Source organism: Triticum aestivum, chromosome 5A (genome assembly GCF_018294505.1).
Source record: "Triticum aestivum cultivar Chinese Spring chromosome 5A, IWGSC CS RefSeq v2.1, whole genome shotgun sequence".
Taxonomy (NCBI): domain Eukaryota; kingdom Viridiplantae; phylum Streptophyta; class Magnoliopsida; order Poales; family Poaceae; genus Triticum; species Triticum aestivum.
Window position 1 is genome coordinate 6,415,963 of NC_057806.1, and position 72,089 is coordinate 6,488,051.

Sequence of the window (72,089 nt, forward strand, 5' to 3'; positions counted from 1 at the left end):
GTATCATGATAACTTTATTTATTGCCATGCATGACACATAGTAGCACATCATTTAATATGATATGGTATCATGATATGATAATCAACTCTCTCTTTCTTCATTTAATTATATGCCACCTCATCAAATGTGCCTAGTTGGCATGCATGATACTACCTATGATACTACCATTACGACCAGCCTCATGCGTTTCTATCCCTTTACCCACCCCCCCCTGCCCCCCCCCCCCGATCCTCACGGGACTCTCTCTTTTCCTTGAAGAGCAATCCCTCGCTGGGACACCTTCTACCTCCTTCCTCCTTTCTTGTTGCTAATCAGATCTGGAAGAACCCGCCAAGCTTCACCCCGTCAATGGCATCTTGAAAAAATCAGAAGAGGGTAAGCACTCCCCACCCCTTTGCCCCCTCTCTCCTTGATCTTAGGTCTTCAACCTCCACCCATGTTTCCTTAATCAGCCACCTTCCCTTGTCTGCTTGAACATCAAGTGGTTTTTGTTGTCTACTTTGGTGATTTAATCCTTGCAAATAACCGCTAAAGGGACTGACAACCCATTTGTCTACGTTGAGTGTGAAAGTGCGTTATATCGACTAGAGGGGGTGAATAGGTGATTTTTATGAAATTCTTCACTCAGAAATTTGCCGGTGAGGAAAGTCCTTAGCGAAGAACTACTAGCAGCGGAATAAGTACTCAAAAGTAAACATAACAGAATACAAGCATAGTCATCATGATGAAATGAAGACAGGCACAGAGTACAGGAAGGATAAGCACAGGATAACACAGGATGAAGACAAACAGACTGAAGAAATTGAACTGAGGAAATTGAGAAAGACTTTAGTCAAAGTCTTCAAACACATATATGAACAAGTACACAACTCAATTATGAGGAAATGAAAGAGTTGAGGAAATGGAACCAGTAAGCTTGGTGAAGACAATGATTTGGTAGACCAGTTCCAACTGTTGTCTCAGTTGTACGTCTGGATGGAGCGGCTGAGTATTTAAACTCGAGGACACACAGTCCCGGACACCTAGTCCTGAACACGCAGCTCAGGACACCCAATCCTCACCGTATTCTCCTTGAACTAAGGTCACACAGACCTCGTCCAATCACTTGTGGTAAGTCTTCAGGCGACTTCCAAACCTTCACAAACTCGATCACTCGGTGATCCACAATTCCTCTTGGATGCTCTAGACCATGACGCCTAACCGTCTGGAAGAAGCACAGTCTTCAAAGGTAACAAGCGTCGGATCCATGCAGGATCAATCTCTTCAGTGATGCTCAATCACTTGGGGTTTGTAGGTGTTTGGGTTTTGGGTTTTTCCTCACTTGATGATTTTCGCTCAAAGTCCTTAGAGGATGGGTTGCTCTCAAATGACAAGTGTCAGTTTCTCTCGGAGCAGCCAACCAACTAGTGGTTGTAGGGGGCGGCTATTTATAGCCTAGGGAGCAGCCCGACATGATAAGACATAAATGCCCTTCAATGATATGACCGTTAGGTGGATAGATATTTTGGGATAGCTGGCGCATAGCACAGCAACGATCGGAATTTTGAGTAGCAAAATCCTCAGGGCTATCATGTTCCTCACTGTGTAGGAAATCCGCACTGGCGAATTCCTAACTCCTCAGTCAGAACAAATTCCTCAGAGACCAGAAGAACTTCGTCTCTGTCACTGAAGAATATGACTGGACTGTATGAGATTTCCAATGACTTCACTCGAAGGGATTGGTAGGTGTAGGATTTTGAGTTGAGCATCACATGGAAATTTTTCATTAGTATTTCCTCGACCCCCTTTAATAGTACGGTGTTTCCTATGACTCAAGAAAGAGAAAATGAAACTATGAAAACAAAAGTCTTCACGCTTTATGTTCCTCGAATGAATACCAAGTCTTCAAGGTCACACCATTTTCTTCACTTTCAAAGTCTTCGGAAAGTCTTCATAATACCAAAGTCTTCAGACAAAGAACTTCATTTTTAGGGGTCGACTTTCTCTATAAATATCAAACTCCTCATAGACTTATAGACATGTGTACACTCATATACACATTAGTCCCTTGACCTATAAGTCTTCGATACACCAAAATCACTAAGGGGCACTAGATGCACTTACAATCTCCCCCTTTTTGGTGATTGATGACAATATAGGTTAAGTTTTCAACGGGGATAAACATATGAAGTGTAACTACTAATATTGAGGAATTTGATTGCAAGATATAGAAGAACTCCCCCTGAAGATGTGCATAGTGAGGAATTTGCTTTTGAAGCAATGCACACTTGAAGAGTTGAATCATGGAGATCTCCCCCTATATCTTGTAATACATACATGCATTTGATATATAACAGTGAAGAATTTGAAATGCATGATGAAATATGGTGACTGATGTAATTCAGCATGCATGCAATAATATTAACGAGGAATAAGCATGCAAAAAAACGTATCAAGAGTATCAGAGCACCGTCGGATTTAAGTTTACAACTCGATCCAATAAAGTCGCAGAAGAACGAGAGTTGTAACTTAACAAAAAATGCCCATATAGAAAGACCCGCTTGAAGACTAACTCAAAATTCTCCCCCTTTGTCATCAAATGACCAAAAGGAACGAATATGAGGACTAACGCCCGTGAAGAATATCAAGTTGATGAAGGAGCGCCAGCATTGTTGGGGTCGTTTGTTGTATTAGGGCCTGCCGCAGTGTCGTCCAAGTCTTCATTTTCATCAGTGTCGCACGATGAAGAATATGACCTGGCCATGAGAGAAGGAACCTTGACCTTCTTGAATTTCTTCGGTGGAGGTGCAGACCAGTCAAAATCTTCTTTGAGACCCATGTTCTTCAGATCTTCTTCACCATACAGATGTGACAGGATTGCCCAGGTGCGACCGAAGACTTGATGGAGGTAGTAGTGGTTTTTCTTCACTGCATTGTGTGTGGTAGTCATGTTGTGAAGAAGTGAACCAAACTGACGTTTAACCCATTTGTGATTTTGATCCACCTTCTGGTGAAGACTAAGCAAAAGTTCATGGTCAGTCATCACGCGCGGAGCAGTGGCTTGAGGAGTGGACTTGGGTGCATTGGCAGAGTCATGTGTGGCAGAGTCATCATTGGTGGAATAAGATGCAACTTTGCGAAACTGACCATCCAATGGACGAATGCCTTCATCTATTACAGCTAGTGCCTTGCCCTTTCCATCAACTGAGGAATATGTCTGCTTGAGGACTTAAATTGGGGGCAAGTAGCTGAGGTGATTCTGGAAATCAGCTTTGTAGTTGAGTGAAGACCTTGTCCTGAGGAATCTCATAATCCAAGGTGCATAAGGCTTCAGCTCAAACGGAGACAGTGCAACATTGGCCATAGTCCTCATGAATAAATCATGATAATTGACAGGAATGCCATGAACGATGTTGAATACCAGATTCTTCATGATGCCAACAATTTCCTCATCAGATGAGTCGTGGCCTTTGATAGGACGGATTGTCCTCGTAAGAATACGATGGACAGTTCTGGGCACGTACAGCAATTCCTTCATGAGGAATTTGGTTCTTGGTGCCTGACCTGGCTTCAAAGGTTTCATCAGCACCTGCATGCAATGATGTGTGAGCTCAGGTTCACTATAGATGCAGCGAGCTTCTTCAAGGGGAGGACTGAGTGGTAGAGCACGAAGCAATTCAGAGGCGGGTGCAGTGTAGTGAGTGTTTTCAGACATCCAGTCCAACACCCAGGAATTCACATCTTCAGCATCTCCAGTGATGTGCAGCGTTGCATAGAATTGAAGAATCAGTTCTTCATTCCAATCGCAGATGTCAGAGCAAAAGTTTAGCAGTCCAGCGTCGTGAAGAACACTGAGGACTAGTGCGAAGCACGGCAGAGATTCCATATCCACGTGAGGAATATGCTCATGGTAGAAGATCTTCTCCTTGTTGAACAGCACTGAGGAATAGAAATTGGCTTGACTAGCAGTCCAGAAACGCCTCTTCCTAATGCGAGCAGAGTTATATGGGTTGTAATCTTCGAAGAATACGTGCTCGCCGAAGAAATCATCAGCCTTGAACTTTTGCTTGTGTGAGAATGGGTCCTTTGGCTTCGGCAGAGGAGTGTCAATGAGTTGCATCACAACCTTAGGAATCTCAATCGCAGGTTCTTCAGGCTGAGGAATTTCTGGTGCCTCCTCAGTGACAGTCTGCGTCGTTGGTTGTTCAGTAGCAGCAGTTTCTTCAATGCTAGTGGCTAGAATTTCCTCATGGACAGATGCAGTGGGATGAGTTTCTTCAGAGCGCATATGTACAGTTTGTGTGGGGGACTGAGGAATTTGCTGTAGAGGGGTGAACATTGGTGAGTTTGGATGCTGACTTTCCCAGAATTCTTCACTGATTATGGGTGTGGAGCAGCCAATGTCCACATCTTCATCTTCCATTTCTTCAACGCCAGCCTCTTCAGCTGTGAACTGAGGCATAGGTGAGGAGATGATAGGTGTTGAAGGGATCGCATCCACTTCAATTTCTTCATCCAACGGTTCAGACGAAGCAGCAGAAGGAGTTTCTTCATCAGATCCGCTGGGGATCACATATTCTTCATCAAAAGGAACAAGGTCCTTTGATGGCCTGGTTGAGATGGGAACAGCATCAATCGGATTTGCAAATGAACTTGTCATAGGCTTCATTTTCTTCAGAGCTGAAGAATCTGAAGCAGCTAATGCTTTCCTTTTCTTCACTGCAGCACGCTCTGCAGCCTTGGTCTTCTTCACATCCGATGCAGATTGAAGGATTGGAGTTGAAGTTGGTGCAGGAGCAGTTGAGGAATCTGGTTGATTTTCTTCAGGCACAACTGATGCAGTTGCCCTGAGTTCTTCAGTTTCTTCAGGCGGACCCCTAGTGGGTGCCCTGGCAATTTCTTCAGTGGCTGGAATGCAGTCATTAGCCCTGGAACTCACATTTTCTTCAGCATCCTGATTGTCATCAGCGGTGCTGGCATTTTCTTCAGTAGGCTGAGCAGATGCTTCAGCCTGAGGAATTTCCTGTTGTGTTGGGGCTGCAACATTGGAAGTGAAGTTATCCGCAAGTTTCACAAAACGAACCTTGGCTCCAAGCCAATCAGCGCGATATGCGTCAAAGTCATCACTGAGTTTCTTAATCTCAGTCTGAATAGTGACAAGTTCTTCAGTTGTCATAGAGACAACGTTTTTCTTCAGATAGCTCTCTTTCTTGTACTGTGCTTTCTTGATCTGCTTGGCCTTCTCAAATTCCCACTTTTGTTCTTGAATGAAGTGGGTCAGCATGTGACTCTAGCCAGGAGTCATCTTGAAGTCAGGCAACGGAGTGTTGGGGTCCTTGTGCCAGACATCAATGTAGTCAAGGATCAACTTGGGATCCAAAAGCAGTGGCACCTCTGATCCTTTGGCTCTAGCGGCCCTGACTTGCCTGTCTTTGATGATTTCTGCAAGTTCATCATCATCAGCTTCGTCTTCTTCGGACGGTACTTGGAAAGCGACTTGTTTCTTTTGAGGACTTGGGCGAGGACCTCGTCCAGCAGTGGCCTTTGTCTTCAGCAGTGAGGGGCCAGCTGAGGAACTTGGTGCAGCTAAGGAACTAGCTGAGACACCTGAGGCAATGGAGATGCCTGCAGTCCTTTGGCACGAGGCAAGATGCACAGGTGCTGAGGATTTAGTCGGAACGGCTGAGGGCTTTGGCGGAGGAGCTGAGGACTTTGGAGGAATAGGGGTAGCATGAGGAATTGGCCGTGAGGGCTTTGAGGATTCTAGCTGTGAGGGCATTGCTGAGGAACTTGGCCTTGAGGGCATTGTTGGTGAAGCACTTGGCTTGCGCGCAGGCTTCTTTGACATAGCCTTCTATGGCTTGACAGCAGAGGCCTCAGCAGAGGCAGCAGCAGCAGCAGAGTCTTCATTGAATTTCCTCACTGCTTCTCTGGCTTGCTTAGCCAACTTGGCTTGGCGCTTGGCCCATTCATCAGGATAGTCCTCACCGCGCTTGAGGCTGGTGGGATCAGCGATTTGGCCAGGTGCCAATGGAGGTCTTGGGCATGGAGGATTGAGTGCGAATTTCTTCATGTACTTAGTGAAGGAAATATGCCCTAGAGGCAATAATAAAGTTATTATTTATTTCCTTATTTCATGATAAATGTTTATTATTCATGCTAGAATTGTATTAACCGGAAACATAATACATGTGTGAATACATAGACAAACAGAGTGTCACTAGTATGCCTCTACTTGACTAACTCGTTAATCAAAGATGGTTATGTTTCCTAACCATAGACAAAGAGTTGTTATTTGATTAACGGGATCACACCATTAGGAGAATGATGTGATTGACTAGACCCATTCCATTAGCTTAGCACCCGATCGTTTAGTACGTTGCTATTGCTTTCTTCATGACTTATACATGTTCCTATGACTATGAGATTATGCAACTCCCATTTGCCGGAGGAACACTTTGTGTGCTACCAAACGTCACAATGTAATTGGGTGATTATAAAGGAGCTCTACAGGTGTCTCCAAAGGTACATGTTGGGTTGGCGTATTTCGAGATTAGGATTTGTCACTCCGATTATCGGAGAGGTATCTCTGGACCCTCTCGGTAATGCACATCACATAAGCCTTGCAAGCATTGCAACCAATGAGTTAGTTGTGAGATGATGTATTACAAAACGAGTAAACAGACTTGCCAGTAACGAGATTGAACTAGGTATTGAGGTACTGACGATCGAATCTCGGGCAAGTAACATACCGATGACAAAGGGAACAACGTATGTTGTTATGCAGTCTCACCGATAAAGATCTTCGTAGAATATGTGGGAGCCAATATGAGCATCCAGGTTCCGCTATTGGTTATTGACTGGAGACGTGTCTCGGTCATGTCTACATTGTTCTCGAACCGATAGGGTCCGCACGCTTAAGGTTTCGATGATAGTTATATGATGAGTTTATGAGTTTTGATGTACCGAAGGAGTTCGGAGTCCCGGGTGAGATCGGGGACATGACGAGGAGTCTCGAAATGGTCGAGACATAAAGATCGATATATTGGACGACTATATTCGGACATCGGAAAGGTTCCGAGTGGTTCGGGTATTTTTTGGAGTACCGGGAAGTTACGGGAATACGGGGGAAGAAGTATATGGGCCTTATTGGGCTTTAGGGGAGAGGAAGAGTCAGACCGCGTGCCCCCCCATTGACTAGTCCGAATTGGACTAGGGGGAGGGGCGGCGCCCCCTCCTTCCTTCTCTTCCCTCTTCCCCTTCCTTGTCTCCTACTCCTACTACTTTGGAAGGACTCCTAGTTGGACTAGGAAAGGGGGAATCCTACTCCCGGTGGGAGTAGGACTCCCCTAGGGCGCGCCATAGAGAGGGCCAGCCCTCCCCTCCTCCACTCCTTTATATACGGGGGCAGGGGGCACCCCATAGACACACAAGTTGATCTTCGTGATCGTTCTCTTAGCCGTGTGCAGTGCCCCCTCCACCATACTCCTCGATAATATTGTAGCGGTGCTTAGGCGAAGCCCTGCGATGGTAGAACATCAAGATCGTCACCACGCCGTCATGCGGAACTCTTCCCCGACACTTTGCTGGATCGGAGTCCGGGGATCGTCATCGAGCTGAACGTGTGCTAGAACTCAGAGGTGCCGTAGTTTCGGTGCTTGATCAGTCGGGCTGTGAAGACGTACGACTACATCAACCGCGTTGTCATAATGCTTCCACTGTCGGTCTACGAGGGTACATAGACAACACTCTCCCCTCTCGTTGCTATGCATCACCATGATCTTGCGTGTGCGTAGGAAATTTTTTGAAATTACTACGTTCCCCAACAGTGGCATCAGAGCCAGGTTTTATGCGTAGATGTCATATGCATGAGTAGAACACAAGTGAGTTGTGGGCGATATAAGTCATACTGCTTACCAGCATGTCATACTTTGGTTCGGCGGTATTGTAGGATGAAGCGGCCCGGACCGACATTATGCGTACGCTTACGCGAGACTAGTTCTACCGACGTGCTTTGCACACAGGTGGCTGGCGGGTGTCAGTTTCTCCAACTTTAGTTGAACCAAGTGTGGCTACGCCCGGTCCTTGCGAAGGTTAAAACAGCACCAACTTGACAAACTATCGTTGTGGTTTTTGATGCGTAGGTAAGAACGGTTCTTGCTAAGCCCGTAGCAGCTGATGAAGTTATGTACCTAGGGTAGGGTCACGGACCTGTCCTAACTGCCCTACCCAAGGACACCTCTAGAATAAATCACCTTTCAATCGACTTGGAGGTGTTCCACTCGACAGACTTGAAGACACTCGACCAAGAAGCAATTACTCGACCAAGATCCAACCACTCGACGGCCAAGAGACCTAAAGTCACTCCGCACGCTAACGATCGGTCATTAAGTAGCTTTTATGGTCATCATAGCACTTTATTACTAGCATTATCAGTAACGCCCTGCCTTAATGTACATTGAACCCTTCGTAACGTGGGCTGGCCGGGGTCCTGGCGCACTCTATATAAGCCACCCCCCTCCTCCGAGACAAGGGTTCGCACCTCTGTAACTCATACTCACATAATCCAGTCGACCGCCTCAGGGCTCCGAGACGTAGGGCTTTTACTTCCTCTGAGAAGGGCCTAAACTCGTAAACCTTGCGTCCTTAGAACTTCTCCATAGCTAAGACCTCGCCTCTCCATACTTACCCCCCCTACATTACTGTCAGACTTAGAACCACGACAGTTGGTGCCCACCGTGGGGCCGGTGTTTTAGCGTTTTGTTGGAGGAGTTGCAATCTTTTCCGACCCGAATCATCATGTTTTTCGACGGAGTTTTGGTGGAGGGCCGCAAGATCCGTCTCGGCACGCTCACGTTCATCACCGACGACTCCGCCTTGCTTCAGGAGGCTCCACTCAACGTGGACGCACTCCCTGTCGCGGGGCAACGCACTTTAGCGCGTGCGTCCGCGGCATTCTCCTGCGGCAACCATCGACCCCCTACTGGTCGGCTCATGTGTTGTCCTCCCTCCCCGTTTCCCGCCGGCGCAAGCGCTCCGGTCGGTCGAGACTTCAGCGGTGGGTGAGACACGCGGTGGCCCGTCAGTCGGCCACCCCTCAAGTCACGGCGATTGAGCCCGACGAATCCCTCTACGGCCTGTTCGACCTATCGACTGGCTCCAAAGAGACTGCATCCGAGTGCGACAGCAGCGATCCGGCGGCAGAGGTTCTGATGGTCGATGGACCGCTCAGTCCCCCCGGTTTTACCCGCACCAACGGAGGCGCGGGAGGAGGCGACCCGTCACGTCCCCATGAGGAGTATCTTCCCGAGCCTCTCACGTCGCTGCAGAGAGAAGAACTTCGCCGCTGGAATGTGGATGCGCTGCACACTCCTATCGTTGGAGAAACCCCCGAGGCTCGCGCCTTGGAGGACGCGCGCCTGGCAAACTTGGTTGAGCGCACTCGACTGGAGAACCTCCAGTGAGCACTCGACGAGCGTGCGCGACAACGGGTTCCCAAATCCAGTCGACATCAGCTCTTCCCTCCCCCGCAGGTATATCGGACTCCGATTCAGAATTTAGCAGCTGCGGCTCGTATAGAGGAGTCGATTCAGCCTTCCCAGTCGGAGGCTTGCTGCAGATCAGAGCGTTACTCCGGGCAGCAGGAGATCAGAATTCCGTTGTTTCTCAGTCGCGGAACAGAATTCACAGCAGGTCCGTTGCCGTAGACACAATCCAGTCGGCTCACAGCCCGAGATCGCCTCCGAGGCGTGAGGGACGTGGAGACCGGCGTGACCAGTATGGGAACCATGAGTAGTATGATCACCGAGTCGATCGTGACGGTCTATGTCGAGTGCCTACGCCTCCCCCGAGGAGCGGGTCGTATGTGCCTCGCCAGCAGGATGACGGGCGCCCTCATAGTGGTGGGCGAAGGATTCCAGTCAACCCCAAAGGGCTAGGCTTTGACGCGAGATCCATCCTCGTCCAAGGTCTGGTCGACAGGAACATGGCTCACTGAGAGGGCCGCGACAGAGATGCACCTACCAGCAGCAGAGTACATGTTTCGGGGCCAGAGTGCTTTAGTAGAGCCATCAGGGCTGCTGTGATTCCTCCCAACTTCAGTTTGGCGACTGGAGTCAGTAAGTTCACTAGCGAGTCCAAACCCGATACTTGGCTTGAGGACTACCGAGTGGCCGTCCAGATTGGCGGCGGCAATGATGAAGTGGCCATGAAACACCTGCCTCTCATGTTGGAGGGCTCGGCCAGAGCGTGGCTAAACCAGTTAGCACCTAGCAGCATTTACACTTGGGAAGATCTCTCTCGAGTGTTCGTCACCACATTTGAAGGCACATGCAAGCGACCGGCAGGACTGACGGAACTGCGTTCTTGTGTGCAAAAGCCGAATGAAACTTTGAGGGATTACATCCAGAGATGGATCACGTTACATCACTCGGTGGAGAATGTGCCTGACCACCAAGCAGTTTGTGGCTTCAAGGAAGGCGTCAAGTACAGAGAACTGAATCTGAAATTCAGTCGAACCGGAGATATGTCCCTGAACCGGATGATGGAGATTGCCACCAAGTACGCTAATGGTGAAGACAAGGATCGACTCAGGAGCGGCAAGCTCAAGTCAGTCGCCCAAGAAACCGGAGGCAATTCCAATCGGAAGCAGAAGCGGAAAGCCGAGCCAGCGGCTCCCGGGGAAGCCTTAGCTTTGGCCCAAGGAAAGTCTAAAGGGAAACCTAAAGGGCCTTGGAACCCCAAAATGGTTAAAGACCAGGAGGGAAATGATGTGTTGGACTTACCATGTCTCGTCCACACAAAGAAAGATGAAGAGTGTAATTTTATTTACCCGAAACATACCACTCGGCAGTGTCGACTCTTGATCCAGCAGTTCCAGGGCAAGCAGCCCAAGGGTAACGAAAAGGAGTCAGACAAGGTCGAGGACAAAGAAGACAGTGATGACAGATACCCTCAAGTCAATTCCACCCTGATGATTTTTGCTGATGTTGAGAGCAAAAGTCGACTGAAAGTTATTAACCGAGAGGTGAATATGGTCGCTCCGGCGACACCTAGTTACCTGAAATGGTCTTAGACTGCCATAACATTCGACCAGTCCGACCACCCAACGCACATCGCCACCCCTGGGAGGCAAGCTTTGGTGGTCGACCCAGTTGTTGAAGGCACCCGACTGACCAAAGTCCTGATGGATGGTGGCAGTGGTTTGAACATATTATACACTGAGACGTTGAAAGGGATGGGCATTCCGATGTCCAGACTCAGTGCCAGCAACATGAGTTTCCATGGAGTCATTCCTGGGAAGAAGGCTGAATCACTCGGCCAGATTGCTCTTGATGTGGTTTTCGGTGATTCCAAGAATTACCGCAAAGAAAAGTTGACATTTGAAGTTGTAGACTTCCAGAGTGCCTATCATGCTATTTTGGGCAGGCCGGCTTATGCACGCTTCATGGCCCGACCATGTTGCGTGTATCTCAAATTGAAGATGCCTGGCCCCAAAGGTGTGATCACCATTACGGGCAATCGGAAGAACGCGGAAGAATGTTTTCATAAGGGTTCGAAGATCGCCGACACACAGATGGCAGTGGAGTTGCAGGAATACCAGAAGACTGCAAACCCGAGTGATCTGTTGCGAGCCAAGAAGCCCGCTACAGAGTCAGCTTTCCAGTCGACTGGCGACACGAAGACAGCTCACATCCACCCGACTGACCCCAGCGCCGCCCCGACTCATATCTTGACAACACTCGAGTCCAAATAGGAAGAAGCGCTCATCCAGTTCCTCCGTGAGAACTGGGACATTTTCGCATGGAAGCCTTCTGACATGCCAGGTGTTCCCAGGGAGCTGGCTGAGCATCGCCTGAGAGTCGACTCAAAAGTAAAACCTGTCAAGGAACATCTCCGACGGTCCGCCGTCCAAAAGAGAAAGGCTATTGGCGAGGAGGTGGCTCGGCTCTTAGCAGCAGAGTTCATCCGAGAAATCTACCACTCCGAGTGGCTCGTCAATGTTGTCATGGTCCCCAAGAAGGACAAGTCACTTCGCATGTGCATTGACTTTAAACATATCAATCGGGCCTGCCCGAAAGATCATTTTCCTCTCCCCCGCATTGACCAGATAGTCGACTCGACTGCGGGATGTGAGCGACTGTCTTTCTTAGACGCCTATTCCGGGTACCATCAGATCCGTCTGTATGGACCTGACGAGATCAAGACAACTTTCATCACTCCATTCGAGTGCTTCTGTTATGTTACCATGCCGTTCGGCCTCAAGAATGCCGGAGCCACATTCATGAGGATGATTCAGAAGTGTTTGCTCACTCAAATCAGTCGGAACGTGGAAGCATACATGGATGATATTGTGGTCAAGTCACGGAAGGGTTCCGACCTGCTAACTGACCTTGCTGAAACCTTTGCCAACCTTAGGAGGTATGATATCAAGCTTAATCCATCAAAGTGTACATTCGGAGTCCCTGGCGGAAAGTTACTCAGTTTTCTCGTTTCCGAACGGGGAATCGACGCCAATCCAGAAAAAGTTGGCACTATACTCCGAATGAAAAGCCCTGTGCGAGTGCACGACGTCCAGAAGCTTACTGGTTGCTTAGCCGCCCTAAGTCGATTCATATCTCGTCTCGGTGAAAAGGCATTACCTCTTTACCGATTGATGAAGAAGTCCGACAAGTTCGAGTGGACTCCTGAAGCTGATGCAGCGTTTGCAGAGCTCAAAGCTCTACTCTCCACCCAGCCGGTGCTTGCTGCCCCAATCAGCAAAGAGCCTTTGCTGCTTTACATTGCAGCCACAGGACAAGTCGTCAGTATGGTACTTACGGTCGAGCGGGAAGAAGAAGGGAAAACCTTCAAAGTTCAGCGCCCAGTATATTATATTTCTGAAGTCTTAACCCCATCGAAGCAAAGATATCCTCACTATCAGAAGCTTGTATATGGGATTTATATGACCACCAAGAAAGTTGCTCACTACTTCTCTGATCATTCCATTACAGTCGTCAGTGACGCTCCATTATCAGAGATCCTGCATAATAGGGATGCAACTGGTCGAGTGGCAAAATGGGCGATTGAACTCCTTCCCCTAGATATCAAGTTTGAGGCAAAGAAAGCTATCAAGTCCCAAGCAATCGCATATTTCGTTACCGAGTGGATTGAATAGCAGCTGCCCACTCAGATTCACTCGGAGCATTGGACTATGTTTTTCGACGGCTCCAAGATGATGAGTGGTTCCGGTGCCAGAGTGGTGTTGGTCTCCCCCAGAGGAGATAAACTCAGATATGTTCTTCAAATCCACTTTGATTCCTCCAATAACGAGGCAGAATATGAAGCACTTTTATATGGGTTGCGCATGGCCATCTCACTCGGCGTCTGTCGCCTCATGGTCTATGGCGACTCAGATTTGGTGGTTAATCAGGTGATGAAGGAACGGGATGTCAGAAGTCCAGCCATAACTGGTTATTGCAATGCAGTGAGAAAGCTGGAGAAGAAATTCGAGGGGTTAGAGCTTCATCACATACCCCGACTGAAAAATCAAGCAGCTGATGATTTGGCAAAAATAGGTTCCAAAAGAGAAGCCATTCCCAGCAATGTGTTTTTGGAACACATCCACACGCCATCAGTCTAGGAGGATCCCTTCACGGAAGAGGCCCCGCAGCCAAAAAGCGCCACGGATCCGACTGAAGTTGAAGTTCCAGCTGTGGTCGATCTGATCATGGAAGTGTTGGTTATCACTCCCGTCTGGACAGAACCGTACATCGTGTACATCCTAAGTAAAGAACTCCCAGAAGACGAAGAAGAGGCTCGACAGATCGTCCGTCGATCCAAGGCCTTTACAGTCATAAAGGGACAGTTATATAGAGAAAGCGCGACTGGGGTCGGCCAGAAGTGTATCACACCAGAAGAAGGTCAGATGATCCTTAACGATATCCACTCGGGGACCTGTGGTCATCATGCGTCCTCTGAGACAAGTTCACCAAATGGATTGAAGCCAAGCCTATCAAGAATCTCGATGCTTGCACCGCTATCAGTTTCATCAGAGAGCTGATATTCAGATATGGAGTTCCACACAGTATCATCACGGACAATTGGTCAAACTTCGATTCCGACAAGTTCAGGGCCTTTTGCGCCTCTCAGAGCACTCGGGTCGACTATGCTTCGGTCGCTCACCCCTAGTTGAATGGGCAAGCAGAAAGGGCAAATGGACTAATTCTCAAAGGACTGAAACCTCGATTGATGCGCGATCTCAAGCACGCAGCAGGTGCATGGGTCGACGAGCTCCCATCAGTCCTTTGGGGATTGAGGACAACCCCGAATCAATCGACCGGAAGAACCCCATTCTTTCTGGTCTACGGAGCCGAGGCAGTCTTACCGAGTGACCTACTTCACAACGCTCCCAGAGTCGAGCTCTACTCAGAAGATGAAGCAGAACAAGCCCGGCAAGATGCAGTCGACCTCCTAGAAGAAGAAAGAGAAATGGCCCTGATCCGATCGACCATCTATCAGCAAGACTTGCGTCGATTCCATGCCAGAAACGTGAAGAGCCGAGCCTTCCAAGAAGGAGACTTAGTCCTTCGAGTGGATCAGCAGAAACCACACAAGCTTGCTCCTACTTGAGAAGGCCCCTTCATAGTCACCAGAGTCCTCCACAATGGAGCATACCACTTCTACAATGTCGATCGCCAGATTGATGAGCCACGAGCCTGGAATGCGGAGCTACTCCGCCCCTTTTATACTTGAATTCTCACTCGGATGAGATGTAATAAGAAAAACTCCTGTAGTTTATTTATCAAAGATAAGAGCATTGTAATTTTCCTAGTGATTATTATTGTTTTTGTTTGCGTAAGAAATCCCCAGTGGGTGTCTTAGCTGCGAATCCGCTTCGCCTAAGTTTATAAAAACAGTTTCCTGCCGAGTGGCGGGCCAGCCTCCCACTCGGGGGCTTAGCTGCGAATCCGTTTCGCCTAAGTTTGAAAAATCCTACCGAGTGAAGAGCAATCCTCCCACTCGGGGGCTTAGCTGCAGTCCAGTACTCGCCTAAGTTCTCTCACTAGAAGACTTAGCTGCAGTCCGGCACTCGCCTAAGTTTGAAAAAATCCTACCAAGTGAAGAGCAACCCTCCCACTCGGGGGCTTAGCTGCAGTCCAGTACTCGCCTAAGTTCTCCCACTTAGAGACTTAGCTGCAGTCAGGCACTCGCCTAAGTTTGAAAAATCCTACCGAGTGGAGAGCAATCCTCTCACTCGGGGGCTTAGCTGCGGTCCAGTACTCGCCTAATTTCTCTCACTAGAAGACTTAGTTGCAGTCAGGCACTCGCCTAAGTTTGAAAAATCCTACCGAGTGGAGAGCAATCCTCTCACTTGGGGGCTTAGCTGCGGTCCAGTACTCGCCTAAGTTCTCTCACTAGAAGACTTAGCTGCAGTCCGACACTCGCCTAAGTTTGAAAAAATCCTACCGAGTGGAGAGCAATCCTCCCACTCGGGGGCTTAACTGCAGTCTAGTACTCGCCTAAGTACAAAACACATCTTAATCCTCAAGAACGACGAGGAGCAGGTCGACTGCCACCTTCTCCTAGAGAGCTTCGTCAGAAATACAATATGCGCTCCGTCCCACTCTGCAATAACAGGGTGTGGGTCGACCGCCACCTTCTCCTGGAGAGCTTCGCCACAAATACAATGTGCGCTCCATCCCACTCTGCAGTAACAGGGTGTGGGTCGACCGCCGCCTTCCCCTGGAGAGCTTCGCCACAAAAACAAGACATGGGTCATCTGCTTCCCTCTCCTTCGGGGCTGCATTGCGAATACAGAAAGTTGTCTCGAATGAAGAATGGTTTCACTCAGCAGGAGATTCATAAAGATATTCAACAGTAAACCAAGTTCAGATAAAATTCTAAAGGTTCTGGATCACAGACCGAGGTACTCAGGCATGCAGCCCGAAAAAGTTTAATGGTTACAAAAACCACTCGGCATTCCGAGCAAAATTTAAGGTAGGACATAAGAGTTTGTTCACTCCGCGGGAGGAGGGCTGGCAGGCTCGACGAACTCATCCAGGTCGACGCCATCGGCAATCCGAGTGGCGGCAGTTATGAAGGTCTCCATAAAAGTTCGGAAGTCGTGCTTCTAGGTGTTTGCGACCTTGATTGCGGTCAGCTTGTCTTGTCGCACCTCCTTGCAGTGGACACGAACCAAGGACAGAGCCACATCAGCACCACAGCGAGCAGAAGACTTCTTCCACTCCTGCACTCGGTCAGGGATTCCGTTAAGTCGAGCCATCAGAGACTCAAGATCATTTTGGAGTGTAGCCTCTGGCCAGAGTGCCGGGTCGATCCGTGACATGGCGACCTTCAGTCGAGCCAAGTAGTCCACGGCACCGTCGATGCGAGATTCCAGTCGGAGCAGATTCATGGCAGTGTCATCTTTCATGGGAGAGTTGATTGGATCCAAACCTGTTTCAATCCTCCCAGTCTCTTCTTCAAAATTCTGGCAAAACTCTGCATTCACGATCCAAGGATAAGTCAATCTTCATACACTGAGTCGACACAAAAAAATCAGTCGGAACTAAATGTGCACCTTCAAGCTTGATATACAACTTCTTGGCGAGGCTCCTCAGGTGCTCTCCAGATCGTCCCTCCTGTGAGCGATGCCTTCCATCTGTTCGCTCAGGTTGAGGTTCTCCTTCTTCCAGCGTGTGCACTCCCTGTTGGCTTCATTCAGAGCAGTCTTCAGCCTGGTATTCTCTTCTTCCAACTGGCCGACTGAAGCCAGCTTCTGTCCGGCCAGAGTGGTCCTGTCGTCAGCCTCCTTCTGGGCAGCAGCCAAATCCCGATCCTTTTTCGCCAAAGCTTCCCTTAGTTTTTCTGCAAAGAAATGATGATTGATTCAGAAATAGCAGAAGGATGCTCGAGCCGAAAACTGACCAGTCGACAAACTTGTCTTACTAGCGGCGCCGTCTCTGACCGTCTGCAGTTCTGTCCTGGCCAGCTCCAAGTCAAGTTTCAGTTGAATCTGCTGCCCCTCCAAATCAGCGAAGCGAGCTCCAAGATCACAAGATTTCTGAAGTCAAAGGGGAGAAATTATTCCACAGCAAAAAACTTCAAAGACATTAAGTGCTAAGACTACGGTCGACTGCCCGCAGTCCACCATAGTCTCGGGGACTACAACCAGTGGGTGCACTTTGCGTGCCCCCACCGGTTCTGATTCCACTTGGCCGGTCCGCCGGAGTCGAGTTCAAAAAAAAGAGACAAAGTAGAACTCAAACCACAGTCGACTGCCAGCAGTCGACCGCGGTCTCGGGGACTACACCCAGTGGGTGCACTTTGCGTGCCCCCACCGATTCTGATTCTACTCGACCGGATCGAGCGGAGGAAACAAACTACCAGTTCGGTTTTTACTCGACAATATACAAAGACTATGGTCGACTGCCAGCAGTCCGCCGTAGCCTCGGGGACTACACCCAGTGGGTGCACTCAGCGTGCCCCCACTAGTCCAAAACTTCAATCGACGCACCCAGTGGGTGTACAGATGCAAAGATTTTTGGAAAGGATCTTCAAATAGCCGACTAACCTGGACGTTGCTCTGGAGAGCCGAGCTGGCATCATAGGCGGCTTGGCTGGCGTCCCGCACCGTCTTCATCTTCTCCATCATAATGCCCGCCTGACGTATGGCTTCCCTACCAGCATTCACCTCGTCCTCTGGGACATGATGGGTCGTAAAAACTGAAGGCGGGTCGACAGGGGCCTGAGCAGCCGACGAAGAAGGCAAGGCACTCGACATGGGCTCCGCGAAGGTAACAGAACCCCGATTGACGTCACCAGTGTCCTGAACGAATGGTTCCGCCCTCGGCGTCGACTGTGGCGCCTCGCTTGCAGGAGCTCGCCTATTCTTCCTCGTCAAAGGCCTCTCGGGCTCTTCATTATCATCAGTGAGGTCAATAATGTTGGGAGCTGTGCAAAGTTCAATTGCCAAAATCACGTCACCCAATGGTGCACATTGCAGTTGAATCGACTGAACAAAGACAGTATGGCAGAAGTCATACCCGGGTTAGAAGTGACCGCATCCTCCATCGCCTCATCATCATCCCTGTAAGCTGAGGTCCTGGAAGTGGCAGCACTGACAATTCCAAAGTTTGTCCAGTTAAAACAAGAAAAAAAACAGCGCAGAGTGTTGAGTGAATACAAGGAGAGACACTTACACGGAGGCGATAGGGATATCGATCTTGATCTTAAGCAGCGCCTTCCGAGTCTTTGGTTCTACAACTTTGGGGTGCTTGGGCGCCTTCTCAGTTGTGGTTGGTGAAGAGATCCGAGGACGCTTCGAAGACTGACCAGCCTGAGCAGTCGCCTTGTCACGAGCACTCGGCCGATCCTGGTCAAGCTTGGATCGTCTCTCTATGCGAGGAGGCGACTCAACTTCTTCCCCATCACTTGAGTCGTCGCTTCCTCCATCCCCTTCACCATCGGAAGTCCACTCGCTGCTTTCGCCACCGCTCGCCTCGCCTTCCAGAGTTTGCTCTTGCGCCCCGTTGGGCATCGAATACATTTCAATAATGGGCTGAAAGAAAGCAGAGAGGACAAAGTCAGTCGACGCAATACAGACAGTTGCGCGAGTGAATTCAGATTACAAGCGAAAACTCAGAATCAGACATGCTCTGGTGCACGCGACTGGTCGAATGGGGGAACTCTCCTGGCTACTCTGGGATTGTCCTTGTTCCCAATAATACCCAAAGGAGATAGTTGCGTACACTTTCTATCACAGATCCGAAGGCAAGATATTCGTTGCTTAGAATGGATCCTTTCTAGAGAAGGAGTTTCTCTCGAAAGAAGTGAGTGGGAGGAAAGTAGAACTTGATGAGGTAACTGTACCTGCTCCCTTATTGGAAAGTAGTTCATCATAGAAAACGGTTTCTGTGACACCTACACCAATTAGTGAGGAAGTTAATGATGATGATCATGAAACTTCAAATCAAGTTATTACTGAACCTCGTAGATCAACCAGAGTAAGATCCGCACCAGAGTGGTACGGTGATCCTGTTCTGGAAATCATGCCCAGATTCCGCAAAATGGCTTGAAGCCATGAAATCTGAGATGGGATCCATGTATGAAAACAAAGTATGGACTTTGGTTGACTTGCCCGTTGATCGGCAAGCAATTGAAAATAAATGGATCTTCAAGAGGAAGACGGACGCTGATAGTAGTGTTACTATCTACAAAGCTAGAACTGTCGCAAAAAGGTTTTTGACAAGTTCAAGATGTTGACTACGATGAGAGTTTCTCACTCGTATCTATGCTTAAGTCTGTCCGGATCATGTTAGCAATTGCCGCATTTTATGAAATCTGGCAAATGGATAAACAAAGCTGCATTCCTTAATGGATTTCTTAAAGAAGAGTTGTATATGATGCAACCAGAAGGTTTTGTCAATCCTAAAAGTGTTAACAAAATATGCAAGCTCCAGCGATCCATCTGTGGACTGGTGCAAGCATCTCAGAGTTGGAATATGCGCTTTGATGAGATGATCAAAGTATATAGTTTTATACATACTTGTGGTGAAGCCTGTATTTACAAGAAAGTGAGTGGGAGCACAACAGCATTTCTGACAAGTATATGTGAATGACATATTATTGATCGGAAATAATATAGAATTATTCTGCAAAGCATAAAGGAGTGTTTGAAAGAAGTTTTTCAAAGAAAGACCTTGGTGAAGCTACTTACATATTGAGCATCAAGATCTATAGAGATAGATCAAGACGCTTGATAAGTTTTTCAATGAGTACATACCTTGACAAGATTTTGAAGTAGTTCAAAATGGAACAGTCAAAGAAGGAGTTCTTGCCTGTGTTACAAGGTGTGAAATTGAGTAAGACTCAAAACCCGACCACGGCAGAAGATAGAAAGAGAATGAAAGTCATTCCCTATGCCTTGGCCATAGGTTCTATAAAGTATGCCATGCTGTGTACCAGATATATTGTATACCCTACACTGTTTTTGGCAAGGGAGTACAATAGTGATCTAGAAGTAGATCACTGGACAGCAGTCAAAATTATCCTTAGTGGAATAAGGATATGTTTCTCGATTATGGAAGTGACAAAAAGGTTCGTCGTAAAGGGTTACATCAATGCAAGTTTTGACACTAATCCAGATGAGTCTAAGTCTCAATCTGGATACATATTGAAAGTGGGAGCAATTAGCTAGAGTAGCTCCATGTAGAGCATTGTTGACATAAAAATTTGCAAAATACATACGGATCTGAATGTGGCAGACCCGTTGACTAAACTTCTCTCAAAAGCAAAACATGATCACACCTTAGTACTTTTTGGGTGTTAATCACATAGCGATGTGAACTAGATTATTGACTCTAGTAAACCCTTTGAGTGTTGGTCACATAACGATGTGAACTATGGGTGTTAATCACATGATGATGTGAACTATTGGTGTTAAATCACATAGCAGTGTGAACTAGATTATTGACTCTAGTGCAAGTGGGAGACTGAAGGAAATATGCCCTAGAGGCAATAATAAAGTTATTATTTATTTCCTTATTTCATGATAAATGTTTATTATTCATGCTAGAATTGTATTAACCGGAAACATAATACATGTGTGAATACATAGACAAACAGAGTGTCACTAGTATGCCTCTACTTGACTAGCTCGTTAATTAAAGATGGTTATGTTTCCTAACCATAGACAAAGAGTTGTTATTGGATTAACGGGATCACACCATTAGGAGAATGATGTGATTGACTTGACCCATTCCATTAGCTCGGCACCCGATCGTTTAGTATGTTGCTATTGCTTTCTTCATGACTTACACATGTTCCTATGATTATGAGATTATGTAACTCCCGTTTGCCGGAGGAACACTTTGTGTGCTACCAAACGTCACAACATAACTGGGTGATTATAAAGGAGCTCTACAGGTGTCTCCAAAGGTACATGTTGGGTTGGCGTATTTCGAGATTAGGATTTGTCACTCCGATTGTCGGAGAGGTATCTCTGGGCCCTCTCGATAATGCACATCACATAAGCCTTGCAAGCATTGCAACTAATGAGTTAGTTGCGAGATGATGTATTACGAAACGAGTAAAGAGACTTGCCGGTAACGAGATTGAACTAGGTATTGAGATACCGAGGATCGAATCTCAGGCAAGTAACATACTGATGACAAAGGGAACAACGTATGTTGTTACGCGGTCTGACCGATAAAGATCTTCGTAGAATATGTGGGAGCCAATATGAGCATCCAGGTTCCGCTATTGGTTATTGACCGGAGACGTGTCTTGGTCATGTCTACATTGTTCTCGAACCCGTAGGGTCCGCACGCTTAAGGTTTCGATGACAGTTATATTATGAGTTTATGAGTTTTGATGTACCGAAGGAGTTCGGAGTCCCGGATGAGATCGGGGACAAGACGAGGAGTCTCGAAATGGTCGAGATGTAAAGATCGATATATTGGACGACTATATTCGGACATCGGAAAGGTTCCGAGTGGTTCGGGTATTTTTTGGAGTACCGGGGGTTACGGGAATACGGGGGAAGAAGTATATGGGCCTTATTGGGCTTTAGGGGAGAGGAAGAGGCAGGCCGCCCCCCCCCCATTGACTAGTCCGAATTGGACTAGGGGGAGGGGCGGCGCCCCCTCCTTCCTTCTCTTCCCTCTTCCCCTTCCTTGTCTCCTACTCCTACTACTTTGGAAGGACTCCTAGTTGGACTAGGAAAGGGGGAATCCTACTCCCGATGGGAGTAGGACTCCCCTAGGGCACGCCATAGAGAGGGCCGGCCCTCCCCTCCTCCACTCCTTTATATACGGGGGCAGGGGGCACCCCATAGACACACAAGTTGATCTTCATGATCGTTCTCTTAGCCGTGTGCGGTGCCCCCCTCCACCATACTCCTCGATAATATTGTAGCGGTGCTTAGGTGAAGCCCTGCGACGGTAGAACATCAAGATCGTCACCACGCCGTCGTGCTGACGGAACTCTTCCCCGACACTTTGCTGGATCGGAGTCCGGGGATCGTCATCGAGCTGAACGTGTGCTAGAACTCGGAGGTGCCGTAGTTTCGGTGCTTGATCGGTCGGGCTGTGAAGACGTACGACTACATCAACCGCGTTGTCATAACGCTTCCGTTGTCGGTCTACAAGGGTACGTAGACAACACTCTCCCCTCTCATTGCTATGCATCACCATGATCTTGCGTGTGCGTAGGAAATTTTTGAAATTACTACGTTCCCCAACACTTAGGAGTGACATATATGTATTCCCTCCACTCTCTTACTCATCTCCTCTCTATCTTCTGAATGCGCACTTTGCGCTCATTCTTGGTTTCCTCAGTAGGTGTGCAGTACCCAACATATATTTCATCAGGGATCTCAAACGCTGTATTTAGCTCAGGCCTCTTTCCTCCCTTCTGTGGCTTCTTACCATCAGTCATTTTCTTCAGTTGAGGAATTTGAACAATTGAATTCTCTGAAGAAGTATGCAACTTTTCTTCGAGGAACGCTGCAAATGAGTTAAGTATATGAGAACCTAGTGATTCAGCAGTTGGCATGTGTACCTGTGAACAGAGTATAGTTGCGAGGAATTTGGAGAGGTCATATGCATTCTCAGAAGGTTTTGTAAAAAGAACAAGTTAGAGGAATTTGACCAGATGAGCCTTGAAGAATTTCACTAAGCGTTCTTTGTCTTAGGTTCCAGAGATGTGTAGATTAAAAATCCACACATTTGAGGAATCTTGAAGAAAAACATGGCTTAGAGAAACGAATCAAGAACAGATGACCTGTGAGGTGTTTAGTGTGTGAATCTATGAAGAAAAACACCTTTGAAGATTTTGAAGATAATCATTCGAATCAATGAGGGTAGTAAAACTAACTTTTAATTACCCTGGACGAAGAACACGACGAACTGGAGTGAGGAGATGTGAAGTTCGTCTGTGCAGATCTTCCACGCCCTAACTTGGCGGAGGAAGATGGCTACGGCGGCGGCGGAGTGAAGATTTCCGCGGTCGACGCGAGTACGTCGGCGACGAGGTCGAGGCAGTGAAGCTCTTCCTCACCGGCGGCGATGAAGTAGCGGTGGCGCTAGGGTTTGAGAAGCTCGAGCTGGAGAGAGATCGAGCGGAGTAAAAGAAGTGAGGAAGGGAAGGAGGGGTATTTATAGCCATGGTGAAAAACTGCTCGCCCAAAGAAATTGGACGAACGTGCCCCTGACCCTTCTCATTCGCATGACATGTGTCACCCACGTAGTGAGAGGTGGAGATCATGTCAGATCGTGGGTGAGTGGATAAGTGTATCATGGGATGCGGAACGATTTGAGCGGCAAAGGCGAAAATTTCGATAAGATAGGTTTTAAAGTTCCGTTCGCAATTTCTTCAGCTGACAAGGACACAGTGAAGATTTTGAATGAGTTTCAAATAGAACGCACATGAAGAATTTGTGAACAGATTGGGTTGAGTATAGCATAGAGGGGAAGGGTCCGATCACATTCACTTAGCAGAAAACCAAGTTGAAGAAATAGCAATAAGTGAATGTTGTAGAGGACATAAACTCATATATATATATTGCCAATGAAGAAAAACGACGGAACTAGTGAAGACTATGCAAAGTTGAAGAATATGAATAATTTGAGGAATTTCAACTTTTGGTGGTGGCGTGATCCACCGTATAAGAATGATGATTTCAGACACCGCGTACAATTATCGTAGGGTTCTGAGAATCAAATTCTTCATTAATTTCTTCACACTAAGAGTGTTATTCTTCATTGATTGAAGAAAAACGTTTCTTCATGTGTTGCACATCTAAGTCATTAATTTTGCATAAGTGTTAGGATGAGTGTCCTTTTCAAAGAACATTCGAAGATTCTAGGATATTTAGCTCACACCGCAACTTGCTAAATCTCTTCTCATCCAAGGGCTTTGTGAAGATATCGGCTAGTTGTTCTTCAGTCTTCACATGATCAATAGAAATGTCGCCCTTCAACACATGATCACGAAGAAAACGATGACGAATCTGAATGTGCTTTGTCTTCGAGTGCTGAACTGGGTTGTGAGCAATCTTGATGGCACTCTCATTGTCACAGAAGAGAGGCACATTCTTCATGTTGACGCCGTAGTCCTTGAGAGTTTGCTTCATCCATAGCAATTGGGCACAGCAAGAACCAGCGGCAATGTACTCAGCTTCAGCAGTAGATAGTGATACGCAGTTCTGTTTCTTCGAGGACCAACAGACCAAAGATCGTCCGAGGAAATGACATGTACCAGATGTTGACTTGTGGTCCACACGATCACCAACATAGTCAGAGTCAGAATATCCAATGAGATCAAAAGCCGAGCCCTTGGGGTACCATAATCCAAGTGTTGGTGTGTGAGCTAGATATCGAAGAATATGCTTCACAGCCTTATGGTGTGATTCCTTCGGTGTAGCTTGAAATCGGGCACACATGCAAACACTAAGCATTATATCTGGCCTAGATGCACATAAGTACAATAAAGAACCTATCATGGAGCGGTATACCTTATGATCGAAGTCAATACCATTTTCATCAGTGCACAGATGGCCATTTGTGGGCATAGGAATTTTGACGCCTTTGCAATCTTGCATGCCGAATTTCCTCAGTACATCCTTGAGGTATTTCTCCTGAGATATGAATATGCCATTGCGTTGTTGACGAATTTGAAGACCTAAGAAGAATTTAAACTCTCCCATCATAGACATTTGATATTCTTCACTCATCATATAGGAAAATTCATCACTATAACGTTGGTCAGTACAGCCAAAGATAATATCATCAACATATATTTGGCACACAAACAATTCACCATCATAAGATTTAGTGAAAAGGGTAGGGTCGAGTGAACCAGGTTTGAAGCCTTTCGTCATGAGGAATTCCTTCAAAGTATCATACCAAGCCCGTGGGGCCTGCTTGAGGCCATAGAGGGCCTTGTTGACTCTGAAGACTTTGTCAGGATTCTTTGGATCTTCAAAACCTGGGGGTTGAGCAACATATACTTCTTCCTCAAGCTTACCATTGAGGAATGCACTTTTCACATCCATTTGATATAAAGTGATATCATGATGGTTATCATAAGCAAGTAATATGCGAATAGCCTCAAGTCTAGCAATAGGTGCAAAAGTTTCATTGAAATCAATTCCTTCAACCTGTGTGTAACCTTGAGCTACAAGCCATGCCTTATTCCTCACCACAAGGCCATTTTCATCTTGCTTGTTGCGGTAGATCCACTTTGTGCCGATGATATTGTGCTTGCGAGGATCTGGACGTTTGACCAGTTCCCAGACATTGTTGAGCTCGAACTGATGTAATTCTTCTTGCATGGCCTGAATCCACTCAGGCTCCAGAAATGCTTCATATACCTTAGTGGGCTCTGTAATAGAGACAAAAGCATAGTGCCCACAAAAGTTAGACAAATGTGAAGCTTTTGAGCGTGTGAGAGGACCTGGCGCTTTGATGTCATTGATGATCTTTTCAACTTGCACTTCTTTTGCAATGCGAGGATGAGCTGGTTGTCATTGAAGAATTTGATCAGCGTTTTCCTCAGCACCATTTTCTTCAGCATTTTCTTCAGGTGCATTAGCTCGACGTTCTTCATGTTCTGGAATGAATTCTTCAGCAGATTCTTCAGTAGGAATGACATCCTTAGTAGCCTTGAACTTGATAGTTTCCTCAGGTGCTGGTTCATCTATCACAGTAGGTAGGTGCTCTCTTTGCGAGCTATTAGTTTCATCGAACCGCACATCTACGGTTTCAACAACTTTGTGAAGAACGTTGTTGAAGACTCTGTAGGTGTGCGAGTCCTTTCCGTAACCAAGCATAAAACTTTCATGTGCTTTCGGTGCAAATTTTGAGTTGTGATGAGGATATCTAATCCAACATTTAGCACCGAAGACTTTGAAATAACTTACATTGGGTTTCTTATCAGTGAGGAGTTCATAGGCAGTCTTCTTGAAGAATTTGTGAAGATATTGTATCAATTTCATCAGATAATAGAACAGATAAAGCAGTATGAGGACGTGAGAAATGAAAATTCATTTCTTCATGAATAGCTTGTGTCCTTTCAAGCATATTCAGGTCTCCAGCAATTTCATCAGACGTTTAAGTTCGTTTGGAGACCTGATCCTGTATAAGAGGTTAGTTCTATTTCTTCACCACCCACATCTGAAGGGGTGGCAAAGAGTTCATCATTCCACGAGCTCCATACGAGAAGGATGGCATAGAAGCCAGTCCATTTCGTTTCACATAAGAGGGGTTAGAGTAAGCATAAGAGTAAGCAGAGAAATTCTTCGAGGACTTATGGACATAATGATTTGAATAATAATGCACATATCCATAATCCTTAGATCTTCCCTGCGAAACAGACGGGTTAGCACGATGATGTTCATATGAGGATTTTGATCCTTTTGAGGAATATGATCCATGTGAGGAGTTTGGTCCGTATGAGGACTTGGATCCATATGAAGAATTTGGTCCATATGAAGCTTTTGATCTGGGGTTCCTATTCTTCACAGGTGGCGTCATGATGACATTCACCTGAATATTTTCAAGGCATCTTTTGGGAACCCAGATTTTCTTCATAGGAGGACCGTTCCTGCAGTTAGTGCCAACATATCTAGCAAATACTTCACCATTCTGATTTTTGAACAGTTTATAGTTGGAGTCAAATGACTCATCATCAGAACGAGGAGATTCACATGCAAATCCAGATAAGTTAGATGGATCAACTGGAGGTCCCTTTGCAGCAACCCATGTAGTTTTGGGGTACTGCTCAGGCTTCCAATATGTACCATCTGCATTGAGTTTCCTCTCAAAGGCAATACCCTCTTTCCTGGGGATCCTGTTGAGGATCTGCTTTTTAAGCACGTCACAAAGAGCCTGATGGCCTTTGAGGCTTTTGTACATGCCTGTCATATACAATTCCTTCAGCCCTGCATCATCATTAATACTACCAATGTCCTCAGATGAGGAATTAGTGATAGCAGAGGCAGTTGAAGAATTTTTAGCAATGGAAGTATTTGAACATTCAGGTGAAGAATTAGCAGTTTCATGTTCAATGCACTTCAAACATGGAGGAACAAATTCTTCCTATGCAGTGCTGATTTGTTGAGCAAGTAATGAATCATGCTCCTTCTGAAGATCTTCATAACTCACTCTTAACTGCTCAAGATCTTGCTTTCTTTGAAGAAATTCATAAGAAAGCTTCTCGTGATCAGATAGGAGAGTGTTATGATGACCTTGAAGATTGTCAAACTTGGACTGAAGTCTCTGAAGATTTTCAGTCAAGATTTCAGTGCGATCCATTTCCTCGCCCAACATATCATCACTTTTATCTAGCATATTTTGAACCTTTTCAAGAGTTTTTTGCAGTTTCACAGCAATCTTAGCAAGTTTAGAATAGTTGGGTTTGAGGATTTCATCAGATTCATCCTCACTAGATTCAGAGGAGGGATATTTGAGTACCGTTGAGCCTTTTGCCATGAAGCAATAGGTGGGAGCATAGTCCTTGTCATCGTCATCATCAGTGTTGGGGAGGTCCATTTCTTCAGAGTTAAAGATGGATTTGCTGACGAACGCAGTTGCGAGGGCTAGGCTCGCCACACCAGAGTCTGGCTCCTCAAATTCCTCCTCTTCCTCACTTTCCTCAGATTCAGCCTCAGAGTCCATTTCCTTGCCAATGAATGCTCGAGCCTTCTTGGAGCTGCTCTTCTTGTGAGATAAGGACCTTGAGGGTCTTGATGACGAGGACTTTGAAGATTTCTTCTTCTTCTTTGAGTCATCAGAACTGTAATCCTTGTACTTCTTTTTCTTCGATTCCTTTTCCCACTGAGGACAATCTTGAATGTAGTGTCCAGGTTTTTTGCATTTATGGCAGAGCTTCTTCTTGTAATCATGGGATGAGGAATCTAATCTCAAGTCACCACCTCTTGAGGATTTACCAAAATGACCACATCTTGAGAACTTCTGGAATTTCTTCACGAGCATTGCAAGATCATGGCTCAGTTCTTCAGGATCACCAAGACTGCTACCAGAATCTTCATCTTCGGATTCAGACACTGCCTTGGCCTTCAGAGCACGTGATCTGCCATAGCTCGATCCATAGATGTCTCTCTTCTCAGCAAGCTGGAACTCATGAGTATTTAGCCTTTCGAGAATATTAGTGGGATCAAGTGACTTGTAATCAGCACGTTCTTGTATCATCAATGCCAGAGTGTCAAATGAGGAATCAAGCGATCTCAACAATTTCTTCACCACCTCATGGTCGGTGATGTCAGTGGCACCAAGTGCTTGAAGCTCATTTAATATGTCAGTGAGGCGATCGAAGGTCTGTTGAACATTTTCATTGTCGAGTCTTTTGAAGCAGTTGAAGAGATTGCGAAGAACATCAACTCGAGAGTCACGCTGAGTTGAGACTCCTTCATTCACTTTGGACAACCTGTCCCAGATAAGCTTCGCTGTCTCCAAAGCACTCACTCTGCCATACTGTCCTTTGCTCAGATGGCCACATATGATATTCTTCGCTTGAGAGTCGAGTTGCTTGAATCTCTTCACATCAGCAGCATTCAGAGAAGGTGTGACTGAGGGAACACCATTTTCCACAACATACCAGAGATCGTTATCAATTGCTTCAAGATGCATTCGCATCTTATTCTTCCAGTAGGGGTAGTCCGTCCCATCGAAGGTAGGACACCCAGCAGAGACCTTCATCATACCTACGGTCGACATAACTAAAACTCCAGGCGGTTAAACAAAAACCACACAGAACAAGGGAGTACCTTGCTCTGATACCAATTGAAAGTGCGTTATATCGACTAGAGGGGGGTGAATAGGCAATTTTTATGAAATTCTTCACTGAGGAATTTGCCGGTGAGGAAATTCCTTAGCGAAGAACTACTAGCAGCGGAATAAGTACTCAAAAGTAAACATAACAGAATACAAGCATAGTCATCATGATGAAATGAAGACAGGCATAGAGTACAGGAAGCGTAAGCACAGGATAACACAGGATGAAGACAAACAGACTGAAGAAATTGAACTGAGGAAATTGAGAAAGTCTTCAGTCAAAGTCTTCAAACACAGATATGAACAAGTACACAACTCAATTATGAGGAAATGAAAGAGTTGAGGAAATGGAACCAGTAAGCTTGGTGAAGAAAATGATTTGGTAGACCAGTTCCAACTGCTGTCTCAGTTGTACGTTTGGTTGGAGCGGCTGAGTATTTAAACTCGAGGACACACAGTCCCGGATATTCAGTCCTGAACACGCAGCTCAGGACACCCAGTCCTCACCATATTCTCATTGAACTAAGGTCACGCAGACCTCGTCCAATCACTCGTGGTAAGTCTTCACGCGACTTCCAAACCTTCACAAATTCGGTTACTCGGCGATCCACAATTTCTCTTGGATGCTCTAGACCATGACGCCTAACTGTATGGAAGAAGCACAGTCTTCAAAGGTAACAAGCGTCGGATCCACGCAGGATCAATCTCTTCAGTGATGCTCAATCACTTGGGGTTTGTAGGTGTTTGGGTTTTGGTTTTTTCCTCGCTTGATGATTTTCGCTCAAAGTCCTCAGAGGATGGGTTGCTCTCAAATGACAAGTGTCAGTTTCTCTCGGAGCAGCCAACCAGCTAGTGGTTATAGGGGGCGGCTATTTATAGCCTAGGGAGCAGCCCGACATGATAAGACATAAATGTCCTTCAATGATATGACCGTTAGGTGGATAGATATTTTGGGACAGCTGGCGCATAGCACAACAACGGTCAGAATTTTGAGTAGCAAAATCCTCAGGGCTATCATGTTCCTCACTGTGTAGGAAATCCGCACTGGCGAATTCCTAACTCCTCAGTCAGAACAAATTCCTCAGAGACCAGAAGAACTTCGTCTCTGTCACTGAAGAATATGACTGGACTGTATGAGACAATGGCTTCACTCGAAGGGATTGGTAGGTGTAGAATTTTGAGTTGAGCATCACATGGAAATTTTTCCTTAGTATTTCCTCGACCCCCTTTAACAGTACGGTGTTTCCTATGACTCAAGAAAGAGAAAATAAAACTATGAAAACAAAAGTCTTCACGCTTTATGTTCCTCGAATGAATACCAAGTCTTCAAGGTCACACCATTTTCTTCACTTTCAAAGTCTTCGAAAAGTCTTCAGAATACCAAAGTCTTCAGACGAAGAACTTCATTTTTAGGGGTCGATTTTCTCTGTAAATATCAAACTTCTCATAGACTTATAGACCTGTTTACACTCATAAACACATTAGTCCCTTAACCTATAAGTCTTCAATACACCAAAATCACTAAGGGGCACTAGATGCACTTACAGAGTGCAAGTATTTGTTTTTGTGTGTGCGGGTGTTGTTCACCAGGCTTTGTGTAATTATCCTACTGGATTGATAATCTTTTTTCTTAACTGAGGGAAATATTTTATCTTTACTATACTACATCTTCTCTCCTCTTTGAGGAAATCCCAACGCAGCTCACAAGTAGCAATGGCCTCCTGTATCATGGCCTCTACCTCGGCCCTCCACACCTCGTCCTCGATCTCCATCCTGGCTTTGGCGTCGTGGTTGGCCGGGGAAGCAAACATGACGAAGTGGTGGGCTTGGTATTGATATTTTTGTACACTAAGGGACGAACGGACGAGGGGTTACACTGGGACGAAAAAAACAAAGGATAGGGTCGGATGATTCTTTTTTGGTGGGTGAAAGAAAAAACACGGCAAGGGCATGATGGGGATGAGGCGAGACTACCAACTCCTTTTTAATAGTAGAGATTTTTTTTGTCTATATCTTTTAAAAAAGACTGACAAACATCTATCATTTTTAATGGTATAGAGATATCTATATGTATACCTACTAATAAAGTGAAGTGATATTCTTGGTTTCATTCCGCTATTTTGGTTTGCTGGTTTGGTTTGGTGTTTTTTATATGTTGCCGATCCATTATTTGAACAAACTAGCATGGACCAAGGTAGGCCTATTTCCTTAATCGATGGAGGAGCAGCAAAAATATACGCCCTGGACTTGAACTCCAGACCTCCGCAAGTATCGATCGCAACAGTCAACCCATCTTTGGTATGAATTGTGCTACGAACAAGGTCGTTACTCAATGAATAGTCCCACGCTCCTTTCTGTCAAATTCCACCATATTTTATATGTTTCCGAGTTGAAACTGGTAAGCCGCCTAATAAAGAATAATCAAAAGGGTGAGAAGCGCAGGAGGAAAGGAACTAAGTTGCAAAAGGAAGGAAAGGCTTTAAAAGATGATGGTAGAATAATTTAGAATTAAAGAACTTCATGCCCAGATGGGAGAGACAAAAAATTAGAGCCTTTGCATATGTATGGCATGAATAAATCAGGAAGGAAAGGACTTTTTACATGACCATCGATGGGAGAGAGAATTAATTGGAGCCTTTTCACATGTCATGAACAAGCCAGGAAGGAAAGGAACTCTACATGGCCATGAGATGGGTGAGAGAATAAATTGAATAAGTTGTTCCTGGGCATCAATCGCGAGTCATGGACTTTATTCCAATTACAATCGGTTGTGGCGGCAATCGCCCGATCGTCGACTTCAATACCGGCTGGTGCCTAAGCGCCCCGTGGACGACACACGAGGGAAAGGGCTCCCAGCCGTAACCGCGGGCGGCGGTTTGCAACGCTGATGGGTGCTTCGATACGATGGTTGGATGAAGTGTCGGCACCAACGGTAAGGCCAAATTTCCCTGTCATGGGAATGGTATTTTCTAAGATCGCAATGTTGTAGCACGAAAATAGAAGCTAGCGAGTGAATATGTTTGAACTAGTTATTGTGGTCTAGTTGTTCTCTTCTCATACATGTTGAGTCCATACATTTGCTGTTGTTTGGCAGCGGTGTATGCGCTGAGACATGCTGAGCTGAAACTTTTTTTGACAGTCTGCATGTGCTTAGACATGCTGAACAATTTTGAATTTTAAATATTTTTTGAATGATAAACAAAATTTTAAAAACATAAAAAAATTAAACATATTTTGAAATTTTATTGAAAATTTAAACAAAATTTGAAATTCTAACCATTTTTGAAAATTTAAATATATTTTGACAATTTAAACATTTTTTTGAAATTTTAAACATATTTGCTAAACTTTTTTGGAAATTTTAAACATATTTTGAAATTCTGAACTTTTCCGAAAAATTAATCAAAATTTGAAATGTTTGAATTTTTTAAAAAATAATCAAACAAAATTTGAAATTTTGCTTTTTTTAAAAATTTAAACAAAATTTGAAATTCTAAACATTTTTGAAAATTTAACAAAATTTGTAATTCAAAACATTTTTTGTTTTTTAAATTGAATTTCTGATTTTTTTTGAAAATTTAAACAATTTTTAAATTTTGAACATTTTCAATTTTTTTTCAAATTATGAACCTTTTCAATAATTTATACAAATTTTGAATTTCTGAATATTTTTTGAAAATTTAAACAAATTTTGAAATTACGAACATTTTATGAAAATTTAAACATATTTGGACGTGGTCTGGTGGGTGGGGACCAGGGTCAGGGCCGGCATGGCTACCTCCATGCACCCTCTCTGGGGTGCATGCGATGGGCATGGTTGAGGGCCCTTTTTGCATCAGGTGGGCATAACCCAGGTGAGCCCGTGCATCCTACCAAACAAGTAAAAATGGGTTGGATTGGAAACTTTTGCCCTCATGCACCCTCCATGCACCCTACGAAACACACCCATAAGTTCTCAAATGATTTCATGGCATGTGTACAAGCAACATAGAAGGGTATGCAGTATGATGGGGATTTGAGTGCAGACTTGGGGATCAACTGACTGGTTTAATTTGTTCACCAAGAGACAGATACACAGATGAAAGGACCGCAGTTATAGAATATGCAAGACATAAAAATAACCCAGTTTCATAGCAGCTAAAAAAACGTTGAGGCGATCGATTATCTTCCGTTAAGTAAGTTCTACAAATTTATGTTTCATTTGCTGCTTTGAAATTGCATCGTGCATCTTGGTGAGTAACTTTAGTGATTTCGTTTTGCATAGATTTACACGAAGATTTGCTCATATTGAGCATCATGTGGTGATGTGGAGTGGTAATTATGCATCTCAAAGGAAGATTCTTTTTCTTGAGAAGCAAGGTAGTAGATTTTGATCCAACACAATAATATTTTTCTTTCTCAATTGTTTGTGCAATATATGGAAGCCGTATATTTTTGATCGATAATATGGTGAAAAATTTATAGGCCAGTGTCACATGTGAATATAAGGCTTAGTTTGGCAGTGAAGTATTTTTAAAGTCAAAGTATTCGAAAACCAAAGTATTCTTATGCCTAGTGAACCAATACTTCAGTATTGGAAAAAGAGGTCCAACCCTCTTTTCTAGAGACTTAAAAACTGGAAGTTCCCTAAATATGTAAGTATATAAAACTATAGTTTTGGCTAAAGCCAAATACCTCAAAGTAATTAATACTTCGGTATTTCTAAAAACCAAAGTATTCTTGAAATGCTTAACAAAATACATAGCTCCCAAACAGGGCCTAAATCATATCATTTCCCGTTTTTTAAGGATCAACATTGCATGCTAGAATTTCGCAAAAAAAACATTGCATGCTAGAAGATTCACACCAGAGGAAAGGCGAGGGAGGCAGAAGCGGACCGTGGACGACTGTAAACTATCGAGTACCACACAAACTCTCAAATGTATTTTATAATATCCGTTGCAACACACGGAATCTTTTGCACGTACAATTCTCGAGAACAGAAGATGTGTTTTACACATAATTGAATACGCGACAACTTTTCTCCCGTTGCAACGGACGGGAATTTGTGCTAGCATAAAAAACAGAGAATCATTTTTTAGACAAAAAAAGAAAAACAAGAGAAGCAGGAATTGCTTCAAGGACCCAGCCAGGCCCATAGACAGCCCAGGTCGATCGAGTCGCTCCTCTCTTCTCCCTCGAGGCCTCAATCCCCAAACCCTCCCCCCCCCCCCCCCCCCCCCCCCCAAAAAAAAAACAATTCCCCAAACCCTCGTCCGGCTTCTCCGGTGCAGAGGCCGCGGCGCACGAGCTTAGAAGATGCCGAAGGTCGGCAGGCGGCGCACGGGGGAGAATCCGGAGAAGGAGAGGGGAGCGGGAGGCGGTGGCGCACAAGGTGAGAAGATGCCCAAGGCCGGCAGGCGGCGCACGAGGGGGAATCCGGATCTGGAGACGGAGAGGGAAGCCAAGAAGAGAAGCCTGGCAGAGGAGGCCTCTCCTTCAGCGATGTTTGCGGCCTTTGAGCGTGGCGATGCCCCTCAATCCGAAGCAAAATCAGGTGATTTTCGCCCCATTTCCTCACAAGATTGTGGCATCCATGTTTATGAGAGAATTGGAATTTTTGCCACTTTGTTCCTGGGGCTTCGCTAATATGCCACTCTGGAGAATTGATTCGCACAAATGCCACTTAGGTCGTTGAATCCTTGATTAACATGCCATTAGCTCCTCTTTTACTTGGTTTAATTATTGTTCACATTGAAAAACTGGCGAAAATACTATCTTGCCCACGTGTCTATCTACATACGCGCGCTGCCCGCCGAGTATATCGTGCTTGTGCCATACTGCCGGTGTCTTGGACGTCATGAGCCGTCGGTCACCTCGACAGAGTGTGCCACGGATAGGCTGGGCGTCTTGCGCCACCCATCGCTTGGACGCCGCGTGCCGCCGATCATCCAGTACTGTGGCTGAGTCATGGAATCTGATCTTTCTCTGAAGTAATTTTGTTCTGCCTTTCGCTTGTTTTGTTGATTTGATCTCCAATTCAGAAATCTATAGAGTTTGCATGCCTCGCAACGAAGCTCCGCATCACATGACATACATATCGAATCTATGGAAACTACATTCTTCATCCCTAACCTGCTCCCTAGTTGATAAGCATCGGAATGCATAAATCCTGAAATGAGATGCGACAAATTGGGAGAGCAGCGACGGTGAGCAGGCGAGCGCCACAACTAGCAAGCGGACGGGGTGACCAGGTAGCGAGAGGAGCGACCACCGAGTGCATGGGTGGCATGGTGACCTCGAGCAGTCGGCTGCAGTGAGCAGGCAAGCACCTCAAGTGCGAAGCGAGCGCCTAGTATGAAGTGAATCCCTCGGTCAGTTAACTAGATAATTATGTGTAGATACCCTGAGGGTAAGTTGGTCTTTTCATCCCCTGTTAATGTGAAAAAACAATTAATAAATGGAATAAAAGAAGACCTAGTGGCATGCTAATCAAGAGTTCAATGATCTAAGTGGCAATTGTGTGAATCAATTCTTCGGAGTGGCAAATTAGCGAAATGCCGTGAACAAAGTGGCAAAAATCCAAATATCTCTATGTTTGTTGGTGTTTACTTATTCCTGCTGGACGGTTGTTCTTCTGCAGAGCGTGTCTATGATGTGGTCGAGTCCGTGACGGAGGAATCCTCCGGTTCCCCCATTCCTCTGCTCCACGAACCCTACATCCCTGACGAGCTAGCTTCCCATCCGGGCATACATCACGCCTTTGAGCTTGCCGAAGCCAAATACAACGCAGAAAAAGGTGAAATTAATTTCCTTGTTTCCTCGTTAACACGCTAATCATGTGTGCATAATCAATCTTATGATTAATTTTATCATATGTTAGATCATCGGTATGCTTTGTTCACCATGGCTCGCGGCCCTCCGCACTCGTGTCTGTTTAATGAGCGGAGGCTTCTTCCAATCCGTGAAACCGCAAAAGACGCGGTGCTTCTTGCATCCGGATCCGTCGTTAGGCTCTCCTCCTCTCTCGGTATGAGCAATTTTGTCACATCTGATCAACATTTGCTAGGAAACTAAGTGTTGCGACTCGTTTCCTAATTAGTTAACACATACTTATATGCCTTAATTGCAGGCCGCGTGCCACTGAATAAGTGCTGTGGGTTGTGGTTCCAACAGGATGAAGAGAAGAAAACCGCCATTGTTTTGACATCTGCGCACCTGGTTCGCAAACAGGATCCCTCGGTGATGAACCAGTGGACAGGAAAATATCACTGTGATGCTCGGGTGAGCTTCTTAACATTAATTCGGTAGTGGACAGGAAAATAAGAAACATAGCATGTATGTAATTCAAATACCATCCTAAATGCAGTTCACACCATAGTAAATACGCATAAGGTTTACATAGCAAGCAAAATAGCCAGTAAAAGCCTAAAGTGCACATAAGGTTCAGCAGTTCACACAAGAAGGTGCAAACAGCAAGCATAATAATATAAGTGGTAAATGACATGTTGCTCAAGCAGCTAGCCCAAGCAGCCAAGCAACAGCCCAAGCAGCAGCTCAAGCAGCCAAGTAGCATGCTCATGGATCTGTCCTCAGTTCCTCATCCAAATAGGTGCGTCCAGTCACCGCTTCATCTTCATCACCCTCGTAATCTATCTCCTCCAAATCTGTCTCCTGTTGTTCTTCTTCGTCGGCCTCAAACTCTTCATCATGAAGATCTCTAACTCTTGCACTCCGACGAAGCTCAAGCAGTTCACTAGTTCCCGTAGCATCTCCATTCACACTCCAATGTATGCCATTGCCATCTCCTTCATCTCCATCACGAAACACCATGAAAGCATTATCATCTCCTCTCTCAAAACAAGAAGCCTCGTGCTTCGGATGCGTCAGTACTTAGGAGAACATCAATGTTCTTCCTCTCCTTCATCCTTTTCTTCTTGGACACTTGAGTTCTGGATGTACACACGTTTATTGAGGCGGTCTGTTGTAAGGCGATTTCTCCTCTTGGTATGTATCTACAAGTGCCAATGCTACTAGTCAGGAACTAGATAATAGGAACTTGACAAAACATTGAACTAATTCCAGTTTTAGAGACTAACAGACTCAAAACAACTCCAGTTTCTCTCACAGCCAGAACAACTTGAGGTCAAAGAAAGGATCTTCATAGCCATGTCCTTCAGCCTGGTGTCTCACCTCCATACAGTCTCCGCGAAGCAACTAGGAAGAGGAATTTCATAGTCAGGAACTAGGTAATAGGAATTTGAGTACTTGACTAAATATGTAATTAAGTGAAATGACAAATGAGTAATGACTAACCAGGATTGTACTCAAAAGTTTTGGCAAGTCGCAGCAAAATTCTTTCCAAAGGATCCCTCTCTGCTTTGGAACTCGCCAATTTCGTAGTTCACAACTTTGTCTCTATTGATTTCATCATCATGATATAATGTCTCCACACAAGAATAGAAGGCTGTATTGATGTCAGCAACATCAAATATGCTCTCATTTGCATAGCTGTAGTGTGGATTCAGCAAATAAGCAGTCAACTGCAGTGGGGCATCGAGCCTATCTTTCATCTTCTTGTCAACTATAGCTAACGCTTCTTTGTAGCGCACCTCGACATTGCCAAAGGCAACTTTGATTCCCTTCTTGCCTTCACAATCTCTCCATACACAAAGCCCATTGAGGGCCGCACATCACCATCAACTAACCGGAGGACCTTCACCAATGGCTCGAACACCTTGATGCAAAGATTCACACCCTTCCAGAAGGGCTTGTTGAAAATTATGGCTGTTGCATCTTTGCCTTTCTTTGAGGATACCACCATCTTCCTTAGTGAATCAGCCTTGTCTGCAACGCTTTGCAAAGTGAGCAATTGGGAAGCAAATCTGGTCACTCCGGGCCTTACGATTTCTTTCTTCTTGGTGAAGGACCTCATGCACTAGAAGGTGTGATGGTGGCCATACACAAATATTGTGAAAGACTTGGCTTGGTCAATTGTCTTCTTGAACTTAGGTAGGTTGCCAATTGCTTGGATCATCAAATTGACAGTCTGATTCGCACACGAGCTCCGAAAGATCTTTGGCCTCTTCACTCTCAAGAGATCCTTAGCTCTCATGTTGTATGAAGCATTGTTGGTCACAACCTGCACCACATGTTCAGCACCCAATTCATCAATTGTCTTATCAACCAGATTGAAGATCATCTCACTTGTATGCAGCGGGTTTGAGGTTTCCTTTGACTAGATGACGCTAACACCTTCCGAGCAATGTGTGACCAGATTCATAATGCTTCTCCTCTAAATGTTATTCCAAGCATCAGTCATGAGAGAGCAGCCATTCTCGCCCTTCTCAACCTCTCGGTCCTTGAGTTCACTCTTGGTTCTTGCATACTCTGATTTGAGCAAAGGCTCACGGAGATCGTATTGACTAGGTGGATCTAGATCTGGGCCAAATTGACCAATGGCCTGAACCATCTGCCTGAACTCATCATTGTCAATTGTATTCAATGGACTTGACTTCTGAGTTCAACTTTTGTTGTTCATTTTTGGATTTGACTTTTGAGTTAATTTTCCCCCTTCGTTTTGTTGTTCCCCATCAGTTGCCTCTCAAATTAAATTATTTATGATGTCTTGCTTGCTAAACTGGTAGCTAGTTACCAATTAAAAGTGAGCTGGTATTTATGTATACAGTGTACTAAAAAGGATGATTTGATTTGTTGTGGTGCTCATTTTTTTAATTACTAATTGTGAAAATTATCTTGGAAATAGTGTCATAATTTTGCGTTTGCCGTTTGCCGTTCAGGTCATTGTTCACTTGCTTGATGGCACAACTGCAAGAGGCAGTCTCCTGTACCTCCAGGAGCATTATGAAATTGCTCTTTATGAGGTTACAATGCACAAACCTGTTGAGTTGCCCACTTTTAATGACACGGTGCATTCGGGTCAAGATGTTTTCAGACTTGGAAGAGATGATGAAAGTTTGGATTTGAAGATAACTCATGGTAGGGTGGAATACAAAATTCCAGTCCGACATGAGAGATGTCACTACCTGTATTTTTCCTCTGATGAATCTCGTCACCGTTTGGTATGTAATATAATTTGATTTCAACTTTATGTTATATATTTCAATCAATGTTGCTATTTTTACTACAAATTCCAATGTTTGTCATTGTTACTATGTTGTAGTTGCATGACGATGGAGGGCCCATCATTAATTTAGAAGGGAAGGTTGTGGGATTGGTTAACAATCATATAAATGAGAGTTTTGTGCCTTCATGCATATTACACAAGTGTTTAGATTTCTGGAGGAGTTTCCAGTACGTCTTTTCTCTCTTTCACTTCAGTTCTTTGCGAGTGCTAATGTATTTTTTATTGGTTTTCTGCCTTCTGTTTTTTGTTGAAATTAAACTCACATGATTAAAAAAGTAATCTCATGCTTGACTTATATATTCCCATAATTATTGTATGTACAAATACTGTTTGCTAAGTTTTCATTTTTTACTACATTTAGTGTTTGTCCATTCTTGCATAGAATTTGCATGACCAAAAATTATGTTTAAACTGTGATTTCTTAGCTACTATTATGTCCCCACAAAATTATGTTTGAACTGTGATTTCTTAGCTATTATTATGTCCGAATGAATTGCTAAAAATTGATTTAGCATAATCATGTACGTGAGGCCTAGGTGGCTACAAGTGGAGAACATTATAGGCAAAAAAATACAACTAGTAAAATTGAGTCGATTTGTCGGGTTACCGACTTGTGGATTAGTTGAGACTCGCTAAGATTAGTCGTGCCTAATTGTATACTAGTCATTGACTACCATGTGTTATAAATATTATAGTAAACACTATTATAAGTGACCTCATCTGAGTTCATAATATGTACCAAAGAAGTATCCAATGACAAAAGGCAGCACAATCCAGAACTAGTCCATAAGAGCAACTCCAATGGGAGGACCCATTTTGTCTGTTTGGGTCATCCGGACAGAAAACTTGGCCCAACAGGGCGACCCAAACGGACGTCCGTGTCCGCCTGCTGTCCGTCCCCGACCCAAACCTGACCCAAATCTGGGAACAAATGGGTACGAAGCGGACAGAAGCGGACACTCTCGTCCACCGCTGTCGCCCGCTCGTGTCCGCCCCTGGTCCCATATGTCAGCGACTGCAACGCCCGCAGCAAGGCCACCGGTGCTGGTCTCCACCGCGCGCTCGGCCGCTCCTCCGCCCCGCAGCAAGGCCACCGGTGCAGGTCGCCGACGCGCGCTCGGCCGCTCCTCCGCGCCGCAGCGAGGCCGTCGGCACAGATCACCGACGCGCGCTCGGTCGCTCCTCCGTGCCGCCGCGAGGCCACCGGAGCAGGTCGCCACGGCGCGCTCGGCCGCTCCTCCACGCCCTAGCGAGGCCACTGGCGCAGGGCTCCTCCGCGCGCTCCTGCTGGGGCTCGAGGCCCGGACGGCGGCGCGAGCAGAGGTTGGCTGCAGCAGAGGCGCGAGCAGAGAAAAATCTCGCGGGGGAGGGGATCCGCAAGGAGGAGAGGAGGGGCGGCGCGAGGGAGAGAGGAAGGGGCGGGCGGTGCGGAGAGTTTGGGTCGACGTGCGTTGGATACAAGGCTTGTCCGCCCCATGTCCACTAGGCGGACAGGTGACCCAAACGGACACGAAACGGACAAAATCGGTGTCCGTTTGGGTCCTTGCGTTGGAGTTGCTCTAATGCATCAAAGAAGTTCCCAATGACAAAGGGCAACAGAATCAGAAGTTCCCTCCACTTCATGTCTTCATCCCTCCATCACATCATATCCTTCGGCCCTACTAAAACATCAAGTTGATCAATCAATTGAAATTCACCAACTTCATGGCTTGGTCCAACAACACCTTGTTTCTCCTTTCTCCTCCATTGTCGTCGTCGCAGTCCATGTCCTAGTAGTTCTTCATCTCATCTTCACCCTCAACCATGGTATCTTCATTGTGCTGCTCCTCAACCTCTTCTTCATCAACTGTCCGCACCCTCTTCCTAGCCAGTGGAGGACCCAGGAATTGAAGCTAGCCGGGGCGAACATTTAGGGTCAATTTTTTTGGATGCAAATACGCGTGTACTGAATCAAAGGTCGTGGCATTCAACTACCAAAATCATGAAAAGGCATAAAAAGTTATTAGAAACTACTGATAAAATGGACTCTTGTTGCTCCATGCATTTTGTGTTCGATATCTTGGCACGTCATGTTCTTTCAAAAGTCAATAAGATACTTCATCATGTGATTCCACTTGATCTAGCACAATTCTTGGTGGTATGACATCGAAAGTGCAACTTTAGCATCAGAAGCTATTTTAAATGTTGCATACAGCAATACAGTATTGATAATACCTGGATGTAACGTGTCTGCTCATTTTACTAGAATTAACCAGACAAAGCACTTTGTTGCCAGCACTTGATCAATTGCGACATAGCTTAGCCTAGAGCGGTGTTGGCACTTGGCACTATAATTCATACACTGATTAAGTAAGTATTCAGTAAGGGTATGAGCCAAAGAGTAGAACAAATCAAAATACACAAGAGACTTGTTGCACAGTAGTGGGGCGGGGAAGCAGTGAGTGGCTAGCAAAGATTAAAATCGCGGGAGAAACGATATCGCGGCGGCCTCTCCCAGCAGCTATAGCGGCCGCCATAGCGGGCAATCGCGGCAAATAGCAGAAATTTTTCTGGTGGGAGAGATGATTCTGGAGGGTTTTACTGATTTTTGAGTCATTTGGAGGGATATGTGGAGGATTTCGCGGCAGCAACCATAGCGTAGCGGCGAGGCTCCAGGGCAGCTATAGTGCAGCTATCGCGGCTATTTCACGGGCTATTTTAATCTATGGTGGCTAGTGCTCGGGGGTCGATTGGGGCTGGATCCGGTTGTATCGGTGGTCTGCAGCGTGCTCGTGGTCTTTGGGCCTTAAGTGCAGTTGCGCAAACGCTGCAGCCCAGCCCATTCTTCTTTCTCTCCCTCACCCGGTCACCCTCACGGCCTCGCGTTCAGCTTCGCAGAAACAGGAAACATCCGCGCCGCCATGAAAACTGCCCGCCACCGGAGGAAATTGGGAGGAGCAGAGGAAGGGTAGGTAGGCGGGGGTCGCTGCTCCGCCGCCGGTGACTGTTCCTAGCATAAATGATATGCGGGTCTATGAGTCGACTGGTAGCACCATGAGCAGTCCTTTGGAAGACCCACCCTCTTAGCATTTCCGTACCACCCATGGCTGAGATCAACATCACCCCAAGTCAATGCAACACCAACACCTTGATAAACAGGTTTGGCATAAACATCAACCCATTCATTTAACTACTGAAATTGCACCACTTGTTCTCTTCCAATTGCATCAATCTGTGTCTCTAGCAACTTCATTACCAAGGTTGCATCAAATGATTCAACGGAGACATTAATACATTATCATACACCAAGAAGATGATACCTTCTGGAGTATCCATAAGTTACTTGACAAAATGGCGTCCCTTCATGTCGGTCCACCCATCTGACATGAATGTGTAGGCATATTCTTTCCATGCCAACATGTGTTTCAGTTGGAATCATCTGTCTTGGCATTGCCCTTTCAAGCAATGGGCATCCCCACATCATAGTAACTTTCGTGATCTATAATCAGGACCATACTGCCCTATGGAATCCAATAGAATCTCCTAGCTTCTTGAATTGACGATGCATAGTGGCAGGTTATTATCATAGAGGAAGTTAGCGACATGATCATCAACGGGCGGTTTTTGTTCCTTTGTCTTGTTGTATTGTCCAAGTTTAGTCACTTCATTGAATTTTGCATGTTTCGTAAACTTTTTGTATCTAGGGTATAGTATCTAAATTTGATGTAAAGATTCAGTTTTTCTTTTGGTTACTTCGCTGTCCAATTTTTCTGGCATTATACTCTTTTGAGCAGGGTTTGAACTGATAGAGTTTACCTTGTTGTCTAGGTATTCATCATGTTTATTTGTGTTTGCATGATTTTAGTTCTAGTAGTCGATTTAGTTCCGGCTAGTTGTATGCATGTAAACATGGCGGAGTGACCATGTCTGCAGAGAAGACAGCACGCAGCGATAGAGAGAGTGCAGTGTAGCGGGCGGACTGGCGGCCAGTAGTTGAGTACATGCATTCACGTGTTGCTGGGACTAATCATGTGTTTAGTGATCAGGGCATTAGTGCACGTAGTGAAGAGGTGGCCTACGTAGGCAAGTACTGATGGTCAAGATAGAGTTAGTTAGCGTCTAGCTACATGCATGTAAAGAAAATGGCCGAGCCGTGTGGCCGTTGCGGGAGGTTCGGCCTGTTGGTGCTGGACGTGCGTACATGCAGCTAGTGGAGAGTGAAATACGGATCAAGCCGGTGTGTGGCTTGGCCGTGTGTGCATGTTTCCCTTTAAAAGCACTTGTAACCAGTTGCATCTAGTGAGAGAAAAATACAGAAAAGTGGCACAAGTTGTGTGCGGTGCCTAACTCTGTGTGTGCGTCTTCTTCAACCTCCAGACTTGTGTGTCTTCTTCTTCCCCGGGCTGCGCCAACATGAACTAATGTCTTATAAGAGTAATAATTCTAAGATGTTCTTTTCTAAAGTTTTTGTAACATTTGGTCTCGATTTTATTTGGTATAGGTGCATGCCACGGCTGCATCTTGGAATGACCTTTACTTCCATCAAGCTTTTAGACCCTGTATGTATCGAGAGGATGAAGCGTAAGCATAACATTGAGTCCGGTCTCATTGTTCAACAGGTATAGACAGCGGTGTTCGCCTTTATTTTAATTTTATCGTTGTTATTAGTTTCTTCAGGAACTGTTTTTCATATGTATATTATGGAGTAATCATGCTAATTAAACATTAGGTGTCAAAAGGATCGTATGCCGAGAAACTGGGAATCCGCAAAGGTGACGTTATTGAAGGTTTTAATGGAAAATATGTTTCTACGACGGTTGAGGTTTGTGCATTGTGTATTTATTAGATTTTAAATTTTTGCTACAACCCAAATGTAGCTACTCTAATCAACTGTAGGTTTAATCTCCCACGTATATACTAGATTGGATTGATGAGTTGTGCTATAATCCAATAGAGAGCAAGTTATCGTGCATTCTTAATTAGATAATCTAGACTAGTCTAGCCACCTCCTTGCTTCATGGCTGGATGGATTAACTTTCTGCATGGATAACTATCTGCACGTGAGGTATGCCAGGCTGGCTGTTCTCATCAATTGGATGCAAGAATTCATAGTGTATGTTATGCGGTTGGCACACATTTACCCTTTTGCTAAGATTAAAAAGAGTACATAGTATTAGGGTGTAAATATGTTGAATTGTACTTCTAGTGGAGGTGTTTTTTATATGAAATCTTTAGAGTTGTAGCCATTATTGTCAGCGGTACAGGATATGATTTTTTTCCCTGGTTCCGCTAAAGATGGGCCTACTAGGGGTATGTCAGAGCCCGCTGTTATGAAAATACGGGTACTCGGGGAATCATGGTGGCTATCGGGAGCGGTAAAGGACGGGCATGATCCTCCCTGTCAGCTTGATTTCTCGAGCAGCAGAACTGTTTGCGGACCTCTTAAATTGTCCATGCGGTGTAAGCATAAAAACAGAGGTGAACTCAACAACCATCTCTTCTTATGCTGTCTCTAAAATACCCGGGGTCAACAAGTGCATTGATGATCACCCCAGCGCGCTCATGATGACCTGCGACTTATAGGTATCATGATGAGGGGTTCATAATCTTCAACATCACCTGAGCCCACCGCCCTATCTTCTGACAGACCAGTGTGGGCCGTGTAGGATGGGTTGACTAGGATCGTATGTGGCGTTAAGCATGAGAGGCTCCTGGTTGTAGGGTGTATTTTCTACATATATTTATATTCTTTCATGTGACACACTTGACTATTTTGCCAGTTGGAGAGCATGTTGGTAGACATCTGCTGGGATCATTTTGATCAGAGAAATAAATTATATGCAGAAAAAGATGTTTCAGTAAGTCAATCCTATGTTGTAATTATGAGCTGCTTAATTCATGCTGACCAAAGCACTATGAGAAAGATGTTTTGAGAACTTAAATTCTATTGATTGCTTTATAGGTTCTTATATTTAATGCTGCCAAACTTTGCCGAAGAACTAGAAATTTGACTGTAGTTGTATCAGATTTTGGAGAGGATATTATAGAAGGTAAACACCTCGCATTTTATAACGTTTTCATTTTCACCTTGAACTTTGCATATTTAATGGAACCGTGATGTTTTTACTATTTGTGTAGGCACTTATCCTGTCACGATTGAAGAATAAAGAGGTCATGTGAGTCTTTTGTGTTTCTTGAGCTTCGAGAAAGGTAAACTTAAGTTTTCATATTCCCCTCTGTTTAGATTCAGTACGTTTGAACACAAATTGGGAGGTTAGAGGAGATATTATGTGTGGTAAATAACTTCATTCTGTTTGTAACAGGTTGTTCCGTCTGTATGCTTTACGGATTTAGCTTTGTTCTGCCTTGCCATCTCGTTTCATCTTAAATGAAAAAATGCAGTAAAAATTGCGTCACCTTTAGTTAGCCAATTAACCCTTGGTCGCTAGCGAAACATGACCGCCTCGCTTATTAGTCTTTCCTCCATGGATGAAGACAGAGACTTGATTACATCCTCCTTTGTAAGACAGAGTTTTTAATTAGCTCATAATCCGGTTCAGGATCTCCCATCTACAATGTTTTCATAACGTAATGTTTTTTTTATCTCACCTTGAACTTGCTGTTCTATATGCATTAAGATTGCACAGTAGTGGTCTTACTGTGGTCTGTAGAGAGTCACTCTCGTGTTGCCATATTTATGCAGGAATTTCTCGTCAGCCAAAGATCTATCTAATCGAACCTTTGATGTTTTTTATTTGTGTAGACACTTGGCTGCTGCTGACCTTCATGGATGAGTTAATGGAACTAACCCTTGCATGCCAATTACAGATCAAGTTCGGCGTAATCTTTTTTGCTGTCAGACAAGAACTTCAAATTATGGTGCCTTTGAACCGTAGAAGCAACTTAGCTTAGAGCATAACCCGTACGTTAGTGTAGAACATGTTATTGGCTACCACTTATGTTGAGTGGTGTGAAACTCGCATCCTATCTGTATGCTAGACTGAAATGTTTGGACCGTAGCAGCCACATAGCTCGGGATGATGAAGTTTTCAAAAAGCCAAGCGCGAAGAACTGTAACTGAGTTTTCAGGTAGTCTCCTCTCTGGCTCCAGGCGTTTTAAGGAATCATACCATACTGTTGGAAAGCCATTGTGTGCTCAAACTCAAACTTTGCACCATTGTGTGAATTATCATGGATGAGTTCATCACCACCACTCTGCTCCGTCCATCATATGTTGAACCATTGTGGGAAGCAAGCATGTTTGATTCCCTTGCCCATGAGTCCTGCGACATTGCAGAATGGTGGCCATGGCCAGGCCCAGGCATCTCTATGCAATTCTGCGGAGTCTACATAATGCTGCTGAACTGACGTGCGACTTTGCAGGCTAAAGGTACATCATGTGATCCTTCAGACTTGCTGATTGGATCAAGAAAGTTTGTGGGATGTGAGCTCCTCCTTCCTTATCAAGATGACAGGTCAGGCTGGGCATTCGGTTAAACCGAACCGACCGGTTCGGTTCTTCGGGTTTTGAACAAATATGGTTTTCAAAAAATGATTACCGGTTGGTCATTTGGAGAACTGCTAAGCGAGAATTCGGTGAACCGAGATTTTGGTTCAACCCTCGGTTTAAGACCAAACATGAATATATGCTTGTGGTTCCTACTCTTATGCCAAGACAAGTAGCTGGATAACACAAGTAATTATAATCAAATAACTGAAACAGTGTGCTATTATTATTATTGTTATTTCCATTCAAGATCATGTGGATAAGAGTGAGTACTTACCAAGGTTTTTTCTTTTCGATTTTGGTTATTTTCCAGGAGGGAACGGGAAAAACGGTGTGGAGAAAATCTCAGAGTTTCCGGAATATTTTCACCCAAAATTATCAAATGAATTTTGAATTCAAAAACTTCTAGCTTCAAAATATATTGGATTTTGCCTGGGAGCAAGAACTTTTATCTTAAGTGGTCGGCGCACTTTGCTTTGTTCCAAACCTCACGAGATGGCGCCATCAGTACGTCACCACGGCCAGAATTTTAGTTTCTAAACAACTCATGAATCTTGGGTGTTTTAAACTTAAGACTCTGCGTATCCCCTTCAAGCTTGAAGAGGCGCAGCGGCTCCAGTCTCAAGCAAATCATGATGAGCTTCCCCCCTTCTGACTTCTGCATCAAGTTAGACGTCCTCTAATCGTTTTGGCAAATTTTAATTATGTGGCTTCTAGAGTTTCTGGATAAACCTAGCTACCAAAATGCACACCATAAAGTAATAATCCTTATTGCTAGATTAACTTTCGGGGTGTGTTGGGGATATTACTACTGGACGTAAACCGGTCAGGAGTAGCCGGATTAACTCTATAAAGATGGAAGCCCATGAAGACGTAAGGATGGTGGCGCTTTACGAAGGCCCAAGGCCCAAAGGCGAGTTAAGGACTGTAGATGTAAACCGACTCTCTCATGTAACTTGTATTGTAAGTTAGAAGGAATAGAGACCGAACCGGACACATTTATGATCCAGCCTCGGGACTCTGTAAACCGGCAGGCGTCAACCTATGTATATAAAGGGACGACTCGGTAACGGTTGAGGGACAACACACAACAACTCGAGAGCCAGGCAAAGCGGGTTCGCTCCCTGGTCATCGAAACCCTAGCAATACCAACACAACTAGACGTATACTTTTACCTTCATCGAAGGGGCCGAACTAGTATAAAAATCACTACTGGACGTAAACCGGTCAGGAGTAGCCGGATTAACTCTATAAAGATGGAAGCCCATGAAGACGTAAGGATGGTGGCGCTTTACGAAGGCCCAAGGCCCAAAGGCGAGTTAAGGACTGTAGATGTAAACCGACTCTCTCATGTAACTTGTATTGTAAGTTAGAAGGAATAGAGACCGAACCGGACACATTTATGATCCAGCCTCGGGACTCTGTAAACCGGCGGGCGTCAACCTATGTATATAAAGGGACGACTCGGTAACGGTTGAGGGACAACACACAACAACTCGAGAGCCAGGCAAAGCGGGTTCGCTCCCTGGTCATCGAAACCCTAGCAATACCAACACAACTAGACGTATACTTTTACCTTCATCGAAGGGGCCGAACTAGTATAAAAATCCGCGTGTCCCTTGTTCGGTTTAACCCCTTTAAGCTAACCCGTAGCGATGGATCCACGACTAAGTCCTTTCACGAGGACATCTGCCGTGACAAAACGACGATAGTTGGCGCCCTCCGTGGGGCTATCGCATGATGGTTTCGAGTTCTTGAAGGGCAGCTTCGAAGGACTCAAGGGATACGCTGTGGGCCGGATGACGAAGAGTCGTCGCGGCAAGCTCTACATTAACGACGCAGGATGGAGTCCCGAGGCCGGTTCAATTGAATACGGGTACCGGGTCCCCTTTGGTGGGATTCACGTCTTCATCGACAAGATCGGCGAACCGGGCCCTGAGCCGGACACCTACACCGACATCATCGAGACGGCTCAGCGTGCAAGCCCTGCCCAGGTTTAGCCCGCAGCAAGGCATGTTTTCGTAGGTGTCATCCATTGAGCGGAATATGAGGATGGACCGGCATCTGATGGGGAAACCGTTGTCTGTTCTGATGACGAGTCTTCAACCGGAGAGACCGAGTCGCTGTATCAGCTGCAGGACGGCCGGATTAGTGGAGGTTCCGATGGCAACAGTATTCTGGACCCCCTCGATCTGCCAATCCGGGTCGCTGTCTTCATGGCCGGTACACAACCAGCGCAACACTCTTCTACCGCCGCGGCAATGCTCTCCGGTTTAGCAACAGCAACGCCAGCGGGAGCAGGGGGCTCTGCGCCGCCTCCGGCTCAGGTTTTGTCTGATTTGTTCGACGCTTTGGCAACATTGATGGCAGCAGAAGTGGACGCCGCAGCCCGAGATCAGCACAATGCGGAGATTACAAAGGTGAAGGATCAGATAACTCAGGCTAAAGCGGACCTGGCAGCAAAGAATGCCAGGATGGCTACAGAACGGGCCGAGTTGGAAGCTCAGGCCTATCGGCTTAGACTAGATCAGAGTGCCTCAGATGATGTCATGAGGAGGAGATACCGGTCGCACCTCCCGCCGGGTTATGAGCCAAGAAATCTCTTCAACACGCCAGGAGCAGGAACCAGTAACCAGCTGGTCGGAAACCGGACTGAGGCACCGGGAACAGGAGCATCGGTTCAGCCGCGCACGATGAACCCCCCTCGTCAGAACAACACTGTGCCACAGTACGTTCCGACGCCTCCGAGGCATTACTCCAACCTGTTGGATAACATTGTTGCCGCCGCTTCACGATTGGCATCCCTCCCAATGGACGACGAGTCACCAGTGGAGATTGAGACACGACGGGCTAGAGAGCTCCTTCAAACAGCTTTAAACCAGCAGCAGGCTTATTCGCATAGTTGTGAGAGGATTCATTCCACCCCCGCCCGAGTCGGAGCTACAGCAGGCACGTTGAGGATGAACCGGCCATGTCAAGCAGTGCACGTCATCATAACTCACCGTGAGGGCATAACCCGGCAGGTGGTGGTGCTAATGCGCAGGATGTGGTGGATCATGGTCGTGCACGTCGAGAAGCCGAGTTAGCAGCTCAGCACGCAGCTCGTCAACCTACTCCAGTTCGTCCTACCGCTTCAGTGGAGCCAGGCGTGGTCTTCAGTTCTTTAGGTGTGCCGTGTCTTACCCCCGCGTTGCGTAATGTGCGACTGCCCAAGGATTTTAAAGGCCCTCGTAAGGTGCCCAATTACACCGCCGATTTGGAACTAGAGTCATGGGTTGAGAGTTATGAGATGGCAATGGAGATGCTGGATGTAGATGAAGCGGTGTGCGCTAAATACTTCACCATGATGTTGGAGGGGACAACTCGTACTTGGTTAAAGAGCTTACCGGCTAACTCTGTCGGGTCATGGGCGGAGTTAAAACACCGGTTTATCCAGAATTTTAAAGATACTTGTAAGCAGCCTATGTCGATTGTGGACCTGGCCGCTTGTGTTCAAGAGGATGGGGAGTCCACAACTCATTGGGTGAAGCGAGTCTCAGCTATTCTGCATTCGTCGGACCGCATCAACGTGGACGCAGCGGTTTTGACGTTGGAGGGTAATTGCCGGTTTATGCCATTAAAACTGAAGCTAGGGAGGCTCAAACGTCACTGCAATGACATGTCAACCCTTATGGTTGCTTTGGTGAAATATGCCGATTCAGATAGTACCAAAGACCCTGATTCTAAGGATGACAAACCGGGGAAGGGGAAAAAGAACGGCAATACCAAGGGGCAGCAGCACAATCCGGCAGGTCATGGGAATAATGGTAAGCGCAAGGCAGACAATAGTTTGGACTTTGTGGCTAACACCATGCTCAGGACAACAGTCAGCGTCGTAAGGGTAAACATCCCCAGAGGGGCGGAGGGTCAGGACCCAATCTGGAGCGCCTGCTAAATCAACCTTGTCCAAAGCACGGATCGAAGGAAAGGCCAGCTTCACGTCTTTGAAAGGATTGTTTCATCATGCGGGAGTTCAAGAATTCCAATATGTTCCAATATGACAATGGCCCGCCCGACGGTTCAGGAGGCGGTTTTCATGGGCCGGGTTATGGAGGTGGCAGCTCCGGTTCAGGATTCCAAGGCAATCAGATCAGACATGGTAATCAAGGTAATCAGGGAAATCAGGGACGTTACAACCATCAGGGGAGTCAGCAGCAACAACAGCCGGGTTATCAAAGCAATCCGAAGCAGTTGAATAGTGGGCAGTATCATGTTTTCACCACTAGCTTGTGCAAGCGTGATCAGAAGCTTCACAAGAGGGCCGTGAACTCTGTTGAACAGGCAGTGCCTCGGTATTTGTGCTGGTATGAGCAACCAATTTTATGGAGTCGAGAGGATCACCCACCCCCGGTTGATAATCTGGGTTATCTGGCCTTAGTGGTGGCACCTCAAGTTGGGGGGTATAGGTTCACCAAGGTGCTCATGGATGGTGGAAGTAGTATCAATATCCTTTACTATGATACCTTCCGCCGTACGGGATTGACAGATAAGAATCTTAAACCGCCAAACACCATTTTTCACGGTGTGGTGCCTGGTAAGTCTGTGTATCCAGTGGGCAAGATAGCCCTAGAGGTGGATTTTGGAGATGATCATGACTCAAGGTCAGAAACGTTGACTTTTGAGGTGGTGAAAATCAAGAGTCCGTATCACGCCCTGTTTGGACGACCGGCTTATGCCAAGTTCATGGCGAGGCCGTGTTATGTTTATCTACAACTTAAGATGCCGAGTCATAAATGGACCATCACAGTACATGGGAGCAGGAAGATTGCTTTGGAATGTGAAGAGGGTGATGTGGCTTATGCTGAGTCGGTTTGTGCCACAGAGGAGCTGAAGTTTTATAAAGACAAGGTTGATCTGGCCGACATGACTTCTTTGAAAAAACCAACTACAGAGCATGATCCGGCGTTGAAGTTTAAATCGGCTACAGACACTAAGATGGTTGATTTTGTTCCCGGCGATTCATCCAAGCAGTTCAACATCAGCGCTAACCTGGATCCCAAATAGAAAAGCGCGCTCATCGAGTTCATCCATGAGAACCGGGACATCTTTGCATGGAAGCCTTCTGACATGCCAGGTGTACCGAGGGAACTCGCTGAGCACACACTTAATATAGATCCTAAGTTTAAACCGGTCAGGCAGTTTCTCCGCCGCTTTAACGAAGAAAGGCGTAAGACTATTGGTGAGGAGGTAGCTCGGCTGTTGGCCGCAGGGTTTATCATGGAGGTCTTTCACCCGGAGTGGCTGGCTAATCCGGTGCTGGTCCTTAAGAAAAACGGCACTTGGCGTATGTGTGTGGACTACACAGACTTGAACAAGGCTTGCCCAGCTGATACCTTTTCCCTCCCTCATATTGATCAGATTATTGATGCTACGGCAGGTTGTGACCGTTTGTGTTTTCTGGATGCTTATTTTGGTTATCATCAGATCAAAATGGCAGTTAAGGACCAGGAGAAGACAGCTTTTATAACTCCCTTTGGAGCCTTCTGCTATGTCTCTATGCCCTTTGGGCTCAAGAGTGCCTAGGCGACTTATCAACGCTGTGTTCAGAATTGTCTTCATAAGCAGATTGGGCACAATGTTCATGCATATGTGGATGATATTGTGATGAAGTCCAGGAAGGAGGAAACATTGATGGATGACTTGAGGGAGACTTTTGACAACCTCCGGGTTTATAAGATGATGCTTAATCCGGACAAATGTGTCTTTGGTCTTCCGGCAGGCAAGCTTTTGGGTTTTCTGGTGTCTAACAGGGGAATTGAGGCTAATCCGGAAAAAAAATTCAGCTATCACGTCCCTGGCTAAACCAACGTGCATCAATGACGTTCAACGTTTAGCAGGCTGGATTGCAGCTTTGAGCCGGTTTATCAATCGTCTTGGGGAGAAAGCTATCCCTTTATATCAGATGTTAAAGAAAACGGATGACTTAGTCTGGAGTGACGCGGCTGATAAAGTGTTTGAGGATTTGAAGAGACAGTTAGCTGATCCGTCTGTCCTTGCGGCTCCGGTCGATAAAGAGCCTTTACTGCCATACGTGGCTGCTAATGCCCGGGCTGTCAGTGTGGCTATTGTTGTGGAGCGCAAGGAGGCTGGAAAGGAGTATCCAATTCAACAGTCGGTTTATTATATCAGTAAGGTGCTTATCGAATCAAAGCAGAGGTATCCGCATTGGCAGAAGCTGGTGTATGGAGTTTTTATGGCAAGTCGGAAGCTCAAGCACTATTTTTAGGGTCATCCTATCATAGTGGTTAGTTCAGCCCCTTTGGGAGATATCATCCAAAACAGAGAGGCGACTGGCCGGATTGCCAAGTGGGCTATTGAGCTTGGACCTCACGGGCTCAAGTATACACCTCGCACCGCGATAAAATCTCAAGCACTCATGGACTTCATCAATGATTGGACAGAGTTGCAGGCACCAGAGGAAAAGCCAGACAATACTTATTGGACTATTCATTTTGATGGGTCCAGGCAATTGGAGGGCTCGGGGGCTGGAGTCATATTAACTTCCCCACGAGGTGACAAGTTTTGTTATGTTCTTCGTTTAATGTTCCCTTGCACTAATAATGCAGCTGAGTATGAGGCCTTACTCCATGGTCTTCGGATGGCTAAGGAGATGAACTTAAGCCGGGTTAAGTGCTTCGGTGACTCGGACCTGGTGGCTCAACAGGTATCTGGCACTTGGGATTCTAAGGACCCACTCATGGCTGCATATCGACGAGAGGTGGACATAATGGCTGGTCATTTCAAGGGCTATCAAGTTGACCATATAGACCGGCGAAAGAATGAAGCAGCGGACACTTTAAGTCATCTAGGCTCTTAGCATAAACCGGTGCCACCTAATATCTTCCTCGATGTACTTCATAATCCGTCGGTCAAGATACCCATAGAGGAGGAGTTGGCTATTCCTGACCCGGAGGCCCAGTTGGTGGCAGCTTTGTATGTTATACCGGATTGGACAGTCCCGTACCTGGCTTACATGAACCGGGGCGAGTTACCGAAGGATGTAACCTTGGCCCGGCAGATAATCCAGCGATCCAAGTCAATGACCATTGTCAATGGGGAGTTACATCGTTACAGTGTCACAGGAGAAATTCAGCGTTGTGTGTCTCCTCAAGAGGGTTGTGAGATTTTGCGAGAAATCCACGAAGGAGATTGTGGTCACCACGCCGGTTCAAAATCCTTGGTAGCTAAGGCTTTTCGTCATGGCTTTCTATTGGTTGATGGCTCATGCTGATGCTGAGGATTTAGTCAAAAGGTGTGACGGTTGTCAGAAGTTTGCACGCCGCGCCCATATTCCGGCCTAGGAATTGAGAATGATTCCAATCACTTGGCCGTTTGCAACTTGGGGGCTCGATATGGTTGGACCCTTTAAGAGATCCAAGGACGAAAAGACCCACCTGTTGGTGGCGGTTGACAAGTTTACCAAGTGGGTAGAGGCAGAGGCAATCAGTAAGTGTGATGCAACCACGATGGTTCAATTCATCAAAAAGGTGATATTCCGGTTTGGTTTTCCACACAACATTATCACTGATAATGGTACTAATCTGTCCAAAGGTGATATGGAAGAATTTTGTCAACGTGAGCACATCCGGCTTGATGTAGCATCAGTGGCTCACCCCCAGTCTAATGGTCAAGCAGAGAGGGAAAATCAAGAAAATTTGAGAGGTATCAAACCCCGACTTATGGTTCCTTTAAAGCGGACACCGGGTTGTTGGGTGGAGGAGTTACCTTCCGTACTATGGAGTATTAACACCACACCAAACAGATCTACGGGTTACACGCCCTTCTTCATGGTTTACGGAGCAGAGGCAGTTCTCCCTAGTGACATCCGTCATGACTCACCCCGTGTGACGGCTTATGTTGAAGCTGAGAATGAGAAAGCTCGCCAGGACTCACTGGACCTGTTAGATGAGGAGCGTGATTTAGCAGAAGCACGTTCAACGATTTATCAACAAGATCTCCGATGTTACCACAGCCCCCGGGTTAAGACCAGAACTTTTCAAGAAGGTGATCTGGTGCTCCGGCTCATCCAGGATTAGACTGATATGCACAAGTTATCCCCACCTTGGGAAGGACCTTTTGTGGTCAGCGAAAACCTATACAACGGGTCATACTACCTCATCGATGTTCGAGAGCACAAAGACTCATGCAAATCAGAGGAGGAGACCCATCGGCCGTGGAATATAGCTCTTCTTCGGCCTTACTATACTTGAGCCACAGACTCTTCTTATGTACATACTTATGACAATGTATATATTATATAATAAACCAGAGCCTTAGCTAAAAGCGGGGTCTCTGTTCTTTTTACATCATGTGTGGTTCCATGAGGTCTTCTACTTACAAAGCGGAGTTCTATTAACCCGGCCTATAAAGCCACACATATATGAAGGAAATCACTAGGGGGCTTGGTTGTATCCGAACCATAGCTACACCTCTTGATCGGTTTAAAACCAAAAAGGGAAATCACTAGGGGCTTGGTTGTATTTACACCATAGCTACACCTTTTGATAGGCTTAAAGCCAAAAGGAAATTATGTGGAACCAAATAGAGTCTGTTGCATAAAAGCACAACTCTAACATAGGTAACCACTGAGCATAGCTCAAATATTACTTGGGGGCTCCTTGCTTCTCAAAGAACAACGAGCTTGCACCCTTGTAATAGGCTATCAAGCCAGGCTTGGAAGCCAGGTGTATTCACCTAAAACCCCGGGTTATCCTAACTCTTTAAGTAAGCCACTCCGTCCAGGTAAACTTGGTAAGACCCATCGAACGTTTGACAAGTCAATCTCATAGACCCTGAACTTGTCAAAGTTAAAACGGTGATTGGTTAAAGATTGAGGTCCATCTTAAAAGTCTTTGAAAAATGGTTTAACTCAGTGGCTTGGCAGCCCATGAAAAGCCTCGATTTAGGTCCTGGCAGCCCATGAAAAGCCTTGCATATTTATTTTGGATTTGCTGCTTTTACACAACTTTTGATAAGGGATTTATGAATATTTTCTGATAAACCGGTGTTTATTACAACCCGGCATGGCTTTCAACGCTGAGTTGTTAGTACATGATCAGTTCTAAACCAGTAGTAAGTTGCTCCGGTCTGGTTTTGACTAGATGTCACCAACATTATACAAATAAATCGGTGGCTATTATAGCCCGATATGGTTTTTATATGAACCGGCAAGAGGGCAAGGAGTCATCAACACTCCAGATTGGTGTTTTTCACCCTTACTATACAAACAGTTGGTCAGCCAACGAGATATATCACCGGTATCATTTATTTTATATCTGGTTATTACAATCTTGGTTATCTATCCAAGTTATGTATATATTTTTGAGGCATCATGATCCGTCTAGTGGTAAACCACTAGGACATTTTCAAACTTTTATATGCAGGAACAAAAGCCATAATGGACTATGTATATAATAGATCTCAAAGGCATGGCAAGTTCTCAGTAAAAAGCAAAAACAAACATGCTCGATGGCATGACAGATAAAGTGTTCACGCTATCCTATTACAAGACGCTTTAAGCAGCCCAAATTGAATAATTGTCTTAAAGGGACTAGCCAACTACAACTGGTAAACCGGCCATCGGTTTAGGATTCCTCATCTGGACGGCTTGACGATTGAGGGTCATCTTGAGTGGGCGTATTCTCCTCATCCCTCCCAGTCGCTGGAAATCAGTCGTTGACCAGTCGATTCCATTTAAGGCTTGAAATATGACTTCATGAATAAGGTTGGAAGGGTCAATATCAGGAGCGTAAGTATGCTTACGGATTGGCGGAACAAGCTCTTCTACATTATGAATCAGTGCAGGCTGTCTTTTCCCTTCAGCATCGCAAACCGGTTGAAAATGTGACAGATCTGTGTCCTCCGCCAGTTTGCTTGCTATAGGCCGCATCTTCTTTGTCAGCCTTCGGAGATCGTCATTATTGAAGTCTGAACCATCTTATTTCACACTAGGATAGCCTTTGATGATATCTGCCGGTTCAAGATCCGAAATCCATGCCTTGGCCCGGATTAGCGCGGTCAGTGCACCTGACCTTGCAGCTGATCTCTTTAGTTCGTCGATCCGGGCAGGCAGCATGTCCAGCTTTTCGATAGTTTCTTTTATAAGCGATGGCGGAGGCTTGTTATAAGATGCAGTGCAAATGGCTTGCTGGGATCCAGCAAACATCTGTTCTATCAAAGTGTAGGCCACTTTAAGCTTCATCCGCATGTCGGAGCCCAGATGAGTAATGCGGGTCCCTGTCATGGTTAAACATCAGTAAACTAGTCACTGATAAGATATTACGAATTACAAAAACTTCATGAGAGAGTACTTACCAAACACAGCAGAAGTCATGGCATTAATCTACCGCTTTAAACCAGTCAGTTCTTCAACCACCGGCTTTAGGGCTGCCTCTGCGTCCTCGGCCTTCTTTGTTAAACCGGCCTTTTCTGTCTCCCAGTCTGCACGCTCTTTGTTAAAGGTTTCTTTCAGCTTCTCCATGGCTGCTAAGGCATTTGTCAGCTCTTCCTTGGCCTTGGAAGCCTCTGCTTGCTGAGATTTAACATTCTCCTGAAGGTCAGTGGTTTGAGCATCCTTCTTATTCAGCTCGGCCTACAAGGGCAAGATATATCATCAATGGGCTATGAAGTACCAAGCGTATAACAAGTTATGCACTTTGCACTTGGGGGCTAATGCCTATTTGCTCTGTCATCAAAATTTTATTTGCAAGTCTCAAAGTACAATGCAAGCATTATCCTTGACACTTGGGGGCTAATGTACATCTGTTCAAATGGAGGCATGGATTAAAGACCCAGTTCACCTTGAAAAGATAAACCGGCCCTTGGGGACTACATAGGCGAAAACTACAGGAATAAAATGATCACGTCTGGTTTACTTCAAAAGATCAGTTGCTATATGGAGGAAAAAGTTTGCAAGAGTTAAGGTATTAGAAAGTCCCGGTTTATGATTGCCATCATAAGCCGGCCCTTGGGGGCTACTTGAGTTGGTACTTATACATTGGATTTAAGAAAGGAAAAGTGATGAAAAATACCTCATAGCGCTCCTTCATCAGGTTCACCAAACTGGCTTCATAATCGCGGTTTGAGTGTAGACGGTTTAGAAAACCAGAGTGGAGTTCTTGAGCGCTGAGATGGGCATAGCTTGACAAGTCGGTGCTCCATTTGCCTTTTTCCATGGCAGCACACTCTTCCTTGGCACTATGTTTGGCCAAAATTACAGGATGGCCAGGAGAGGTGTGGCCAGTACCAGTAATGATAACCTCGCCTTCTTTGTCTCCATCAGCCTTTTCCGGAGTCGATGGAGTGTCATTAGCTCTCACCGGACTAGAAGATCTGTCACCAGTCCGGATTGGATTTGCCGGTTCATCATCAGGCATAGCAGTATCAAACTCTGCTTGTTCATCAATATTGTGATCTTGAGGGGGTGGTTCATCAAAGGTAGCTTCAGGATTTGGACCCTCCGGTTCAGCAGTTTGCTCCGGTTCAATAACCACCTGGTCTTCGGGTGGATTATTCACCCGAGCCTTTTTACTGGGTCTAGCTTTGGCTCTAAACAGAACAAGATGCAAAGGTTAGCACAACATATAAAGTATGAAACATCAAAAGACAGGGGTGAAGTACTTACCCAGCTATGGTTTTGAGAGGAGGGAGTTGGGTCGCTGTTGACTCGCCAGAGGATGAAGGAGGTGTCACCTGATAATTCGAATTGGACGGATTAAGAGGTTGTCGGAAATAGCCTGCCTTGGGATAAGAAGTGTTAGAAGCGGGTGAGACCTCATATCGGCGTTTCCGAACCAGGGTGTCCGGTAAACCGGTCGAAGTAACCTTTTGGCCGCTGTGCCGGGTTGTGCGGCGAGCCTCATGCTGCTGCTTCTTCAAAATAAATGTTGGATCCAAGTGAGTAAGAGGATGTGAAAAGCTTACTTTCCAGACTGCTTGACGGATTTTTTGTGTTGGCAGAGAGTCTGAACCGGAGGAAAGGATAATTACCTCTGCATCGTCAGCTTGGCTGCCCTCCACGTCCTCCTGATAAGTATCATTGTCAATGAGATGCATGAAAAAGGAACCAACTGAATCAAGTTCTACCTCAACTTCCGGTTCATCCGGGTCGTCATCCAGTTCCATACTGATGCGTTCAGGTGCCTTCCGCTTTGTGGTTTTTTTGACGGCTTTGGTTTTAGGGCGGGAAGGTTTTGCCGCTTTCTCTTCAGGTTTCTTCTTCCAGAACGGATCATCACCCTGTTTAAAAGTAAGCAGAAGGGTATTCAAAGATTGTAGAGTCTAAAGATATCAAGTGTAAAGCGGAAGAACAATACTTACGGCAGGCGGTTTGTTTTGCGTGTAAAAAGGGTCTAGTTCGGTTTGGCGACAAACAACTTCCGATTCGTTCAATATTTTCTTGACAGCTTCAGTAACTTCTTCATCTGTTAGCTGAACATTGGTATGACATTGGGAGTCTTCTACTTCACTAGTATACTCGCACATTAAGCCGGAGCGGCGACTTAATGGCAAGATGCTCCAGGATATCCAGCAACGGACGAAGTCTACACAAGTTAAGCCGTTGGCCAAGAAGGCTCTCAGCTTGGCGAGTTGAGGTGCATACGGGGCCCATTCCTGGGCACTTAGTCGTTGTGGAAGTGGATGAGTATTGGCAAGCCGGTGGGCACGGTAACCCGGCAGAGGATTCTCATCTTCAGGGGAGGTGTATTTACAGTAGAACCAAGTTTGATTCCACTCTTTGGGGTGACTGTGCAGCTTGGCATGAGGAAATTCAACCTCTTTTCTTTTCTGAATGGAGATGCCACCAAGTTCAGTATTGGGTCCGTCTAGAAATTCAGTGCGCCGGTTTAGATGGAAGAAATCCCGGAACAGCTCAACAGTTGGCTCTTCTTGTAAGTACGCTTCACAGAAAACTTGAAAGTTGCATATATTGGATACCAAGTTGGGTCCAATATCTTGAGGGTGGAGTTGAAAGCTGGCAAGCACATCCCGGAAAAACTTTGATCCGGGCGGTTTGAAACCACGACCTATGTGATCAACAAACACCACTACCTCACCCTGCTTAGGGGTGGGAGGACTTTCCGGCCCAGGAACTCGCCACCGAATCTCATTCTTCTTTGGTAAAGTGCCGATCTTGACCATTCCATTGAGTTGCTCCTCTGTAACCTGGGAGGGAGCCCAGTTGCAGGAATAAAACTGTTTCGCCATTGCAAGTGAAAGGCTGAGAAGAAAAATAATGCCGGTTTACAATTCATTAATGGTGATGCATAAGGTACGATAAGGAAAAGGAATCCAAGTATGTGCAAATTCGTAAACCGACAACAGGGTATTTATGAATGATAAGGAATGAACACAGGCAAAGATATATACATATTGTTAAACCGGAGTACACAATTGGTGGTTTAACAGGGGACTAATGGTACCTGCCGGATTATCATACTTCGAAAAGTTAAACCGCCCATATTGGTGTGAAGGGTACAGATCTAAAAATGGCTAAGTGAGAAAAAACAGATTTCACAAAGATCACATTAGCGTTTCGGATCTACCACAAGTCAGGAAAGCAAAAAGATTTAGACCTAAAAAGGTTGGTCCCAAAGCGATTTGCAAAAGGTCCAAATCGGCTTTTATGCACATTAGGGTTTGCTTTGATAGCAAAGACAAGGAATGCTATAGCTACCACACGGAATACATCAAGCTTAAGGTCTTTCATCTATGGACTGAAGAGGAACAGGGTAGAACAGTGCTGGAGCTTCGATGAACTTTGATGAACACTGAAACCCTAGATAGATCAACAGAGGAGGAAAGGGGAAGACTTACAGCGGGTGTTGAAGCAGCGGAGATATGCCGCGACTCTCTGGTGCAATCAGGTCGATGCAGCGGCCAAAGGAGATGCAGAGGCGGAGCTCGGCGATGGCGGCGGCCCTCGGGTGCAGGGGCGTCGCGAGGAGGAAGAAGAAGGGAAGAGACGAAGGAAAAAAAAGGAAATGACCCTTGGCCCTATTTATGAGGTAAAGGTGGGAGGTGATAGGCGCGAGAATCGATGAGCCGAAATATTGGATACCTAACAGGAGCGGTCGCCTCGATTGTCGAAGTCTCATTAACTGAAGGTGAGATGTATCATTTTTAAATAACAAGGTGACATCATGGCTATTTATCATGATCCTAGAGTATGACGTCACGGCGGTTTACAAGATCAAGGTGAAGATGCAAAGGAGGAAATTTTCTAAGTGTTGAAGATTGACATGAACAAGTTCAAATCAATCTGGGGCCTAATGTTGGGGATATTACTACTGGACGTAAACCGGTCAGGAGTAGCCGGATTAACTCTATAAAGATGGAAGCCCATGAAGACGTAAGGATGGTGGCGCTTTACGAAGGCCCAAGGCCCAAAGGCGAGTTAAGGCTGTTGGAAATATGCCCTAGAGGCAATAATAAAATGATTATTATATTTCCTTGTTCATGATAATTGTCTATTATTCATGCTATAATTGTATTATCCGGAAATCATAATACATGTGTGAATACATAGACCACAATGTGTCCCTAGTGAGCCTCTAGTTGACTAGCTCGTTGATCAACAGATAGTCATGGTTTCCTGGCTATGGACATGGGGATGTCATTGATAACGGGATCACATCATTAGGAGAATGATGTGATGGACAAGACCCAATCCTAAGCTTAGCTCAAAGATCGTGTAGTTCGTTTGCTGTAGCTTTTCTGAATGTCAAGTATCATTTCCTTAGACCATGAGATTGTGCAACTCCCGGATACCGTAGGAGTGCTTTGGGTGTGCCAAACGTCACAACGTAACTGGGTGACTATAAAGGTACATTACAGGTGTCTCCGAAAGTGTCTGTTGGATTGGCACGAATCGAGACTGGGATTTGTCACTCCGTATGACGGAGAGGTATCTCTAGGCCCACTCGGTAATGCATCATCATAATGAGCTCAAAGTGGTCAAGTGGTTGATCACGGGATCATGCATTACGGTACGAGTAAAGTGACTTGCCGGTAACGAGACTGAACAAGGTATTGGGATACCGACGATCGAGTCTCGGGCAAGTAACGTACTGATTGACAAAGGGAATTGTATACGGGGTTGCTTGAATCCTCGACATCGTGGTTCATCCGATGAGATCATCGAGGAGAATGTGGGAGCCAACATGGGTATCCAGATCCCGCTGTTGGTTATTGGCCGGAGAGCCGTCTCGGTCATGTCTACGTGTCTCCCGAACCCGTAGGGTCTACACACTTAAGGTTCCGTGACGCTAGGGTTGTAGAGATATGAGTATGCAGTAATCCAAATGTTGTTCGGAGTCCTCGATGAGATCCTGGACGTCACGAGGAGTTCCAGAATGGTCCGGAGGTGAAGAATTATATATAGGAAGTGTAGTTTCGGCCATCGGGAAAGATTCGGAGTCACCGGTATTGTACCGGGACCACCGGATGGGTCCCGGGGGTCCACCGGGTGGGGCCATCCATCCCGGAGGGCCCCATGGGCTGAAGTGGGGAGGAGAACCAGCCCATAGTGGGCTTGTGCGCCCCCCCTTTGGGCCCCCCTTGCGCCTAGGGTTGGAAACCCTAGGGTGGGGGGCGCCTCCACTTGCCTTGGGGGGCACTCCACCCCCCTTGGCCGCCGCCCCCTTGGGAGATCCCATCTCCAGGGCCGGCGCCCCCCAGGGGGCCTATATAAAGGGGGGGGGAGGGAGGGCAGCCGCACCTCAAGTCTTGGCGCCTCCCTCTCCCCTGCTACACCTCTCTCGCAAAAGCTCGGCGAAGCCCTGCTGCGATCATTGCTGCATCCACCACCACGCCGTCGTGCTGCTGGATCTTCATCAACCTCTACTTCCCCCCTTGCTGGATCAAGAAGGAGGAGACGTCATCCGCTCCGTACGTGTGTGAACGCGGAGCTGCCGTCCGTTCGGCACTTGGTCATCGGTGATTTGGATCACGGCGAGTACGACTCCATCATCCCTGTTCTCTTGAACGCTTCCGCTCGCGATCTACAAGGGTATGTAGATGCACTCTCCTCTCGTTGCTAGTTGACTCCATAGATTGATCTTGGTGAACGTAAGAATTTTTTTGTTTTCTACAACGTTCCCTAACAGTGGCATCATGAGCTAGGTCTATGCGTAGTTCTCTTTGCACGAGTAGAACACAATTTGTTGTGGGCGTAGATGTTGTCAACTTTCTTGCCGCTACTAGTCTTATTTTGCTTCAGCGGTATTGTGGGATGAAGCGGCCCGGACCGACCTTACACGTACGCTTACGTGAGACAGGTTCCACCGACTGACATGCACTAGTTGCATAAGGTGGCTAGCGGATGTCTGTCTCTCCCACTTTAGTTGGAGCGGATTCGACGAAAAGGGTCCTTATGAAGGGTAAATAGAAGTTGACAAATCACGTTGTGGCTTTTACGTAGGTAAGAAAACATTCTTGCTAGAACCCTATTGCAGCCACGTAAAAACTTGCAACAACAATTAGAGGACGTCTAACTTGTTTTTGCAGCAACTGTCATGTGATGTGATATGGCCAAAGTTGTGATGAATGATGAACGATATATATATATATATATATATATATATATGTGATGTATGAGATCATGTTCTTGTAATAGGAATCACGACTTGCATGTCGATGAGTATGACAACCGGCAGGAGCCATAGGAGTTGTCTTTATTTTTTGTATGACCTGCGTGTCATTGAGAAACGCCATGTAAATCACTTTACTTTATTGCTAAACGTGTTAGCCATAGTAGTAGAAGTAATAGTTGGCAAGCAACTTCATGGAGACACGATGATGGAGATCATGATGATGGAGATCATGGTGTCATGCCGGTGACAAGATGATCATGGAGCCCCAAGATGGAGATCAAAGGAGCTATATGATATTGGCCATATCATGTCACTATTATTTGATTGCATGTGATGTTTATCATGTTTTTGCATCTTGTTTACTTAGAACAACGGTAGTAAATAAGATGATCCCTCATAATAATTTCAAGAAAGTGTTCCCCCTAACTGTGCGCCGTTGCGATAGTTCGTTGTTTCGAAGCACCACGTGATGATCGGGTGTGATAGATTCCAACATTCACATACAACGGGTGTAAGACAGATTTACACATGCAAACACTTAGGTTGACTTGACGAGCCTAGCATGTACAGACATGGCCTCGGAACACAGAAGACCGAAAGGTCGAACATGAGTCGTATAGAAGATACGATCAACATGAAGATGTTCACCGATGTTGACTAGTCCGTCTCACGTGATGATCGGACACGACCTAGTTAACTCGGATCATGTTATACTTAGATGACTGGAGGGATGTCTATCTGAGTGGGAGTTCATTGAATAATTTGATTAGATGAACTTAATTATCATGAACTTAGTCTAAAATCTTTACAATATGTCTTGTAGATCAAATGGCCAACGTTGTCCTCAACTTCAACGCGTTCCTAGAGAAAACCAAGCTGAAAGACGATGGCAACAACTATACCGACTGGGTCCGGAACCTGAGGATCATCCTCATAGCTGCCAAGAAAGATTATGTCCTAGAAGCACCGCTAGGTGACGCACCCGTCCCATAGAGCCAAGACGTTATGAACGCTTGGCAGACACGTGCTGATGATTACTCCCTCGTTCAGTGCGGCATGCTTTACAGCTTAGAACCGGGGCTCCAAAAGCGTTTTGAGCGACACGGAGCATATGAGATGTTCAAAGAGCTGAAAATAGTTTTCCAAGCTCATGCCCGGGTCGAGAGATATGAAGTCTCCGACAAGTTCTTCAGCTGTAAGATGGAGGAAAATAGTTCTGTCAGTGAGCACATACTCACAATGTCTGGGTTGCATAACCGCTTGACTCAGCTGGGAGTTAATCTCCCGGATGACGCGGTCATTGACAAAATCCTTCAGTCGCTTCCACCAAGCTACAAGAGCTTTGTGATGAACTTCAATATGCAGGGGATGGAAAAGACCATTCCTGAGGTATATTCAATGCTGAAATCAGTAGAGGTACAAGTCAAAAAGGAACATCAAGTGTTCATGGTGAATAAAACCACTAAGTTCAAGAAAGGCAAGGGTAAGAAGATGTCACACCGTCGATGAGACTATAGCTCCCACGTGTCGAGGCACGACTTAGAGACATAATCGCATTGAAGGCATATGTCGCAAGACAGGCAATCTTCACAACATCCCATGTAATATAAATAATAAAAGGGGAGATAACATAGTTGGCTTACACTCGCCACATCAATCAAGTACATAAATAGCATTACAACATTCAAACACTCATGGCCCGACTACGGCGCCAAAATAAAAGACAACCCAACATGTGACACGGTCCCAATCACCCCAACTGGGCACCACTACTGATCATCAGGAAAAGAAACATAGTATCGTTGAGAGTCCTCGTCGAACTCCCACTTGAGCTCGAGCGCGTCACCTAGAGCGGAATCATCAGGCCCGGCATCTGGTGTAATAATAATCTGTGAGCCACAGGGACTCAGCAATCTCGCACCCTCGCGATCAAGACTATTTAAGCTTAATAGGTAAGGTAGGGTAAATATAAGTGGAGCTGCATCAAGCGACTAGCATATATGGTGGCTAACCTGTTCGCAAAAGAGAGCGAGAAGAGGAGGCAAAGCGCAAGTGAGTAACTAGAGGACAACCTGCGCAAGCATTACTCCTACACCGTGTTCACTTCCCGGACTCCGCCGAGAAGAGACCATCACGGTAACTCACACAGTTGATTCATTTTAATTAAGTTAAGGTTCAAGTTATCTACAACCGGACATTAACAAATTCCAATCTACCCATAACCGCGGGCACGGCTTTCGAAAGTTCAAATCCCTGCAGGGGAGTCCCAACTTAGCCCATGACAAGCTCTCACGGTCAACGAAGGAATAGACCTCCTCCCGAGACGTTTCGATCAGACTCGGTACCTCGGTTCTTCAAGACACTTCGATAGGTTAAAACAAATCCAGCAACACCGCCCGAATGTGCTGACAAATCCCGATAGGAGCTGCACATATCTCGTTCTCAGGGCACACTCAGATGAGCACTACGTACAACTAAAACCAATCCTCGAGTTGCTGCATGTGGCTCTGCTTGGACCAACACTCAGAGAAGCACTGGCCCGGGGGGGGGGTTTAAATAAGATGACCCTCGGGCTCCGAAAACCCAAGGGAAAATAGGCTAGGTGGAAAATGGTAAAACCAAGGTTGGGCATTGCTGGAAAAGCTTTAATCAAGACGAACTATCAAGGGGTTCCCATTATAACCCAACCGCGTAAGGAACGCAAAAATCCGGGAACATAACACCGATATGACGGAAACTAGGGCGGCAAGAGTGGAACAATACACTAGGCGAGAGGCCGAGCCTTCCACCCTTTACCAAGTATATAGATGCATTAAGATAACATGGCAATATAATGATATCCCAACAAGTAAATAATGTTCCAACAAGGAACGGTCTCCAATCTTCACCTGCAACTAGCAACGCTATAAGAGGGGCTGAGCAAAGCGGTAACATAGCCAAACAACGGTTTGCTAGGACATGGTGGGTTAGAGGTTTGACATGGCAATTTGGGAGGCTTGAAAGCAAGTGGTAGGCATCGTAGCATTGGCATAGCAAAAGAGCGAGCATCTAGCAAAGCAAAGATAGTAGTGATTTCGAGGGTATGATCATCTTGCCTGCAAAGTTGTCAGAGTTGCCTGGATCCTGGAAAGCAAACTCAACGGGCTCCTCGTTAGCGAACTCGTCTCCTGGCTCTACCCAAACAAGACAAACAAGCAAACGGAACACAATCAACCACATGCAAGGATCAAGCAATATGATGCAAAGATGGTATGCTATGCGGGATGCATATGCAAGATTAGACAAGGAATGCATGAACCTGGCCTCAACATGGAAATCCAAGTGTGCCACTGGAAAGATGAGATGAAATCGCTCGAAAACGATATAAAGAACGCCGGAATCGGAGTTACGGTTTGGAAACGGCAAGCAATTCAAATATGACCACTGTTTGCGATTTATAGCAAGTAGCCATCTAAATGCAATGAGATGAACATGCTACAGCACCCAAACATGACATAAAAATACATGGCAGGGATGCATTCAAGATGCTTAACAAAAGTCCCTTAGTGACCTTGAGCCAAAAAGGATCAGAAAACACATTTGCAAGCATGTGAACATAGCAAAAGCATAATCAGTTTTCAGACTTAGTGAAAACTGGCACATGCTGAAAACAGATATCAAGTAGGCATGTTTACGAGCTCGATGCACTCACTACGGAGCAAGTCATGAAAAGCTAAGCATATCTTCGTCAAGAACACACAAAATGCAAGATATACATGGCAAGAACAATAATATAGCATGCATGGATCAACTACAACATCCGCGGCAAAATCGCTAACAAGTAGACAATCTGCCCAGAATCACGAAGTGGCAAAAGTAGAGCTCGATTGACTCAAGATAGGTTGCTCCATAATTGCAAACAAAGACATGGATGGATAGAGCACTACAAGAGTAATAAAACATCCTTACTGATCATCCTCAAAAGAGGCACGGATCAATAGGAAACAACATGAACATATAACAACATGAGATAAACAGGTCAATGACTTAGTGGAAATGCTAAGTCCCTGAAAACAGAATTACCAAGTGACTCACTTTGCAAGATTGTGATAGTCACCACACACATCACAAAAATACATGGGTTGCACATCTGGAAAGATGGCAAAACCCTTAACAAAACATATGTAGAGCACCAGGGCATATCATGCACACAATAATCATGGCAAAAATGACAAATATCTAAATGGAGCAGCAGATCTGACAGTTATCTCAAGTAGCCCTCTTCCAACAACATTTCAGGCATCAAGATGAACTCAAATGAAAATGATGCAATGGAATGAAATGATGTACTCTCTGAGTCGAACATTTTGATATGCTATATGCCAGAAACGGAGCTACGGATGCGGAGATACAACATGATGAACATGAGCAAATAATATGCAGACTTAGGGAAAAATCGAGGTCAACCCTAGGTTACTCTAGCTCGGATCTGGATCTGGGCGCACGCCGACCGAGGAACGCCGGAGTTCGTCGGGGAGGTAGGCCGGCGGCTTGTCGGAGAGCTTGGGGAGGCGGCGTTGAGGAGGGAGGAGGAAGGCCGGGGCGGCGGCGTCGATGGTGATGGCCGGCGGGGAGGCTCCTGTCGCCGAGGGACGACGCAGCCGCCGGCGAGCTCGTGCTGCGGCGCGGTGGCGCGGCTCCGCCGGAGAGAGAGGCGAGGCGGCGCGGGCTCGCCGCGGAGCTTGAAGACGAAGGCGTGGGCGGCGGTGGGCAGGTGGGCCGCGGGGGCTCTCCCCGGGCCGGAGCGGGCGTGGGTGGTGGCGCGCCACGTGGAAGGAGGCGGTTGGCGGTGGCGGATCCGGACGCGTCTGGCTCCATCCGGACGTGTCCGTCGGCGGCGGAGATCCGATTTTTTAGGGTTTGGGAGAGGGGATCCGCGAATTTAGAGGAGGGGTCTATTTATAGGCATAGAGGGAGCTAGGAGAGTCCAAATGAGGTGCGGTTTTCGGCCACGCGATTGTGATCGAACGCTCTAGAAGATGGAGAGGGTTTTGGTGGGTTTTGGGCCAACTTGGAGGGGTGTTGGGCTGCAACACACATGAGGCCTTTTCGGTCCCTCGGTTAACCGTTGGAGTATCAAACGAAGTCCAAATGATACGAAACTTGACAGGCGGTCTACCGGTAGTAAACCAAGGCCGCTTGGCAAGTCTCGGTCCAATCCGGAAATGTTTAATCCCCACACACGAAAGAAAGGTAGAAATGACCACCGGAGGAGAACGAAGCGCCGGAATGCAAAACGGACAACGGGGAAAATGCTCGAATGCATGAGATGAACACGTATGCAAATGCAATGCACATGATGACATGATATGAGATGCATGACAATGATAACAACACACGGAGACAAAGACCCGAACTCGAGAAAATAAAATAACTTAAGGCCGGAAACGGCAAGAGTTGGAGTACATATTGGGTAAGTTACATCCGGGGTGTTACAACACTCCACCACTACGAAAGGATCTCGTCCCGAGATCTAGGACTGAAAGAACGCCGGGTACTCAGAACGGAGGTGATCCTCGTGTTCCCAGGTAGCTTCACGGTCGGAATGGTGTGACCACTTGACTTTGAGGAATTTGATTGACTTGTTGCGAGTCTTGCGTTCAGTCTCTTCAAGAATAGCAACTGGGTGCTCATGATAGGAGAGATCTTCTTGGAGCTCAATGTCCTCAAAGTTGACGGTGCGGTCAGGAGTCTTGAACACTTTCGGAGCTGAGAGACATGGAACACGTCATGAACATTTGCAAAGTTTGAAGGAAGCTCGAGTTGATAGGCGAGATCGCCTCTCTTGCTGACAATCTTGAAAGGTCCCACGTATCTGGGGGCAAGCTTCCCTTTGATACTGAAGCGACGAGTACCTTTCATGGGAGAGACGCGGAGGTAAACATGATCTCTGATCTCGAAAGCCAAATCGCGGTGCTTACTATCATAGTAGCTCTTCTGGCGGGATTGGGCTGCTTTGAGGTTATCTCGAATGACTTTGCACATTTCCTCTGCCTCTGTGATTAAGTCATTACCCGAAAGCTGATGTTCACCGGTTTCAGACCAGTTGAGAGGGGTACGGCACTTCCTGCCATACAAAATTTCAAATGGGGCCTTGCCCGAACTTGCTTGAAAACTGTTGTTGTAGGAGAATTCAGCATATGGAAGACAATCCTCCCACTTCATGCCGAAGGAGATCACACAAGCCCTGAGCATATCTTCAAGAATCTGGTTGACATGTTCGACTTGACCGCTAGTTTGAGGATGGAAAGCTGTGCTGAAGCGGATGTTGGTTCCCATGGCCTTCTGGAACGAATCCCAAAGGTAAAGATGCCGCCATGGTCTGAAGAGATCACTTGTGGAATACCGTGCAGAGAGACAATCCAAGAGGTATAGAGTTCCGCCAATTGAGCTGCAGTGATCGACTCTTTGATAGGCAGAAAGTGAGCCACTTTGGTGAGTTTGTCGATGACAATGAATATAGCATCATTGCCACGCTTGGACTTTGGAAACCCAGTCATGAAGTCCATCTCAATGTGGTCAAACTTCCATTCTGGAATGGCAAGAGGTTGGAGGAGACCCACTGGCCTTTGATGTTCTGCCTTCACTCTTCTGCAGACATCACATTCATTCACGAATTGAGCAATCTCGCGCTTCATTCGAGTCCACCAATAAGCCTGCTTGAGGTCCTGATACATCTTCGTGCTCCCAGGGTGGATGGAAAGGAGAGAATTGTGAGCCTCGTTCATGATCACTTTACGAAGTTCACCTTTGGGCACGACAATACGATCCTCGAAGAAGAGAGTATCCTTGTCATCAAGGCGGTAGCACTTGTACTTGGGTTGACTCTTGGCAATCCCAATCTTCACCTTTTTCACCATAGCATCAAGAAGCTGAGCTTGGCGAATCTGGTCTTCCAAGGTAGGAGAGACTTGAAGGTTGGCGAGGAAACCTTGAGGAACAACTTGCAGATTAAGCTTGCGGAAAGCTTCACAAAGCTCGGGTTGATAAGGCTTGAGAATCAGACTGTTGCAGTAAGCCTTCCTGCTCAATGCGTCAGCAATCACATTGGCCTTGCCTGGAGTATACTCGATACTCGGATTATACTCTTGAATCATTTCGACCCATCGAGTTTGCCTGAGGTTGAGATTAGGCTGAGTGAAGATGTACTTGAGACTCTTGTGATCAGTGAAAATGTCCACTTTTCTTCCCAATAAGAGATGTCTCCAAGTCAAAAGAGCATGCACAACTGCCGCCAACTCGAGATCATGAGTGGGGTAGTTCTTCTCATTGGGCTTCAACTGGCGAGAGGTATAAGCCACAACTTTCTTCTCTTGCATCAATACTGCACCAAGACCTTGGAGAGAGGCATCACAAAAGACCTCGTACGGCTTGGACTCATCAAGCGGAGTCAGAACTGGAGCAGTGATCAATTTCTCTTTCAAAGTGTTGAAAGCAATGTCACACTCCGGAGACCAAACGTACTTGACGTGCTTCTGGAGAAGATTTGAGAGAGGCTTCGCGATCTTAGAAAAGTTTTCAACGAATCTTCGACAATAGCTTGCGAGACCGAGGAAGCTACGGAGTTGCTTCACGTTCTGAGGAGGTTCCCAATTCACAATTGCAGACACCTTCTCAGGATTCACCACAATGCCCTTGGCAAAGATGATATGACCAAGATAAAGAACCTCATCGAGCCAAAATTCGCACTTGGAGAACTTGGCGTAGAACTTGTGTTCTCTAAGCTTATCAAGAACCAAACGCAAGTGCTTGGCATGATCTTCCTTGTTCTTTGAGAAAACCAGAATGTCGTCGAGATAGACCAAAACAAAGTCATTGGTGTAGGCGTTGAAGATGAAGTTCATCATGCAAGAGAAAGTCGGAGGAGCATTGACGAGACCAAAAGACATGACAGTGTATTCATATGACCCATAGCTTGTCCTGAAGGCCGTCTTGGGAATATCTTGCTCACGGATTCGAATCTGATGATAACCCATACGGAGATCAAGCTTGGAGAATACTTGGGCACCTTTGAGTTGTTCGAACAGCTCGTTGATGTTAGGAAGTGGGTATTTGTTCTTGATGGTCTTCTCGTTCAATGGACGGTAATCAACACAAAGTTGGTCCGTTCCATCCTTCTTCTTCACAAAAAGAACACCACAACCCAACGGAGAAGAACTAGGCCGGATGAGACCCATTGTTTCTTGAATATCGAGTTGCTTCTTCAGCTCCTTCAACTCTTCAGGTCCGAGCTTGTAAGGATGCTTGCACACAGGTTCCGTGCCAGGCTCAAGATCGATAACGAATTCAACTGGCCGGTGCGGAGGCATTCCTGGAAGCTCTTCTGGAAAGACGTCTTGATATTCGCAAACGACTGGAATTTGCGAGATAGCATCCAGTTCGCCCTTCTCATTGAGAGAAAACAGACGGATGGTATCATCATGAGCGGCAAATACAATTACATTCTCAAACGAATGAGTCAATTGAATGTGCCTGGCTGCACAATCAAGATGGCCTTGTGCTTAGTAAGCCAATCCATTCCGAGAATAAGATCAATATCCGAGTTGCCAAGAACCACCGGAGAAGAGAGAAACTTGTAATCGCCCAACGTGATAGAGACATCCGGGACGAAATTGTTAGAAGTCATTTGCTTGCCCGGAGACACAATCTTCAACGGAATAGGAATCTTTTCGGTCACAAAATCATGCTTGGCCACAAATGGTGTTGAAATAAAAGAAAGCGATGCACCAGTGTCAAAAAGAACTTTTGCAGGAACATCGTTAACAGGAAGGTTACCCATGATGACATCTGGCGAGTCCTCTGCCTAAGCTGCATTCAGCAAGTTGACCTTGGCGTGCTTGGGGTTATGCTTGACCACAGCTGTACTTGCCGATCTCACAGGAGGAGGAGGAGGAGGAAGATGCCTCTGATTAAAGCACTTGTTGGCATAGTGACCCTTCTGTTGGCACTTGTTGCACGTGACCTTTGAAAGCGGACGGTGGTACGGAGCACTCGATCTTGGAGGTTGAGACGAAGTCTTGTTCTGAAAGCCAGGGTTGGGTGGGAGGGAAGA

At 46.0% G+C, this 72,089-nt stretch overlaps 1 protein-coding gene across 2 annotated transcripts; it reads left to right on the top strand.

The window, feature by feature from the left end:
* Nucleotides 1-33,987: 33,987 nt before the first annotated feature.
* LOC123101960 (uncharacterized) lies at nt 33,988-46,616 on the top strand. 2 transcript variants are annotated; one of them, XM_044523209.1, is made up of 12 exons: nt 33,988-34,291; nt 35,378-35,533; nt 35,618-35,764; nt 35,867-36,018; nt 38,535-38,816; nt 38,918-39,048; nt 43,362-43,479; nt 43,590-43,682; nt 44,641-44,718; nt 44,823-44,910; nt 44,999-45,070; nt 45,624-46,616. In XM_044523209.1, the coding sequence occupies exons 1-11, from the start codon at nt 34,054-34,056 to the stop codon at nt 45,025-45,027; spliced, it is 1,512 nt and encodes a 503-aa protein (XP_044379144.1). In that variant the 5' UTR covers nt 33,988-34,053; the 3' UTR covers nt 45,028-45,070; nt 45,624-46,616. The 2 variants fall into 2 exon arrangements, with proteins under 2 accessions (XP_044379144.1, XP_044379145.1); XM_044523210.1 differs by having other exon boundaries at nt 45,689-46,616.
* The last annotated feature ends 25,473 nt before the right edge of the window (nt 46,617-72,089 follow it).

What these genes read in the sequence shown, in the direction of transcription:
- LOC123101960 (XM_044523209.1), top strand. Translation starts at nt 34,054, where the DNA reads ATGCCGAAGGTCGGCAGGCGGCGCACGGGGGAGAATCCGGAGAAGGAG. An exon ending in TCAATCCGAAGCAAAATCAG is followed by an intron (nt 34,292 to 35,377) that starts GTGATTTTCGCC and finishes GTTCTTCTGCAG; the next exon opens with AGCGTGTCTATGATGTGGTC. An exon ending in GATTTCTGGAGGAGTTTCCA is followed by an intron (nt 39,049 to 43,361) that starts GTACGTCTTTTC and finishes TATTTGGTATAG; the next exon opens with GTGCATGCCACGGCTGCATC.